This window comes from Salmo salar, chromosome ssa23 (genome assembly GCF_905237065.1).
Source record: "Salmo salar chromosome ssa23, Ssal_v3.1, whole genome shotgun sequence".
Classification (NCBI taxonomy): Eukaryota; Metazoa; Chordata; class Actinopteri; order Salmoniformes; family Salmonidae; genus Salmo; species Salmo salar.
The window spans coordinates 47827397-47882400 of record NC_059464.1 but is presented as its reverse complement, the minus strand read 5'-3'; the positions used below and the strand labels follow the sequence as shown (position 1 = coordinate 47882400).

Below are 55004 nucleotides of genomic sequence, written 5' to 3'. Positions count from 1 at the left end.
GAGAAACCACATGCTTGCTCCGTAAATGCACGTGAGATCTATGCACATTTCTCCCAAATAATATGAGAGAAATGGGGCTCTTGCTCTTACATATCAGGACTGTTTTCTTGGTACGTAACCATGTCTCTGGACTTTACACATCTCCTGAAATATGTGGCGTTAAAGACTCTGGTGACTATGGATTGTCCTTCAAGTGCTGTCTGTAAATCCACATGTTGTAACCCCCGATCTAGACTGGGCATTATCTTGCTGCTTCTACTGTCTGCAATCTGACCCAGGTGCTGACGTTCTTCCCCCTGCCCAATTCAGTAGGCAGAGCGGCCTGAAGTTTCTGCATATGAATGTAAGAAGTCTTCTGCCGAAGCTTGATTTTGTGGATATATGGATAAAAACTGCAGACCCTGATGTATTTATGCTTTCTGAAACCTGGCTCAAAAAATCTATTACAGACAAAAATATTGGCATAAGTGGTTAGAATGTTTTTATTGCAGATGGTAAATCTAAGGGTGGTGGTGCTGCTGTATACGTAAAACACAAATTCTCAGCGGTTGTTCTGACATCTACTAAACCTCAGCAATTTGAATATCTGTGTTTGAACCTAAACCTTGGCTCCTGTTTAAATAGTGTTGTATCTTGTTGTTATAGACCATCTGCTACTGTTGGCTCTCTGGATTGTATTTTCAGATTGTTATCACAGCATGTCAACTCTGAGTTTGTCCTAATGGGTGATCTGAATCAGGACTGGTTAACATCTAGCTCTGATCATCTCAAAATTCGATGCAATATTTATAATCTCTCTCAGATTGTCAACAGTGTAATGGGGTTGAATATAAAGGATCCTCTGAAATCCTCTTTGATTGATTTTATCTTAACCAATGCTCCTCATCATTTTAATGCTTCTGGTATTTTTGCAAATGACACAAGTGATCACTGTGCTATTGCCTGTGTGAGAGATGGTTAAATTCCTAAGCATTCTCCACGTGTCATTACGAAAAGAAACCGGAAGCTGTTTGATATTCCAGGTTTTTTACATGATGTATCTAGCATTGAATGGAATAGAATGGAATGAATCCCTGATGTTGAATTAGCCTTTTCTTACTTCCACAATGCATTCCAGGATGTACGCAATAGGCCCCTTTAAATAAATTCAGGATTAAGGGCAGAGAGAACCCTTGGTTTACTGAGGAACGTACTAAAATCATAAGGGAACTAAATGCTATGTGGGCTAAAGCAAGAGGGTTCTGGTTTGGCAGATGATTGGATGGCTTTTAAACGTCTTCGAAATATGGGTGTGGCTATGATCCGAAAAGTGAAAGCAGACCACTACCTGAAATCTACTTCAGATCATTTAAAAAATCCTTCCACATTCTGACAAGTAGTGAAAGGTTTGGAGTGAAAAGAAGATTCACAGCTTCCCAAACTATTGTTGGTCGACACACAGGTAGTAATTGAGAGAACCTCCATTCTGAAAGCCTTGAATCAGAATTTTAGACGCAGGCAGTTTATGTGAAAAGGTCAAAAGGTCTAAATGAGCCCCCTATGAATTTACCTGACACCCCTGTGCACTCCTTCACCAGGTTCTCCTTCTCATCCCTGACACCCCTGTATACTCCTTCACCAGGTTCTCCTTCTCATCCCTGACACCCCTGTGTACTCCTTCACCAGGTTCTCCTTCTCATCCCTGACACCCCTGTGCACTCCTTCACCAGGTTCTCCTTCTCATCCCTGACACCCCTGTGTACCTCTTCGCCAGGTTCTCCTTCTCATCCCTGACACCCCTGTGCACCTCTTCACCAGGTTCTCCTTCTCATCCCTGACACCCCTGTGCACTCCTTCACCAGGTTCTCCTTCTCATCCCTGACACCCCTGTGTACTCCTTCACCAGGTTCTCCTTCTCATCCCTGACACCCCTGTGCACTCCTTCACCAGGTTCTCCTTCTCATCCCTGACACCCCTGTGCACCTCTTCACCAGGTTCTCCTTCTCATCCTTCTCTGTTTCAGAAGTGAGTAAAGCCCTGAAAGAAATTGATAGAAAAAAATCCCCTGGCCCTGATGAACTAGACCCCCGCTTCCTACACCTAGCTGCTGACATCATTGCTCCCCCCCTATATTTGTAACCTCACGCTTGTCGTTAAGGAAATCCCCAAGTTAAAACCTGTTTGGGTTTGGCGTTCCGCTAGAAGCACACCTGGCCAACATCCGGTGAAATTGCAGAGCGCCAAATTCAAAAACAGAAATACTCATAATAAAAATTCATAAAACATACAAGTGTTATACAGTGAGCAAAAAAAGTATTTGATCCCCTGCTGATTTTGTACGTTTGCCCACTGACAAAGAAATGATCAATCTATAATTTTAATGGTAGGTTTATTTGAACAGTGAGAGACAGAATAACCAGAAAAAAATCCAGAAAAACGCATGTCAAAAATGTTATAAATTGATTTGCATTTTAATGAGCGAAAAAAGTATTGGACCCCCTATTTAATCAGAAAGATTTCTGGCTCCCAGGTGTCTTTTATACAGGTAACGAGATGAGATTAGGAGCACACTCTTAAAGGGAGTGCTCCTAATCTCAATTTGTTACCTGTAAAAAAGACACCTGTCCACAGAAGCAATCAATCAATCAGATTCCAAACTCTCCACCATGGCCAAGATCAAAGAGCTCTCCAAGGATGTCAGGGACAAGATTGTAGACCTACACAAGGCTGGAATGGGCTACAAGACCATCGCCAAGCAGCTTGGTGAGAAGGTGACAACAGTTGTTGAGATTACTCGCAAATGGAAGAAACACAAAAGAACTGTCAATCTCCCTCGGCCTGGGGCTCCATGCAAGATCTCACCTCGTGGAGTTGCAATGATCATGAGAACGGTGAGGAATCAGCCCAGAACTACACAGGAGGATCTTGTCAATGATCTCAAGGCAGCTGGGACCATAGTCACCAAGAAAACAATTGGTAACACACTACGCCGTGAAGGACTGAAATCCTGCAGTGCCCGCAAGGTCCCCCTGCTCAAGAAAGCACATATACATGCCCGTCTGAAGTTTGCCAATGAACATCTGAATGATTCAGAGCACAACTGGGTGAAAGTGTTGTGGTCAGATGAGACCAAAATGGAGTTATTTGGTATCAACTCAACTCGCCCTGTTTGGAGGAGGAGGAATGCTGCCTATGACCCCAAGAACACCATCCCCACCGTCAAACATGGAGGTGGAAACATTATGCTTTGGGGGTGTTTTTCTGCTAAGGGGACAGGACAACTTCATTGCACCAAAGGGACGATGCATGCCATGTACCGTCAAATATTGGGTGAGAACCTCCTTCCCTCAGCCAGGGCATTGAAAATGGGTCGTGGATGGGTATTCCAGCATGACAATGACCCAAAACACACGGCCAAGGCAACAAAGGAGTGGCTCAAGAAGAAGCACATTAACTTATTTCATGTAGGGGGCAGTATTTTCCCTTCCGTATGAAATACGTGCCCATATTAAACTGCCTCCTACTCAACCCTAGAAGCTAGGATATGCATATTATTAGTAGGTTTGGATAGAAAACACTCTGAAGTTTCTAAAACTGTTTGAATGATGTCTGTGAGTATAACAGAACTCATATGGCAGGCACAAACCTGAGAAAAATCCAACCAGCCAGTGGAAATCTGATGCGTGGAATCTTTCCAAGTCATTGCCTATCTAACACACAGTGACTTAGGTTTCATTTAGCACTTCCTAAGGCTTCCACTAGATGTCAACAGTCTTTAGAACCTTGTTTCAGGCTTTTGCAGGGAACAGAGAGCGAACAAGAAGGTGGGGAAGTTGGTGACCCAGAAAATGACATGAGTTCATTGGCGCGCATTCACATGAGGAGGTAGCTGTGTTCCAAAATGTTTTTCAAAAAAGTTGTACGTTAAAAAGGCCCTAAAGATTGATGCTTTACAACGTTTGACATGTTTGAACGAACGTAAATAAAACTTTTTTTAACTTTTTTCGTGAAATTTTCCACGTGCTTCCCACATTTGGAGTAGCTTACTGAACGCGCAAACAACAAGGGGAGGTATTTGGACATAAATGATGGACTTTATCGAACAAAAAACATTTATTGTGGACCTGGGATTCCTGGAAGTGCCTTCTGATGAATATCATCAAAGGTAAGTGAATATTTCTAATGCTATTTATGATTTTAGATGACTCCAAAATGGCAGGTAACTGTATTGCCTAGTGTATTTTTCTGAGCGCCGTACTCAGATTATTGCAAAGTGTGCTTTCCCCGTGAAGCTTTATTGAAATCTGTCACAGCGGTTGCATAAAGGAGATGTTCATCTATAATTCTTTGAATAACAGTTTAATATTTTATCAACGTTTATGATGAGTATTTTTGTAAATTGTTGTGCTGGTTCACCAACAGTATTGGAGGGAAAATATTATCTGAACATCATGCGCCTATGTAAAAGGCTGTTTTTGGATATAAATATCAACTTGATCGAACAAAAAATGCATGTATTGTGTAACATGATGTCCTAGGAGTGTCATCTGATGAAGATCGTCAAAGGTTAGTGCATAGTTTTAGCAAGTTTTCTGTTTTTTGTGACACATCTCCTTGCTTGGAAAATGGCTGTGGTTATTTTTGTATATGTACTGTCCTAACATAGTCTAATGTTTTGCTTTCGCTGTAAAGCCTTTTTTTAAAATCAAGGCTGTAAAGCCTTGATTTTTTACTGGCTATTGTCAAAGTCAATCCGTCGTAAGAAGTTTTTAAGGTCCTGGAGTGGCCTAGCCAGTCTCCAGACCTTAATCCCATAGAGAATCTGTGGAGGGAGCTGAAGGTTCGAGTTGCCAAATGTCAGCCTCGAAACCTTAACCTCTCTAGGGTAGAGGGCAGTATTTTCACGGCCGGATAAAAAACGTACCCGATTTAAACTGGTTACTACTCTTTTCCAGAAACGAGAATATGCATTTGATAGAAAACAATCTAAAGTTTATAAAACTGTTTGAATGGTGTCTGTGAGTATAACAGAACTCATATGGCAGGCCAAAACCTGAGAAGATTCCATACAGGAAGTGCCCTCTCTGAACATTTCTTGTGCTTCTGTGGCATCTCTGTCGAAAATACAGGATCTCTGCTGTAACGTGACAATTTCTAAGGCTCCCATGGGCTCTCTGAAGGCGACAGAAAGTGGAATGAGATCTCTGCTGTTTCTGGGCTAGGTACAGGAGCGCTGTTTGTGAGTGGTCAGGCTGGTGGCTCAGAGACAGGAGATGCGCGGCCCCGAGAAGTGGCCATGTTTCTCTTTCAGCCTTTGAACGAAAACAACGTTGCCCGATTGGAATATTATCGCTATTTTACGAGAAAAATAGCATAAAAATTGATTTTAAACAGCGTTTGACATGCTTCTAAGTACGGTAATGGAATATTTTGAATTTTTTTGTCACGACATGTGTCCGCGCATCACCCTTCGGATAGGTACCTGAACGCACGAACAAAACGGAGGATATTTGAACATAACTTTGGATTATTTTGAACCAAAACAACATTTGTGGTTGAAGTAGAAGTCCTGGGAGTGCATTCTGATGACGAACAGCAAAGGCAATCCAATTTTTCTACTAGTAATTCTGAGTTTACTGAGTCTCGATGTTGGCGAGTGTCTGTTTAGCTAGCCTTGATGGCCGAGCTATCTACTCAGAATATTGCAAAATGTGCTTTTGCCGAAAAGCTATTTTAAAATCTGACACACGATTGCATAAAGGAGATCTATGTCTATAATTCTTTAAATAATTGTTGTGTATTTTGTAAACGATTATCAAGAGTTTTCGGTGTGTTTGCTAGTTCTGAACGTCACATGCTAATGTAAAAAGCTGTTTTTTGATATAAATATGAACTTGATTGAACAAAACATGCATGTATTGTATAACATAATGTCCTAGGAGTGTCATCTGATGAAGATCATCAAAGGTTAGTGCTGCATTTAGCTGTGGTTTTGGTTTTTGTGACATATATTTTAGCTTGAAAAATGACTGTGTGATTATTTCTGGCTGGGTACTCTCCTGACATAATCTAATGTTTTGCTTTCGCTGTAAAGCCTTTTTGAAATCGGACAATGTGGTTAGATTGACGAGAGTCTTGTCTTTAAAATGGTGTAAAATAGTCATATGTTTGAGAAATTGAAGTTATAGCATTTTTAAGGTTTTTGTATTTCGCGCCACTCGATTCCACTGGCTGTTGACTAGGTGGGACAATCCCACATACCCGAGAGAGGTTAATGACTTGGAGAAGATCTGCATAGAGGAGTGGGACAAATCCCTCCTGAGATGTGTGCAAACCTGGTGGCCAACTACAAGAAATGTCTGACCTCTGTGATTGCCAACAAGGGTTTTGCCACCAAGGATTAAGTCATGTTTTGCAGAGGGGTCAAATACTTATTTCCCTCATTAAAATGCAAATCAATTCATAAGATTTTTGACATGCGTTTTTCAGGATTTTTTTGTTGTTATTCTGTCTCTCACTGTTCAAATAAACCTACCATTAAAATTATAGACTGATAAATTCTTTGTCAGTGGGCAAACGTACAAAATCAGCAGGTGATCAAATACTTTTTTCCCTCAATGTATTGTATCTATGTATGTATTCTATGTATTTTAGAAGTTTAAAATTATGATGTGCCAAATGTTCATAATATCTGAAAGTTATAGAATGAGTTGTTTTCAATCTTTCAGGTATAAGCCACAGATGTGGAGGGATCAATTCCCCTGAGGGGTGGCAGGTAGCCTAGTGGTTAGAGTGTAGATGTGGCAGGTAGCCTAGTGGTTAGAGTGTAGATGTGGCAGGTAGCCTAGTGGTTAGAGCCTTGGGTCAGTAACCTAAAAGGTTGCTCGATCGAATCCCCGAGCTGACAAGATGAAAATCTGTCGTTCTGCTCCTGAACAAGACAGTTAACCCACTGTTCCTAGACTGTCGTTGTAAATAAGAATTTGTTCTTAACTGACTTGCCTAGTTGAATAAAATAAATGAATGTCTGTACTCTGCTCAGGAAGATAATCGACTTAGAACAGCTATAGTCTAGTTCCTCCTGGACAGATGTTTATTTTAGTCAGATGTGACCTGATCGAGTAAGTTCGGTTTGTCACTGGGGTTGACTCTTGGTCTTCTTGAACCAAGAGGGTGGCCTGCAAGTAAACAAGACACCACTGAATCCGCTGGTCTTCCAGAACCTAGTGGGTGTCCTGCAGGTAAACAAGACACCACTGAATCCTTCGGTCCTGCAGAACCAAGTGGGTGTCCTGCAGGTAAACAATTCAATTTGTTTTTGAGACCTGCAGTCATCTTGATTTCAGACCACTTTGGAGATATTAACTTACCAAATGACCTGTGATGAAATCTATTGTAGAATAAATGGAACCTGGATCCATTTCATTCTATAACATGGTTGATATGTGTTATAGCAGTAATGGGGTTAAACTGATATTAAAATGACAACTCCATAGGTGGTACCAGGTCAGGGGAGTTCATCTCTGCACCCAGCATCCCTGGGACAGTACTGATCAACGTAGCTGACCTGATGCAGAGGTGGACCAGTGATGTTTTCCTCTCAGTGGTGAGACTTGCCCTTCCATTTGAAACACCTTTACCTGAGATGGTACAAGACTTTACAGGCTTATTGCATGTGGAAACAGACCTGCGTTCAATTACTATTTAAAATAATTTGGAATACTTAATAAGCAGTAGTTGATTGAGATTGTTGAAATGGAATCAATAGAAAAGTCCTAAAAGTACAAACATCAAAATAATTTCTTGCTCAGTTAGTACCTCCCTGTTTCAGTTGATTTTCTTCAGTTTGGTGCCTAGTGAATATGACTCAGGTCTCTGTGGAAACATCAATGTAAATTCACCTTTGATTTTTACTCCTCACTTTCCCTTTCAGGTCCATAGGGTTTTACTGCCCCCTGCTGGAGACTGGAGCACACTGCAGTCCCTGGCTTTCTTTGTGCAGATGGACGTTGAGGCCCTCATCACCTGTTGTGATGGGTCCAACAAATATCCCCAGGTGAAGGCAGGGTCCTATCTCATCCAACACGTCAATGACTTTTATAGGAGTGAGGGAGATTTACTTTAATACAATAATAATTCCTTGAATGTAACTATCATCTCTCCACGGGGGAGTACAACCATTACCTCTCTCCTCTTTCACATCCCTCTATCATCTCTCCATTGGAGAGTACAACCATTACCTCTCTCCTCTTTCACATCCCTCTATCATCTATCCATGGGGGAGTACAACTATTACCTCTCTGCTCTTTCACATCCCTCTATCATCTCTCCATGGGAGAGTACAACAATTACCTCTCTCCTCTTTCACATCCCTCTATCATCTCTCCGTGGGGGCGTCCCAATAATCTCTCCTTCCTCCTGAAGTGTAGCTTTCCTTCTCTTCTCCTCACAAATGTAAAAGCATTGGATTGGTGTTGACATGGGGTAGAGGGAGTTTACATATACCACTCATTTCCTTTAAATACATGAAGGGAAATGGACAAGTTCACACTTAGAGAGAAAGGAGATAATTGTTACACACCCCATGTGTTCTGATAACTACAGGAATTAAACTATATTGAGGTTGTCTGACAGACAGACAGAGGTTGTCTGACAGACAGACAGACAGACAGACACACAGACAGACAGACAGACAGACACACAGACACACAGACAGACAGACAGAGAACATCAGGTAAAGTTGTGGAGATGAGGGAATATGTGATCAGAACCCCTCCAGTCTGGTTAACCACAGTTAGGTCCAGTATGGACTATCAATACAAGTCACCATTTAGAATGTGACCCAGTTCAATGGGTCTGAACAGAACTGGGGGATGTCAGACATGAAGATGCCTAAACACAACTGGAATATTCACCCACACCACTAGCTCACCTCCACACAATCCATGTACAAGTTAAAGACACACCTTGGAATAAATAACAAAGGAAAACTATTACTAGATGAAGTTTAGTGTTGTATTTTTTATTTCCCATCACCATAAATCATATTTAATCACTGAACAGTAGCAGACATAACTTCATCTGTTCCTGACTCTGGATAGTGGATTAAAAAGACCATCAATCTCCAATGATATTAAAGTACTATTCTGAACATTACTGATATACTGAGTGGCAAGTCAAGATATCTGCTGGTTTTATTGTTTGGTCAATACACCACCTGCTGGACAGGTTTAATGTTGCTGGACTGAGCAGTATGGGAGGATGAAAGATGTCACATTTAGGGCTGGTTTCCTGGACATCTACATTGAACATTGTTTTTTCACACTTAATCTGTTCCATGTCCAGGAAACCAGTCCATATAGTTTAGTTACTATCTGTTCCATGTCCAGGAAACCAGTCCATATAGTTTAGTTACTATCTGTTCCATGTCCAGGAAACCAGTCCATATAGTTTAGTTACTATCTGTTCAACGCCACTATGGAAAACTTGACCAATTGAGAAAACATATCAATGGTTCTGAATGACAACCAATATACATCAACACCATACATCATGATTCATGGAAATGTACAAGATTAAAACATTGTAGATAAAACAGAGCAGAATGAATCATCACATCTGGGGACCATCACCACCAGCATGACTAGTATCTATGTGGACCCTACTACAGTTTAACCAGCTCAGCTATAGACTACACCAGCATGACTAGTATCTATGTGGACCCTACTACAGTTTAACCAGCTCAGCTATAGGCTACACCAGCATGACTAGTATCTATGTGGACCCTACTACAGTTTAACCAGCTCAGCTATAGACTACACCAGCAAAACTAGTATCTATGTGGACACTACTACAGTTTAACCAGCTCAGCAATACCATAGATATTAAACCCAGGATAGAGGGGCTGAGTGAATGTGGTCTGGACTCTGTGGAGGAGGGTCATTGGGTCAGAGACACTGTAGTAGGACAGAGTACCTGCCTTGTGATCCAGGTACACTCCTACTCTGGAGGACTGAGGGTCTGATACTTTAGTCACAATATTATTGTGACTGAACCAAAAATCACCACTATTATAGCACTGTAAACTCCAGGACTTGTTATTGTCTCCAAATCCACCATCTGACCGTGTTCTGCTGATGTCTTTATATGAGACTGCTGTATAAACACCACCACTCCACTCCACCTCCCAGTAACAGCGTCCAGACAGACCCTCTCTACACAGAACCTGACACCAGTTGGTGAATCTGTCTGGATGGTCAGGATATGGTTGGACTTGGCATTTATTGGTCACCTTTCTGTTCCCTTCAGACAGAGAGAGGCGTGTGTGTGCTGTGTTTGGGTCCAGTGTGAGCTGACAGGAATCTGGGAGAAGAGCAGAGCAGAGACCAATGAGGGGAGTCAGAACAATAAGTTAAGTCAGATACTGTATCTACCCTGTCTTTGATTAGAGCACAGCAGAGATCAAATATGAGAAATATGAGGAGTCAGATAGATACCCAGTCTTTGATTAGATCTACTATTGCTATATATTTCTAGAGGGATTGTTAGGAGTGTCAGTAAAAATAGACTGTTAGTTACTTCACAATAAAGAGACTCACATTGTAACAACCGTTCTCTGGTCTTGCGCTCTGGAGGCAGTACAACATCCACTATATTCACTACAGACACACAAACACATTGACAGAGAGAGGGAATGTTATCATCATACCATATTCCACATGTATATGACTAGTAGGGAACTTTCAATGGTCTAAAGTTGATGTTCCTATTGTTTTCAACACACCTGTAGTGGAGATCTTGGTCCATTCTCCTTTAAGGAAGTCTTCTAGTTTGTCTCTCAGTTCACACACAGTCTTTCTCACATCTCCAAAGTACTGAAGAGGACAGACAACGATGCTGGGTAAGTCTGAAGATACACTGATACTGGAGAGAGACTGATATCTCTGGAGAGAGAAAGAGAGAGAGAGAGAGAGACAGAGAGAGCGAGGGAGAGAGGGTCAGAGAGAGCGAAACAGAGAGGAGAGAGAGAGAGAGAGAGAGAGAGAGAGAGAGAGAGAGAGAGAGAGAGAGAGAGAGAGAGAGAGAGAGAGAGAGAGAGAGAGAGAGAGAGAGAGAGAGACACAGAGAGAGACAGAGAGAGAGAGAGACACAGAGAGAGACAGAGAGAGAGAGAGAGACACAGAGAGAGAGAGGGACGGACAGAGAGAGAGTGGGACGGACAGAGAGAGAGAGGGACGGACAGAGAGAGAGACAGACAGGACAACATAATGATTGAGATGAATAGTTTCACATTAAGTTCATTTCATATCACATGTAACAAGACAGTTTAGTTACCTGGAGGAAATGGATGTGATCCTCTGTGTGTGAGAGCTGCTCCAGCTCAGTGCTTCTCTTCCTCAGCTCAGCTATCTCCAACTTCAGTTGCTCCAGGAGTCCTTCAGCTTGGCTCACTTGAGCCTTCTCTTGGGCTCTGATCAGCTCCTTCACCTCAGAGCTCCTTCTCTCAATGGAGCGGATCAGCTCAGTAAAGATCTGATCACTGTCCTCCACTGCTGCTTGTGCAGAGCGCTGTTAAGAGAGAGAGACAGACAGACAGACAGACAGACAGACAGACACACAGACAGACAGACAGACACACGACAGACAGACAGACAGACAGACAGACAGACAGACAGACAGAGAGAGAATCTCATTGAGTCAGAACGCTGCCACCCTGCTCTTCAGGTCCACCAGGCCTTGTCCCCCCCTCCTGGACAGGCAGGTACAGAACACCGCTTGGCCCTGCTCTACTCTCCTCCCTCCTGGTCCCCCCTCCAGTAGCCTGCCCCGTAGCAGAGCTAGACCCAGCCTCTGTCCCCTGAGTCCTAGTAGGCTGGACAATAGAACGAGTCAAAACGGCCAAAGAACGTTGTCTGAGCTGGAACACTAGCGAGGCCATAGCAAATGAATTGAAACGAACCTTCACAGAGCCTCTTCTGACTGGAATGATCCTTAGATTCCATTTCCCCTAAATGGCACCAAAAAATGTCTACCTTTTTATTTGACCACTAAAACCTGTTCTTAGGACCAAACTGAAAAATAACAACTGGTGTAGAAAGTAAACATCCGCACCTCGATTGTGCCAAGTGTGTCTATGTCTGCGTTACCAGGAAGTAGGAAAAAACGGGCAACTTCTGACTATTTCTGGTCTAGTGATCGATGACAGCAGAGGACGCTGCCCAACCTTATGTCATTAGAAAGAGGAGATTCTCCTGATTAAAATGGTGTCTGACATGAAAACATCTAAATTTACACATTGTGAGATATTTAGTGAAATAAACAGACATACCATAACTAAGCTGCTCAAACTTACATCATTACAAATAATAGGTTATCCTGATTAAAATGGTGTAGAACTTCAAACCATTAAAATAAATACATCTATTACAGATAATTGGAGAAATAGACATGTCCCTATTTCCCCAAAACAATGGCAGTCTGAAAGTTATAACAGCAGTCTTATTTAACCAGCTTACCATTTATCTACTACCATTTGACTTTGTGTTTAACATTTAGTGGTTTGTAATCTAGTGGTTAAGAACGTTGGGCAGTAACTGAAAGGTGGCTGGTTCGAATCCCCAAGCAGACTAGGTGAAAAATCTGTAAATCGCTTTTTTAGGCAGATTTAGTCACTTAACCCTAGTGGCTCTGGATAAGAGTGTCTGCTAAATGACTCACATGTAAACGTAAACTAGTCCTCTGTGAAAGGGCAGCAGGTAGCCTAGTGGTTAGAGCGTTTGGCTGGGCAGCAGGCAGTCTAGTGGTTGGAGTGTTGGGCCAGAAACTGAAAGGTTGCTGGATCGAATCCCCGAGCTGACAAGGTAAAAATCTGTCGTTCTGCCCGTGAACAAGGCAGGTAACCTACTGTTCCCTGGTAGGCCATCATTGAAAATAAGAATTTGTTCTTAGCTGACTTGCCTAGTTAAATAAAGGTTACTTTTAAAATATAAAAATAAAAAGCGTGGCAGTAACTTATTAACTTTGCATTATTCACAGACAGACTCCTCTGAAGGCAGGCAGGCAGCACACTCCTGAAAACTGCTCAGCAAAGCAAAGGCTCTTTTGAGAGCTACCAGATTTATATTAAAAAGCTCATTTTCAGTGTCTGTGTCCAGTGTCTGTGTTTATATGTTAAGGGGGTTTTACTTTGGCAGATAATGTCACCCATTTAAATATATACATTTTTATATAATTAACTAAATGTATGATGTTTTTGGTTTATGTCAGTTTCATTATGCTATAGATGGATATTTTATGGTTGTTAGTGATAAAATGAACTATAACACTTAATATTTTGTAATTCTGAGTAATTCCTACTTTAGTAAGGATATCCACTGTATTCAGTACTGCTGCGGTTGCTAAATCATTCCAATAGATGGCAGCAAAAGACAGTTCAGAATAGTTTAGGTCAAGTACAAGTATCCAACTCAACAAGCCCCTCCAAAAGCTTGTTCCGTCTGCGAGCAGCGAGCACTCTGCCTTCTCCCACAAGAGAGGGGCATGTTGAGGTACATTTACTAACCGTGAGGGCTGCATGATGTCATTTATTGTCGGGCTGGAAGATGCATCGTCTTTTCTATTCCGAGGCTGTTTCCTCCCAATATGACATATTAACATGACGTTATAATGCATGTTTACTAGGGTTGCAGCACATCTGACTAGTGGTTATTTGACCAGGGTTCAATACCTGCTATAGTTAATATTGTTTTGATCACCCAAAAGCAACACAGGACTAACAAGAGATATATAGCTAACTGTAAAGTAATGAGTGACCATTTCAGAAAATCATGGGACATATAGTCTTTGGTTGCATGCTATTTTATGTCAATCTTATTGCTGCTTGTAGCCTATAACTGATGCTTCGTGGTCTTATGCTGCCATCTATTGGAAATATTTACCAATTAAAAGTTATTAATTCACGTAAAGACATTGGTGAGGCAGCTGAGAAATAAAGTGTATTTAATTCCAGAGATCAGTCTCAAACCTGCCCCACCTGTCCCACGCCAATTGCTGGACTTTCACATAGAGGTTACTATGTCACCCAGTTCAAACCACATTTAACATATAAAACAAATGAGTCTTGTTTATCAAGTGTTCTGCCTTGCAATAATAAATATAATAAAATAACTAATAAAAAGCAAATGCTTACATAGGTTTTATTAAAAAATATCACGTGTTATTAATTACTAAAATGGTATTTACTAACATAATATTATTACTAAAATAGTTGTAGGCTACCCTACCCTAGAATTAGGGTTCAGGCTAAAATAGGTTATACGTAGGGTTAGAGTTTCTGTACAGCACTTTGTGACATCTGCTGATGTAAAAAGGGCTTCATAAATACATTTGATTGATTGTTAGGTTCAGGGTATTTAAAGAGAAAAACTGTATAGGTTTATATCTCTCTTGCTCCTCCCTGTGGTCTTCTGTGGATACTACATAACTCATTCACCACACTTGATAGGCTCATAATCTGAGGTAGCAACTGTGTCAGAGCTACAAATCAATGAGCTCCACCTATCCATTTGGTTTACAACTCAGTGAACCTGCGCAGCATTCTCTCTATTTGATGTCTACGAACCAACAGATTTCAACGATTATCATATTACCCAGCAGCCATTTAGAAAGAAATTGTCAAAAAGGTTATTTCTTAATACAAAAAATAATTTCTGGCTGTTTAAATAGGCCACATCTTAAAAAAGAGGACAGGGACATACGTTTTGGTCTCATTGATAACAATAGTGAAGCTGACATTGTGACACAGAACAATGGACTGGGAATAGAACTTTCAGAAGGTGAGTTGGTGCCACAGTGTTCAATACAACTAATAGGAGCTGGCAGGGTGAAACATTACCTAAAATAAGACCTGTTTTTACAATACAACTAATAGGAGCTGGCAGGGTGAAACATGACCTAAAATAAGACCTGTTTTTACAATACAACTAATAGGAGCTGGCAGGGTGAAACATGACCTAAAATAAGCCCCGCTTTTTCGCGTTAACTCCAAAACTACGGCAAACAGCTGGGACATATGGTAATATTATATAACTGGGCTCTTTGGCAGATGCAATGAACTAGTTTTATCAGTAAATGTGGTTAAAAATGTAGTGTCCAGACTAGTCCTAGTCCCCGCTGCCGGCTGGTCGCGCTTGTCTGCCCTAAACAAACCCTGTGTACCACCCCTCCCCTGTTTAACCTTGAATTTAGTTAAGAAACAAACACTTGTCTACGAAAAGAGACACCCAGCCGAGAGCCACAACCCTCCAACCCCGTCCAACCTCAATGACCCTACACTTCAATCTTTCCCTCTCTTCAACATCCTTACAACAATATAACAACACATGCTCCACCGTTTCATTGACAATACCCTCCAGACACAAACCATTCACATGCTGCCAACCAGATGTAAGGACCAGTTCAATGTACAATGTCCTAAGAACAATTGAGTAAACACCACCTCTTCCTTCCTAATCTGACCTTTGAACCTTGGTCCATCGACCTTTAGAGGACATATAAATGCCGTCCCTTGTGCTCAGAGTCCCATCTCTTCTGCCACACATCTATCAAAATGTCTCTGATCTTACATTTGTCCTCACCTCTACCCAGTGGAACATTAATATATATATTATATCTTATTTTAAAGCTCTTTTAGCTAACTGGTCTACAATTTCATTCCCTTACACACCTGAATATGCTGGGACCCAGCAGAATCTCACTACTACACCCATTCTCTCATTTCTCCATAATAACATTGATACCTACAACTGTCCAACCAAAACCACTGCCTTGTCTACTAGTATATTCCCAACAGTCATCTAGAACAGTAGCAGTGGGATGCTCAACCTCACAGCCTTGCAACCCAATAAGATAATGACAATTTATTACGCCGTATACCCAAAGGCATCTCACCTGCCTCCACTAGTAAGACACATACAGATGTTGATTTAAATGCACCAATACATATCCTTAAAGCTATATACTGGATTCTGTCCAGCTTAAGTCTTTGCTGCTGTTCCATGAACTATACACCCCTAATCAATTGTCGTCCTGATCAGAGCTCTATAAATATCCCTCAACGATTGTCTGTCAGCACCCCATTAATAACCAGAGACCCACACAACCAACTACTGTGAAAGTGATGGAATGAGAGAGAGACATCGTTACAACACTGTAAATAGACAAAATATAACGTTTCTTCTTCTTTGGAGTTTATCGGCGGTTTTCATCCAATATGTTGTATTATCGCCCCCAACTGGAGAATAATATAAATCTATTTTACTTTGTGATACAAAATGGGAAAAGGAACATTTCGTATTTTTTCAAATAAATCAACACCCTTCCAACTAACCCTACACTCATTAAAAACCCACTACCCCATTCCACTACTTTGACCCTATCTGCTCCTGCACCATGCCAACTAACCCTACACTCATTAAAAACCCACTACCCCATTCCACTACTTTGACACTATCTGCTCCTGCACCATGCCAACTAACCCTACACTCATTAAAAACCCACTACCCCATTCCACTACTTTGACCCTATCTGCTCCTGTACCATGCCAACTAACCCTACACTCATTAAAAACCCACACCCATTCCACTACTTTGACCCTATCTGCTCCTGCACCATGCCAACTAACCCTACACTCATTAAAAACCCACTACCCCATTCCACTACTTTGACCCTATCTGCTCCTGCACCATGCCAACGACCTGGGAGGACGGGACACCACCACTCAACACATCCTGGAACTCTTCAGAAGTCAAATCTCATATGACCAAATACTTCTCTGGTTCTGAGCTCTTCTCCACACCTTCTACCTCACTTAACTCTCCCTCATTCATTTCCATTTCACCTCCAGAACTCAGTCTGGCGCACGGTTCTCTCTGTTTGCACTTGAATTATAACATTTGAAATGTCTCTGTTCTTTTGAAAATAGATGTTGTGTAATTATTATCTACTTCACTTGCTTTGGCATAGTAAAGATATGTTTCCCATGTCAATAAAGATCTTTGAATTGAATTGAGAGAGAGAGCTCCATGTTAATGTATAGGGGACATGAGTCAGTCATGGTTACTCATGGTTATGTGATGAGGTTAACCTCTCTAGGGTAGGGGCCGGATAAAAAACGTACTCGATTTAATCTGGTTATTACTACTGCCCAGAAACTAGAATATGCATATAATTGTTTGATTTGGATAGAAAACACCCTAAAGTTTCTAAAACTGTTTGAATGGTGTCTGTGAGACTGGGGCACGCGTGCACAAGAAGAGTCCATTTTAGATTTTTAGTCTTTGAATGAAAACAGGGTTTCCCGGTCGGAATATTGTCGCTTTTTTACAAGAAAAATCGCATAAATATTGATTTTAAACAGCGGTTGGCATGCTTCGAAGTACGGTAATGGAATATTTAGATATTTTTTGTCACAAAATGCGTCGGGCGCGTCACCCTTCGTCACCCTTCGGATAGTGTCTTGAATGCACGAACAAAACAGAGGATATTTGAACATAACTATGGATTATTTTGAACCAAACCAACATTTGTTATTGAAGTAGAAGTCCTGGGATTGCATTCTAACGAAGAACAGCAAAGGTAATCCAATTTTTCTTATAGTAAATCTGAGGTTGGTGAGGGCCAAACTTGGTGGGTGTCAAAATAGCTAGCCCGTGATGGCGAGCTATCTACTCAGAATATTGCAAAATGTGCTTTTGCCGAAAAGCTATTTTAAATTCGGACATAGCGATTGCATAAAGGAGTTCTGTATCTATAATTCTTAAAATAATTGTTATGTTTTTTGTGAACGTTTATCGTGAGTAATTTAGTAAATTCACCGGAAGTTTGCGGTGGGTATGCTAGTTCTGAACGTCACATGCTAATGTAAAAAGCTGGTTTTTGATATAAATATGAACTTGATTGAACAAAACATGCATGTATTGTATAACATAATGTCCTAGGAGTGTCATCTGATGAAGATCATCAAAGGTTAGTGCTGCATTTAGCTGTGGTTTGGGTTTATGTGACATTATATGCTAGCTTGAAAAATGGGTGTCTGATTATTTCTGGCTGGGTACTCTGCTGACATAATCTAATGTTTTGCTTTCGTTGTAAAGCCTTTTTGAAATCGGACAGTGTGGTTAGATTAACGAGAGTCTTGTCTTTAAAATGGTGTAAAATAGTCATATGTTTGAGAAATTGAAGTAATAGCATTTCTAAGGTATTTGAATATCGCGCCACGGGATTCCAGTGGCTGTTGAGTAGGTGGGACGATTTCGTCCCACATACCCAAGAGAGGTTAACACGCCTGCGACTTCTAAATCAGTGTCGGCCCAATAGGGAATGTCCTCTTGATGTAATGGTCAAGATGTTCGTTTATCCCACGGCAGACCTGGGTTCATATCCCGTCGGTTACATTAACATGTTATGGATAGGGGGCAGTATTTTCACGGCTGGATAAAAAACGTACCCGATTTAATATGATTATTACTCCTGCCCAGAAACTAGAATATGCATATAATTATTAGCTTGGATAGAAAACACTCCAAAGTTTCTAAAACTGTTTGAATGGTGTCTGTGAGTATAACAGAACTCATTTGGCAGGCCAAAACCTGAGAAGATTCTGTACAGGAAGTACCCTGTCTGACCATTTCTTGGCCTTCTTTGTCATCTCTATCCATTACAAAGGATCTCTGCTGTTACGTGACACTTCCAACGGCTCCAATGGGCTCTCAGAGCCCGGGAAAAAGCTGAATGACGTAATTCAAAGCCCTGGCTGAAACACACGAGCCCTTTTGCTAAGTGGTCTATCAGAGGACAAAGGGCTTAGGCGCGTGCCCGAGTCGACCCAGTGATTTATTTTCTTTCGTCTGTTTAACTAATTGCAGATTCCCGGTTGGAATATTATCGCTTTTTCACGAGAAAAATGGCATAAAAATTGATTTTAAACAGCGGTTGACATGCTTCGAAGTACGGTAATGAAATATTTAGAAATCTTTTGTCACGAAATGCGCCATGCGCAAGACCCTTATTTACCATTCGGATAGTGTCTAGAACGCACGAACAAAACGCGCTGTTGGATATAACTATGGATTATTTTGGATTAAACCAACATTTGTTATTGAAGTAGAAGTCCTGGGAGTGCATTCTGACGAAGAACAGCAAAGGTAATCAAACTTTTCTAATAGTAAATCTGATTTTGGTGAGTGCTAAACATGGTGGGTGTCTAAATAGCTAGCCCTGTGATGCCGGGCTATGTACTGAGAATATTGTAAAATGTGCTTTCACCGAAAAGCTATTTTAAAATCGGACATATCGAGTGCATAGAGGAGTTCTGTATCTATAATTCTTAAAATAATTGTTATGTTTTTAGTGAACGTTTATCGTGAGTAATTTAGTAAATTCACCGGAGGTTTGCGGGGGGTATGCTAGTTCTGAACGTCACTTGCTAATGTAAAAAAGCTGGTTTTTGATATAAATATGAACTTGATTGAACAACACATGCATGTATTGTATAACATAATGTCCTAGGGTTGTCATCTGATGAAGATCATCAAAGGTTAGTGCTGCATTTAGCTGTGGTTTAGTTTTTTGTGACATTATATGCTAGCTTGAAAAATGGGTGTCTGATTATTTCTGGCTGGGTACTCTGCTGACATAATCTAATGTTTTGCTTTCGCTGTAAAGCCTTTTTGAAATCGGACAGTGTGGTTAGATTAACGAGAGTCTTGTCTTTAAAATGCTGTAAAATAGTCATATGTTTGAAAAATGGAAGTTTTCGGATTTTAGAGGAATTTGTATTTCGCGCCACGCCCATCATTGGATATTGGAGCAGGTGTTCCGCTAGCGAAACATCTAGATGTAAGAGGTTAAGCAGTCAATTCTCTGAAAGGGGTCAAGACAGCCTGTTCCCAAAAGTGGGGTCAGTGGTATTGGATAGGGGCCCCTCTATCTCTCTCTATCTCTGACTGGAGGAGAGAAGTGAATTGGTATCTCCTCTGGTCAACAATACTCACCTTGAAAGACTTCACAGCTTTTTGGAGATTCTTCAGCTCCTTCTCTCTCTCCTGGAATCTCTGCTGGACCTTCTGCTGACTCATCCCCAGCTGCCTCTGTGGAGAATCACTCTTCAATGAGCTATCAAGCTTGATTTGTCCAGTAGATCAATGGTATAGTAATGTGACATAGGACCCATAGAGAGGAAGGTCTACAATCCTGAGGAAGTCCCTTTACAATATTATATTATGTTGCTATGTGAATGATTATAGTTTTACGGTAGGCCTACATGTATCAAGGGGTTGAGACTGAACTTTGGACTCATAAAAGGCCATTCAGAATGATAACAGTGTTTGACTTTAGAAAATGGTGATACATTTGGAGAATCTGGGTTAACATATCTATATACTGAAGGTTTGTGTTCATATTTGTTCTGCTGAGGATCCATTTCATTTGAATGATCTCATATTCAAACAGCCTTAGTTCCTACTGTATCTTTAATTCTTTGTTTATCAGACAGTCACCAACAAGTTGTTCTAGTCTTACCTGTTTCTCAGTCCTCTCTGCTGCAGCTGACACTGTATCATGGCCTTTATGTTCATCCATGTTCATCCATCACACACTGATAACAGATACACTGCTGATCGGTACATTCATAGTGAGGTTGGAGATGAGTCTCACAGTAAGAGGCCAGACATGCCAGACAGGACATGAGGGCTTTCTGCTTTCTGGTCCCAGGGCAGACATCACACACCACATCTCCAGGTCCAGCATAGCACAGAGCAGGAGGGGGAGCAGCCTGGAGTCCTGTCTTCTTCAGTTTCTCCACCATCTCAGCCAACATGTTATTTTTCCTCAGAGTAGGCCTTGGAGTGAAGGTCTCTCTGCACTGAGGACAGCTATAGACCCCTTTCAGAACATCCTGATCCCAGCAGTCCTCAATACAGCTCCTACAGTAACTGTGTCCACAGTGTATGGTGACCGGCTCTTTCAGTAGATACTGACAGACAGAACAACAGAACTGGTCCTGGTCCAGTAGAACTCCCTGCTGAGCCATTGTGACGGTTGTTCACTCTCACACAGACAGACGAGACAGAGACTCAGATCAGTTTCGTTTCCACAGAAGAGAGTTTGTGAAGGGGAGGGACTTCCTGGTTCTGCCAGAGGGCTGGGGTTAGAGGGAGGGAAGGAGGGAGTGAACAGCATACAATGTCTATAGGGAGACAAATATTTTAGTTCCTTGTTTAAATCTAACTAATGTGAGTTGTTAGAATATATAAAGAGTAACAGTTTCTATGAAGTACATATTATAATTATTTGTATGACCTTTATTATACCTTATAATACACTTATGTGTTCTAACATTACAGTGTGGTTATTACTGTTAGGTCTAGGATCAGGGTTAGAGGTACTACATTCAGCAGTAATCCTAGACATATCTAGGACTAAAAAGAGAAGATGTTTTACAATCAGAGTTCTTTGTATCTCTTCTTAGTCATACAGATCCTCCCCACATCTTATAGGTGGACGGGGTTATGAACATATCCTATACATTATTTCTGAAACCAGATGAAATGAAACTGTTTTTCAGCAGGAAAAGCTTCTCTAATAATCCTAACCATGGCTGGGTGTCTTCAGAGACTGAGAGGTATAGAGACACCCTGTCAAGGTGACAGGTATCCTAGTGGTTTAGAGACTGAGAGGTATAGAGACACACTGTCAAAGTGACAGGTATCCTAGTGGTTTAGAGACTGAGAGGTATAGAGACACCCTGTCAAGTCAAAACATCTGGCTGTGATTTCATGTCAACACCCTTATTCTATTCTAGTCATTATATTATATTGTATTAAATTATAATATATTATATCCATAGTCTCCACTCAGTATAGTGTTAATGATGACTGTTTGTTGTGAACATTGATTGAATGGTTAGGACTATCTCTCTGTATTCACAGTTTAAATCCCAAGAGACCAGGAGACCTAAAGGAAGTCTTCAATACTGCATCCCTTCATCCAGTCATAGTAAACAACCTGTCTGTCTGTCTGGTTGTTGTTGCTATCAGTATTAAAAAGCCTTACAACTCTATGCACAAGGACTACTTTGAACAATCTTTGTTTTTTTTACATTTACTTGAGGAACAGTGCAGATGCAAAGTTTAAGACTCCACTGAATCCTCTGGTCTTCTAGAACCAAGAGGGTGTCCTGCAGGTAAACAAGACACCACTGAATCCTCTGGTCTTCTAGAACAAAGAGGGTGGCTTAACAAGACACCACTGAATCCTCTGGTCTTCTAGAACCAAGAGGGTGACCTGCAGGTAAACAAGACACCACTGAATCCTCTGGTCTTCTAGAACCAAGAGGGTGTCCTGCAGGTAAACAAGACACCACTGAATCCTCTACAGCTTCTATCAGGGGACATGAGTTTTCCTGGCTAAGTCTCCTGGCAGGAAAAACTTTATCTCTAGTTATATTATTATTTTACTAGGCAAGTCAGTCAAGAACAAATTCTTATTTTCAATAACGGCCTAAGAACAGTGGGTTAACAGCCTTGTTCAGGGGTAGAACGACAGGTTTTTACCTTGTCAGCTCAGGGATTCAAACTTGCAACCTTCCGGTTACTAGTCCAATGCTCAAACCACTAGATTACCTGCTGTCCACAAAGTGAGTCCATGTAACTTATGTTACTTGTTCATCACATCTCTGCAGATCCTCTCAAGCTCTGACATGCACTGTCAACTGTGGGACCTTATATAGACAGGTGTGTTCCTTTCCAAATCATGTCCAATCAATTGAATTTACCAAAGGTGGACTCGATTCAAGTTGTAGAAACATCTCAAGGATGATCAATGGAAACAAGATGCATCTAAGCTCAATTTCGAGTCTCATAGCAAAGGGTCTGAATACTTATATACTGCTCAAAAACATAAAGGGAACACTTAAACAACACATCCTAGATCTGAATGAAAGAAATAATCTTATTAAATACTTTTTTCTTTACATAGTTGAATGTGCTGACAACAGAATCACACAAAAATAATCAATGGAAATCCAATTTATCAACCCATGGAGGTCTGGATTTGGAGTCACACTCAAAATTAAAGTGGAAAACCACACTACAGGCTGATCCAACTTTGATGTAATGTCCTTAAAACAAGTCAAAATGAGGCTCAGTAGTGTGTGTGGCCTCCACGTGCCTGTATGACCTCCCTACAACGCCTGGGCATGCTCCTGATGAGGTGGCGGATGGTCTCCTGAGGGATCTCCTCCCAGACCTGGACTAAAGCATCCATCAACTCCTGGACAGTCTGTGGTGCAACGTGGCGTTGGTGGATGGAGCGAGACATGATGTCCCAGATGTGCTCAATTGGATTCAGGTCTGGGGAACGGGCGGGCCAGTCCATAGCATCAATGCCTTCCTCTTGCAGGAACTGCTGACACACTCCAGCCACATGAGGTCTAGCATTGTCTTGCATTAGGAGGAACCCAGGGCCAACCGCACTAGCATATGGTCTCACAAGGGGTCTGAGGATCTCATCTCGGTACCTAATGGCAGTCAGGCTACCTCTGGCGAGCACATGGAGGGCTGTGCGGCCCCCCAAAGAAATGCTACCCTACACCATGACTGACCCACCGCCAAACCGGTCATGCTGGAGGATGTTGCAGGCAGCAGAACGTTCTCCACGGCGTCTCCAGACTCTGTCACGTCTGTCACGTGCTCAGTGTGAACCTGCTTTCATCTGTGAAGAGCACAGGGCGCCAGTGGCGAATTTGCCAATCTTGGTGTTCTCTGGCAAATGCCAAACGTCCTGCACGGTGTTGGGCTGTAAGCACAAGCCCCACCTGTGGACGTCGGGCCCTCATACCACCCTCATGGAGTCTGTTTCTGATCGTTTGAGCAGACACATGCACATTTGTGCCTGCTGGAGGTCATTTTGCAGGGCTCTGGCTGTGCTTCTCCTGCTCCTCCTTGCACAAAGGCGGAGGTAGCGGTCCTGCTGCTGGGTTGTTGCCCTCCTACCGCCTCCTCCACGTCTCCTGATGTACTGGCCTGTCTCCTGGTAGCGCCTCCATGCTCTGGACACTACGCTGACAGACACAGCAAATCTTCTTGCCACAGCTCGCATTGATGTGCCATCCTGGATGAGCTGCACTACCTGAGCCACTTGTGTGGGTTGTAGACTCCGTCTCATGCTACCACTAGAGTGAAAGCACCGCCAGCATTCAAAAGTGACCAAAACATCAGCCAGGAAGCATAGGAACTGAGAAGTGGTCTGTGGTTACCACCTGCAGAACCACTCCTTTATTGGGGGTGTCTTGCTAATTGCCTATAATTTCCACCTGTTTTCTATTCCATTTGCACAACAGCATGTGAAATGTATTGTCAATCAGTGTTGCTTCCTAATTGGACAGTTTGATTTCACAGAAGTGTGATTGACTTGGAGTTACATTGTGTTGTTTAAGTGTTCCCTTTATTTTTTTGAGCAGTGTATATACAAGATTTTTTGAATATTTTGCAAATGTATGAAAAAAATGTAATATATATATATATATATATAATTTTTTTCATACATTTGCAAAATATTCTAAAAATCTGTTTTTGCTTTGGCATTATGGGGTAGTGTGACGTCATTATGAGGTAGTGTGACGTCATTATGGGGTATTGTGTGTAGATTGATGATGAAAATGTATTATTTAATCCATTTTAGAATAAGGCTGTAACGTAACAAAATGTGGAAAAAGGGAAGGGGTCTGAATACTTTCTGAATGCACTGTAGTGTATGTTAATGGAATTTGTTCACCCCAATAGTAAAGTTTGTCCAACTAGTTTTTCTCCATACCTCTAAATACCATCTTATTAGATTGAGACATTTCCCCCCATTAGTTTGGGATTGAGACCTGCAGTCATCTTGATTTCAGACCACTTTGGAGACGTATACATACAGGAGTGAAACCTTACTCCTGCTCTGACTGTGGAAAGAGTTTCTCTCTACTGGAAAACTTAAAAAGACATGAACATATACATACAGGAGAGAAGCCTTACTCCTGCTCTGACTGTGGAAAGAGTTTCTCTCGACTGTCCCAGTTAAAAAGACACCAAGGTAATCACAAGGGAGAGAAGCCTTATCACTGATCTGACTGTAGATTTAGTTTTTTATCAACAGCTGAGCTAAAAGGGTCATCAGAAAACACACAGAAGAGAGAAGCCTTACTTCTTCTCTTAATGTGGCAAGAGTTTCTCCCAATTGGGCAATGTAAAAACACACCAACGGATACACACTTGAGAGAAGCCTCATCACTGCACTGACTGTGAGAAGAGATTCTACAGATTGGTGTCTTTTTAAATGGCCCAATGTATACATAAAGCAGAGAAGTCTCATCAGTTTTCTCAGACCAGCTAAGATTAGTCACTCCACTTAATTCTCATCCCATAAAATAATTGGCAACTTTGAAATGGATCAGATGAAGAAAGCGTAGAACACTCTTGTAATCCTGTTGTTTTCACTGTGAGAACCGTGCAGAAAAAAGGGAGCATTCTAGAATGTTAGTCTCTCTTCTCTTTACTGATCAGCACCTTGTTGATATTGACATCTTGGATTTGCAATGATGGTTGAATATCCTCTGTGAGGCGTCTCACAATGGAGTCTGATGGTTGACTGGGTGGTACTGCTTCCCTCTGCAGTTTTCTGTGGGAATGAGCTTGTAGACACAACATATACTGAGTGTACAAACCATTAAGGACACCTGCTCTTTCCATAACATAGACTGTTTCTGTACAGCACTTTGTGACATCGGCTGATGTAAAACGGGCTTTATAAATACATTTGTTGATGATGATTGATGATATTAACAAACTTACCAAGTGACCTGTGATTAAATCTATTGTAGAATAAATGGAACCTGGATCCATTTCATTCTATTAACATGGTTGATGTGTGTTATAGCAGTAATGGGGTTAAACTGATATTAAAATGACAACTCCATAGGTGGTACCAGGTCAGGGGAGTTCATCTCTGCTCCCAGCATCCCTGGGACAGTACTGATCAACATAGCTGACCTGATGCAGAGGTGGACCAGTGATGTTTTCCTCTCAGTGGTGAGACTTGCCCTTCCATTTGAAACACCTTTACCTGAGATCGTACAAGACGTTACAGGCTTATTGCATGTGGAAACATACCTGCGTTCAAATACTATTTAAAATAATGTTGAATACTTAATGAGCAGTGGTTGATTGAGTTTGTTGTAATGGAACCAATAGAAAAGTCCTAAAAGTACAAACAAACCCCACCCACCTGGAAGACTAAAGGAAATGCTCAAAGTATTCAAGTCCAACTTAATAAATAATTCCTAATGAGAAATAATCAGTAGAATAAATAAGTCCAGTCCAACCATTACCTCTCTCCTCTTTCACATCCCTCTATCATCTCTCCATGGGGGAGTACAACCATTACCTCTCTCCTCTTTCACATCCCTCTATCATCTCTCCATGGGGGAGTACAACCATTACCTCTCTCCTCTTTCACATCCCTCTATCATCTCTCCATGGGGGAGTACAACCATTACCTCTCTCCTCTTTCACATCCCTCTATCATCTCTCCATGGGGGCGTCCCAATAATCTCTCCTATCTCCTGAAGTGTAGCTTTCCTTCTCTACTCCTCACAAATGTAAAAGCATTGGATTGGTGTTGACATGGAGTAGAGGGAGTTTACATATACCAGTCATTTCCTTTAAATCCATGAAGGGAAGTGGACAAGTTCACACTTAGAGAAGGAGATAATTGGGGCACACCCCATGTGTTCTGATTACTACAGGAATTAAACCATATTGAGGTTGTCTGCTTTGTGTGTATATATATATTAGAGAGAGAGAGAGAGAGAGAGAGAGAGAGAGAGAGAGAGAGAGAGAGAGGAGAGAAAAGAGAGAGGTAAGTAAAGTTGTGGAGATGAGGGAATATGTGATCAGAACCCCTCCAGTCTGGTTAACCACAGTTAGGTCCAGTATGGACTATCAATACAAGTCACCATTTAGAATGTGACCCAGTTCAATGGGTCTGAACAGAACTGGGGGATGTCAGACATGAAGATGCCTAAACACAACTGGAATATTCACCCACACCACTAGCTCACCTCCACACAATCCATTTACAAGTTAAAGACACACCTTGGAATAAATAACAAAGGAAAACTATTACTAGATGAAGTTTAGTGTTGTATTTTTTATTTCCCATCACCATAAATCATATTTAATCACTGAACAGTAGCAGACCTAACTTCATCTGTTCCTGACTCTGGATAGTGGATTAAAAAGACCATCAATCTCCAATGATATTAAAGTACTATTCTGAACATTACTGATATACTGAGTGGCAAGTCAAGATATCTGCTGGTTTTATTGTTTGGTCAATAGCACCACCTGCTGGACAGGTTTAATGTTGCTGGACTGAGCAGTATTGGAGGATGAAAGATGACACATTTAGGGCTGGTTTCATAGACATCTACATTGAACATACTTTTTTCACACTTAATCTGTTCCATGTCCAGGAAACCAGTCCATATAGTTTAGTTACTATCTGATCCATGTCCAGGAAACCAGTCCATATAGTTTAGTTACTATCTGTTCCATGTCCAGGAAACCAGTCCATATAGTTTAGTTACTATCTGTTCCATGTCCAGGAAACCAGTCCATATAGTTTAGTTACTATCTGTTCCATGTCCAGGAAACCAGTCCATATAGTTTAGTTACTATCTGTTCCATGTCCAGGAAACCAGTCCATATAGTTTAGTTACTATCTGTTCAACGCCACTACGGAAAACTTGACCAATTGAGAAAACATATCAATGGTTCTGAATGACAACCAATATACATCAACACCATACAGCATGATTCATGGAAATGTACAAGATTAAAACATTGCAAATACAAAAATATGAATACATTGAATGTTTATTTTAATTCAGAACATCTGAAGATCAAATCAGTTAAATCATTGTAGATAAAACAGAGTAGAATGAATCATCACATCTGGGGACCATCACCACCAGCATGACTAGTATCTATGTGGACCCTACTACAGTTTAACCAGCTCAGCTATAGACTACACCAGCATGACTAGTATCTATGTGGACCCTACTACAGTTTAACCAGCTCAGCTATAGACTACACCAGCATGACTAGTATCTATGTGGACCCTACTACAGTTTAACCAGCTCAGCTATAGACTACACCAGCATGACTAGTATCTATGTGGACCCTACTACAGTTTAACCAGCTCAGCTATAGACTACACCAGCATGACTAGTATCTATGTGGACCCTACTACAGTTTAACCAGCTCAGCTATAGACTACACCAGCATGACTAGTATCTATGTGGACCCTACTACAGTTTAACCAGCTCAGCTATAGACTACACCAGCATGACTAGTATCTATGTGGACCCTACTACAGTTTAACCAGCTCAGCTATAGACTACACCAGCATGACTAGTATCTATGTGGACCCTACTACAGTTTAACCAGCTCAGCTATAGACTACACCAGCATGACTAGTATCTATGTGGACCCTACTACAGTTTAACCAGCTCAGCTATAGACTACACCAGCATGACTAGTATCTATGTGGACCCTACTACAGTTTAACCAGCTCAGCTATAGACTACACCAGCATGACTAGTATCTATGTGGACCCTACTACAGTTTAACCAGCTCAGCAGTACTATAACAGAGATAAAACCCAGGATAGAGGGGCTGAGTGAATGTGGTCTGGACTCTGTGGAGGAGGGTCATTGTGTCAGAGACACTGTAGAAGGACAGAGTACCTGCCTTGTGATCCAGGTACACTCCTACTCTGGAGGACTGAGGGCCTGATACTTTAGTCTTAACATTATTGTGTATGAAACAATAACCACCTCTATAGCACTGTAAACTCCAGGACTTGTTATTGTTTCCAAATCCACCATCTGACCCTGTTCTGCTGATGTCTTTATATGAGACTGCTGTTTCAACCCTGTCCCTAGTCCACTCCACCTCCCAGTAACAGCATCCAGACAGACCCTCTCTACACAGAACCTGACAGTAGTTGATGAATCTGTCTGGATGGTCAGGATACGGTTGGACTTGGCCTGTATGGGTCACCTTTCTGTTCCCTTCAGACAGAGAGAGGTGTGTGTATGCTGTGTTTGGGTCCAGTGTGAGTTGACAGGAATCTGGGAGAAGAGCAGAGCAGAGACCAATGAGGGGAGTCAGAACAATAAGTTAAGTCAGATACTGTATCTACCCTGTCTTTGATTAGAGCATATCAGAGATCAAATCAGAGAAATATGAGGAGTCAGATAGATACCCAGTCTTTGATTAGATCTACTATTGCTATATATTTCTAGAGGGATTGTTAGGAGTGTCAGTAAAAAGTGACTGTTAGTTACTTCACAATAAAGAGACTCACATTGTAACAACTGTTCTCTGGTCTTGGGCTCTGGAGGCAGTAAAACATCCACTATATTCACTACAGACACACAAACACATTGACAGAGAGAGGGAATGTTATCATCATACCATATTCCACATGTATATGACTAGTAGGGAACTTTCAATGGTCGAAAGTTGATGTTCTTATTGTTTTCAACACACCTGTAGTGGAGATCTTGGTCCATTCTCCTTTAAGGAAGTCTTCTAGTTTCTCTCTCAGTTCAGACACAGTCTTACTCACATCTCCAAAGTACTGAAGTGGACGGACAACGATGCTGGGTAAGTCTGAAGATACACTGATACTGGAGAGAGACTGATAACTCTGGAGAGAGAGAGACAGAGAGAGAGACAGAGAGAGACAGAGAGAGAGAGGGACGGACAGAGAGAGAGAGAGCAAGAGAGAGAGAGAGAGAGAGGGACCGAGGCAGAGAGAGGGACAGAGACAGAGACAGAGAAGGACAGACAGAGAGAGAGAGAGAGAGAGAGCGAGAGAGAGAGAGAGAGAGGGACCGAGGGAGAGAGAGAGGGACAGAGACAGAGACAGAGAAGGACGGACAGAGAGAGAGAGAGAGGGAGATTTAATTCACACACACACACACACACACACACACACACACACACGGTTGCAGATTGCATTGTACTTATTTTTCATGCAATCTTATTCATTTGTTTACAACTATTCTTAATTTTATTGACACCGGTATTATAGTAATGTATGTATGTATGTATGTATGTATGTATGTATGTATGTACACTGCTCAAAAAAATAAAGGGAACACTTAAACAACACAATGTAACTCCAAGTCAATCACACTTCTGTGAAATCAAACTGTCCACTTAGGAAGCAACACTGATTGACAATAAATTTCACATGCTGTTGTGCAAATGGAATAGACAACAGGTGGAAATAATAGGCAATTAGCAGGACACCCCCAATAAAGGAGTGGTTCTGCAGGTGGGGACCACAGACCACTTCTCACTTCCTATGCTTCCTGGCTGATGTTTTGGTCACTTTTGAATGCTGGCGGTGCTTTCACTCTAGTGGTAGCATGAGACGGAGTCTACAACCCACACAAGTGTCTCAGGTAGTGCAGCTCATCCAGGATGGCACATCAATGCGAGCTGTGGATAGAAGGTTTGCTGTGTCTGTCAGCGTAGTGTCCAGAGCATGGAGGCGCTACCAAGAGACAGGCCAGTACATCAGGAGACGTGGAGGAGGCCGTAGGAGGGCAACAACCCAGCAGCAGGACCGCTACCTCCGCCTTTGTGCAAGGAGGAGCAGGAGAAGCACTGCCAGAGCCCTGCAAAATGACCTCCAGCAGGCCACAAATGTGCATGTGTCTGCTCAAACGGTCAGAAACAGACTCCATGAGGGTGGTATGAGGGCCCGACGTCCACAGGTGGGGGTTGTGCTTACAGCCCAACACCGTGCAGGACGTTTGGCATTTGCCAGAGAACACCAACATTGGCAAATTCGCCACTGGCGCCCTGTGCTCTTCACAGATGAAAGCAGGTTCACACTGAGCACGTGACAGACGTGACAGAGTCTGGAGACGCTGTGGAGAACGTTCTGCTGCCTGCAACATCCTCCAGCATGACCGGTTTGGCAGATGGATCAGTCATGGTGTGGGGTGGCATTTCTTTGGGGTGCCGCACAGCCCTTCATGTGCTCGCCAGAGGTAGCCTGACTGCCATTAGGTACCGAGATGAGATCCTCAGACCCCTTGTGAGACCATATGCTGGTGCGGTTGGCCCTGGGTTCCTCCTAATGCAAGACAATGCTAGACCTCATGTGGCTGGAGTGTGTCAGCAGTTCCTGCAAGAGGAAGGCATTGATGCTATGGACTGGCCCGCCCGTTCCCCAGACCTGAATCCAATTGAGCACATCTGGGACATCATGTCTTGCTCCATCCACCAACGCCACGTTGCACCACAGACTGTCCAGGAGTTGATGGATGCTTTAGTCCAGGTCTGGGAGGAGATCCCTCAGGAGACCATCCGCCACCTCATCAGGAGCATGCCCAGGCGTTGTAGGGAGGTCATACAGGCACGTGGAGGCCACACACACTACTGAGCCTCATTTTGACTTGTTTTAAGGACATTACATCAAAGTTGGATCAGCCTGTAGTGTGGTTTTCCACTTTAATTTTGAGTGTGACTCCAAATCCAGACCTCCATGGGTTGATAAATTGGATTTCCATTGATTATTTTTGTGTGATTTTGTTGTCAGCACATTCAACTATGTAAAGAAAAAAGTATTTAATAAGATTATTTCTTTCATTCAGATCTAGGTGTCACGTCCTGACCAGTAGAGGGTGTAGTTGGGTCAGGACGTGGCAGAAGGGAGTGTGTGTTTTTTATTGTTTCATTGATTTTGGCGTGTGACTTCCAATCAAGCACAGCTGTAGAGGGTTGTGGTTGATTGGGAGTCACACATAAGTTGCCTAGGTTTCCTTTGTGTTTCGTGGGTAATTGTTTCTTGTTTAGTGTGTTTGCACCTGACAGGACTGTTGGCTGTCAGTTTCCTTGTTTTGTTTGTTATAGTGTTTTTTCTAATTAAATTGAAAGATGAATACTAACTCCGCTGCATTTTGGTCCATTCCTGAAGACAGCCCTTACAGAATTACCCACCAAACCCGGACCAAGAGGCGGAAGAGGAAGGAGCAGCAGGAGTATAGCGTTATGGACCAATGGACTTGGGAACAGATCCTGGACGGAGAGGGACCATGGACTCAGGCTGGGGAATATCGCCTCCCGCAGTGGGAGATTGAAGCGGCGAGAGCGGAGAGGCGCTATTACGAGGAGAGAGAGCGCAACGAGCGCGAGAGGCAGCCCCAAGGATTTTTTTTGGGGGGGGCACACGGGACAGTCGGTGGAGCTGAGGTCGGAACCAGAGCCAGTCGGGATGACATTGGAGGTGAGCGAGGGATATGAGACAGAGACTGTGACGGGATTAATGGGGAAATTAGGAGAGAGAGAGATGAGAGAGCTGCTAGTATGGTGCATTAAGTACGGCATTCGCCCTAATGAGCGTGTCGTGGGAATGATGTCACCTGAGGCAGCTCTCCATACTCGTCCTGAGGTGCGTGCTGGTTGTCTGGTAAAGACTGTGCCTGCGCCCAGAAACAGGCCTCCTGTATGTCTTCCCAACCCTGCACGTCCTGTGCCTACGCCCAGAACCAAGCCTCCTGCATGTCTTCCTATCCTGGTCAAGCCCGTGTCTCCTCCACGGACCAGTACTCCAATGGGTCTCCCTATCCTGGTCAAGCCTGTGTCTCCTCCACAGACCAGTCCTCCAGTGGGTCTCCCTATCTTGGTCAAGCCCGTGCCTCCTCCACGGACCAGTCCTCCAGTTGGTCTCCCTATCCTGGTCAAGCCCGTGTCTCCTCCGCAGACCAGTCCTCCAGTGGGTCTCTCCACCCTGGTCTCTCCTGTGCCACCTCCTCAAACCAGGCCTCCAGCGGGTCTTCCCAGACTGGTGAGTCCAGGGCCTGCGCCCAGAGCCAGGGCTCCGTTATGTCTCCCCAGCCTGGTGAATCCTGAGCCGGAACTGCCAGAGTGGCCAGACTGCCCGGAACTGCCACAGTCACCAGAGCTGCCCGCCAGTCAACTGTCACCAGAGCTGCCCGCCAGTCAACAGTCACCAGAGCTGCCCGCCAGTCAACAGTCACCAGAGCTGCCCGCCAGTCAACAGTCGTCAGAGCTGCCCGCCAGTCAACAGTCGTCAGAGCTGCCCGCCAGTCAACAGTCGTCAGAGCTGCCCGCCAGTCAACAGTCGTCAGAGCTGCCCGCCAGTCAACAGTCGTCAGAGCTGCCCGCCATTCAACAGTCGTCAGAGCTGCCCGCCATTCAACAGTCGTCAGAGCTGCCCGCCATTCAACAGTCGTCAGAGCTGCCCGCCAGTCAACAGTCGTCAGACTGCCCTGAACTGCCGGAGTGGCCAGACTGCCCTGAACTGCCGGAGTGGCCAGACTGCCCTGAACTGCCGGAGTGGCCAGACTGCCCTGAACTGCCGGAGTGGCCAGACTGCCCTGAACTGCCGGAGTGGCCAGACTGCCCTGAACTACCCGAGTGGCCAGACTGCCCTGAACTGCCCGAGTGGCCAGACTGCCCTGAACTGCCCGAGTGGCCAGACTGCCCTGAACTGCCCGAGTGGCCAGACTGCCCTGAACTGCCCGAGTGGCCAGACTGCCCTGAACTGCCCGAGTGGCCAGACTGCCCTGAGCTGCCGGAGTGGCCAGACTGCCCGGAGCTGCCGGAGTGGCCAGACTGCCCGGAGCTGCCAGAGGTGCCCGCCTGCCAGGATCTGCCAGGGTGCCCTGCCTGTCCTCCGGCCCAGCCCGAGTGGCCCTCCTGCCCTCCGGCCCAGCCCGAGTGGCCCTCCTGCCCTCCGGCCCAGCCCGAGTGGCCCTCCTGCCCTCCGGCCCAGCCCGAGGGGCCCTCCTGCCCTCCGGCCCAGCCCGAGTGGCCCTCCTGCCCTCCGGCCCAGCCCGAGGGGCCCTCCTGCCCTCCGGCCCAGCCCGAGGGGCCCTCCTGCTCTCCGGCCCAGCCCGAGGGGCCCTCCTGCTCTCCGGCCCAGCCCGAGGGGCCCTCCTGCTCTCCGGCCCAGCCCGAGGGGCCCTCCTGCCCTCCGGCCCATCCCGAGGGGCCCTCCTGCCCTCCGGCCCAGCCCGAGGGGCCCTCCTGTCCTCCGGCCCAGCCCGAGTGGCCCTCCAGTCCTCCGGCCCAGCCCGAGTGGTCTGTCTGCCAGGGTCAGCCCGAGTGGCCCGTTCTGCCCGGCGCAGCTATCGGCGCCACCAAAGTGGGCGACGCCGAAGGTGGAGCGAGGTCCACGTCCTGCACCTGAGCCACCTCCAGGATAGGTGGGTTGGGGAGGGAGGGTGTAGCACAGTGCCGTCGGTGACGGCAGCCACCCTCCCTTCCCTCCCTTACTGTTTAGGTGTTCCTTTTTGTTGGGGATTTTCTTGTGTGTTCTTTTTTTAGGTGCATCCCGGGGTCTGCACCTTGAGGGGGGGGTACTGTCACGTCCTGACCAGTAGAGGGTGTAGTTGGGTCAGGACGTGGCAGAAGGGAGTGTGTGTTTTTTATTGTTTCATTGATTTTGGCCGTGTGACTTCCAATCAAGCACAGCTGTAGAGGGTTGTGGTTGATTGGGAGTCACACATAAGTTGCCTAGGTTTCCTTTGTGTTTCGTGGGTAATTGTTTCTTGTTTAGTGTGTTTGCACCTGACAGGACTGTTGGCTGTCAGTTTCCTTGTTTTGTTTGTTATAGTGTTCTTTCTAATTAAATTGAAAGATGAATACTAACTCCGCTGCATTTTGGTCCATTCCTGAAGACAGCCCTTACACTAGGATGTGTTGTTTAAGTGTTCCCTTTATTTTTTGAGCAGTATATGTATATTATTAGTATTTAGTTTTTTTTCAATGTACTTTACTCAAACCAGTGAATATCACTTATTATAAATGAGATCATTAACTATCAGCTCTTGGAATTTCCAGGGCCTAAACTCTTCACATTTTGGTTATAAAACAACAAATCCAGAATTGATTAAAAACATCAAGGGACAGGACATCATAATCCTACTGGAAACATGGTGTCGTGGAGACATAGATACTCAGTGTCCCTCAGGCTATAGAGAAAGTTTACTACCATCAATCAAACATAAAAATGTTAAACGGGGCCGAGACTCAGGTGGAATCATAATTTGGCATAAGCAGGACTTAGCACTGAATGAAATGAAAAAAGGTACCAGTCACATTTGGCTAAAACTTAACAAAGGTACAATCTACTGTGACAATGATGTATACATATGTGCAGCTTATGCTCCTCCTTCAGATTCACCATATTATGATGATCAGTTTTTCGACAATCTCCACACAGAAATCATTTGTAACGGCTGTCTTCTGAAATGAACCAAGGCGCAGCAGGTATGTGAATACTAATTTTTTAATTAACCAACAAAAGGAGTAAAGCATCCACAGGAAACAATAAACATGACAGCAGCAACAGTTTGCAGGCTAAAAAACGCAGTGCAAAACAACCACCCACAACCCCAAAGATAAACACACACACCTATATAGGACTTCCAATCAAAGGCAACTCAACACACCTGCCTTCAATTGGAAGTCCCAATCAACAATACAAACATACCCAACACAAACATGCCACGTCCTGACCAAAACTAAAACACTAGCTCCATCTGCTGGTCAGGACGTGACAGTACCCCCCCTCAAGGTGCAGACCCCGGAATGCACCTACCAACAGAAAAACACCAACAAAAAACCCATAAACAATAACCCTTAAACAATAAGGGAGGGAAGGGAGGGTGGCTGCCGTCACCGACGGCACTGTGCTACACCCTCCCTCCCCAACCCACCTATCCTGGAGGTGGCTCAGGTGCAGGCCGTGGACCTCGCTCCACCTTCGGCGTCGCCCACTTTGATGGCGCCGATAGCTGCGCCGGGCAGACGGGCCACTCGGGCTGACCCTGGCAGACGGACCACTCGGGCTGGACCGGGGGACAGGAGGGCCCCTCGGGCTGGGCCGGGGGACAGGAGGGCCCCTCGGGCTGGGCCGGGGGACAGGAGGGCCCCTCGGGCTGGGCCGGGGACAGGAGGGCCCCTCGGGCTGGGCCGGGAGACAGGAGGGCCCCTCGGGCTGGGCCGAGGGCAGGAGGGCCCCTCGGGCTGGGCCGGAGGGCAGTCTGGCCACTCGGGCAGTTCAGGGCAGTCTGAACACTCGGGCAGTTCAGGTCAGTCTGGCCACTCGGGCAGTTCAGGGCAGTCTGGCCACTCGGGCAGTTCTGACGACTGTTGACTGGCGGGCAGCTCTGACGACTGTTGACTGGCGGGCAGCTCTGACGACTGTTGACTGGCGAGGCTGGGTTGACACACTAGACTCCTGATGCGTGGGGCTGGTATAGGACGTGCCAGCCTGGAGACACGCACCTCCATGCTAGTGCGTCTGGCGGGAAACACCGGACCGAAAGGGCGCGCTGGCGGTCTTGATTGTAGGGTTGGCATCCCCCCTTCCGGTTCGATGCTCACCTTGCCCTGGCACCTGCGGGGCGCTGGTACTGGGCGAACTGGGCTGTGCGTCCGTATCGGCGAGATGGTGCGTACCACAGCGTAACATGGCGCCCTCCACCTCATATGCACCTCCCTGTAGTCACGGGTAGCTGGCTTACGGCTCTTCCCTGGCCTGGCCAAGCTACCTGTGTGCCCCCCCCAAAAAATCTTGGGGCTGCCTCTCGGGTTTCCTAGCCAACCGTGTTCCAGCGTAACGTTCCCGATGGTTCCTCTGTCCAGCTGCCTCCACTCTCCTGAGTGCCTCCACCTGTTCCCATGGGAGGCGATCCCTTCCGGCCAGGATCTCTTCCCAGGTGTAGGCTCCCTTGCCGTCCAGGACGTCCTCCCATGTCCATTCCTCCCTTTTTCTCTCCTGTCGCTACTCCTTCCTCTTCCGCTGCTTGGTCCTTGTTTGGTGGGTGGTTCTGTAACGGCTGTCTTCTGAAATGAACCAAGGCGCAGCAGGTATGTGAATACTCATTTTTTAATTAACCAACAAAAGGAGTAAAGCATCCACAGGAAACAATAAACATGACAGCAGCAACAGTTTGCAGGCTAAAAAACGCAGTGCAAAACAACCACCCACAACCCCAAAGATAAACACACACACCTATATAGGACTTCCAATCAACGGCAACTCAACACACCTGCCTTCAATTGGAAGTCCCAATCAACAATACAAACATACCCAACACAAACATGCCACGTCCTGACCAAAACTAAAACACTAGCTCCATCTGCTGGTCAGGACGTGACATCATTACATTTCAGGCAGAGGGTAAAGTGCTTCTTTGTGGAGATTTCAATGCAAGAACAGGTTCTGAGCCTGACTACACTGATGAGGGAGGTAACTACCACATATTTGGACACCCCTCCTTGTACAGTAGCCCTATTATAAATAATAGAAACAGTCCTGACCAAATACTGAACAAAAATGAGAAGGAGTTAGTGAATCTCTGTCGAGCCTTAGGCCTGTACATGCTTAATGGTAGAGTCAGAAGGGACTCTTTAGGTCGGTTTACTTACTGCTCAGCTCTTGGGACAAGTGTAGTCGATTATGCCATCACTGACATCGACCCCTCCTCCATTCGCCTGTTGGGACTAGGGGGCAGTATTTGCACGGCCAGATAAAAAACGAACCTGATTTAAACTGGTTACTACTCCTGCCCAGAAACGAGAATATGCATATAATTAGTGGATTTGGATAGAAAACACAGGCCAAAACCTGAGAAGATTCCATACAGGAAGTGCCCTGTCTGACAATTTGTTGTCCTTCAGTTGCATCTCTATAAAAAATACAGCATCTCTGCTGTAACGTGACATTTTCTAAGGCTTCCATTGGCTCTCAGAAGGTGCCAGAAAGTGTAATGGGGTGTCTGCTGTCTCTGGGCGAAGAACAGAAGGAGAATTTGTGAGTGGTCAGCCTGGGAACAGTGACACTGGAGATGCGCGTTCATGAGAATTCTAAAAAAAATTCTCTCAGCCTTTGAATGAATACAACGTCGCCCGGTTGGAATATTAAAAATATTTTACGAGAAAAATAGCATAAAAATTGATTTTAAACAGCATTTGACATGCTTCGAAGTACGGTAATGGAACATTTTGAAATGTTTTGTCACGAAATGCGCTCGCGCGTCACCCTTCGGATAGTGACCTAAACGCATGAACAAAACGGAGGTATTTGGATATAACTATGGATTATTTGGAACCAAAACAACATTTGTTGTTGAAGTAGAAGTCCTGGGAGTGCATTCTGACAAAGAACAGCAAAGGTAATCCAATTTTTCTAATAGTAATTCTGAGTTTGGTGAGGGCCAAACTTGGTGGGTGTCAAAATAGCTAGCCGTGATGGCCGGACTATGTGCTCAGAATATTGCAAAATGTGCTTTCGCCGAAAAGTAATTTTAAAATCTGACACTGCGATTGCATAAAGGAGTTCTGTATCTATAATTCTTAAAATAATTGTTATGTATTTTGTGAACGTTAATCATGAGTAATTTAGTAAATTCACCGGAAGTTTGCGGTGGGTATGCTAGTTCTGAACGTCACATGCTAATGTAAAAAGCTGGTTTTGGATATAAATATGAACTTTATTGAACAAAACATGCATGTATTGTATAACATAATGTCCTAGGAGTGTCATCTGATGAAGATCATCAAAGGTTAGTGCTGCATTTAGCTGTGGTTTTGGTTTTTGTGATATAAATGCTTGCTTTGAAAATGGCTGTGTGATTATTTTTGGCAGGGTACTCTCCTGACATAATATAATGTTTTGCTTTCGCTGTAAAGCCTTTTTGAAATCGGACAGTGTGGTTAGATTAACGAGAGTCTTGTCTTTAAAATGGTGTAAAATAGTCATATGTTTGAGAAATTGAAGTTGTAGCATTTTTGAGGTATTTGTATTTCGCACCACACGATTCCACTGGCTGTTGACTAGGGTGGGACGCAAGTGTCCCACCTAGCCCAGGGAAGTTAGTGCATTCACTGTCAGACCACAGACACCATTGTCAGATCACAGTCAGATCAACGTGTTTCTGAACAAATTAATCGGCAATACTCATTCAAAAAAACAGCCCAATAAACTCTACAACATAAACCAATCCTACGGATGGGCTCCAAACAGTGCACAGAGATTCATTGAAACGTTGAAATCAAATGAAATGATGAACTCTATACAGTTTTTCAATATCTCACAATACCAAAACAATAAAGATGATGTCAATTCGGCTACTCAAAACATCAACTGCATATTCCAAAAAGCAGCATCGAAAGCAAATTTGAGAAAACCAAAGAAATGCAATATCAGAAACAAAAAACAAAATGTTTCTGATAAATGGTTTGATAATGAATGTAAAACAATTAGAAAACACCTAAGACAGATGTCAAACGAAAAACATAAGCAGCAAAAAAAACCCAGAGCTACGATATGAATACTTTGAAACTCTGCAACAGTATAAACAAACACTGAAACACAAGAAATTGAATTATACCAACAAGACACTTGATGAAATTGAAAACGCAATTGACCAAATCAGTTCTGGGACATGTGGAACAATTTAAGCACATCAAAGCCACAAGAATTAGCCATACAAGATGTAGGAATTTGGAAAACATATTTTGATAATCTATACAAAAACATCCCACAAAAAGACTTACAACAGAACCAATTAGAAATTAAAGAAAATTGAACATCCTTGAATCAGTCATTAAAAACAACCAAAATCCATTAGATTACCCAACAACCCAACAAGAACTAAATGAAAAGCTCAAATCTATTAAATCAAAGAAGGCTTGTGGTCTAGACAACATCAGAAATGAAATGCTGAAAAACAGCACACCTGAGTTGCAAAATGCTGTGCTTAAATTGTTCAACATGGTTTTAACTTCTGGCTGCTTCCCTGATGTCTGGAACCAGGGGCTCATCTCCCCTACTCACAAAAGTGGAGACAAATCAGACCCCAATAATTACAGGGGAATTTGCGTAAACAGTAACTTGGGAAAGGTTTTCAATAGCATTTTGAATTCAAGAATTCAAACCTTTCTTCAAGAAAAAAATGTAATAAGTAAATGTCAAATTGGCTTTCTCCCTAACCATCACACTACTGACCATATATACACCTTACACACACTAATTAATAAACACGACCACCAAAAAACAGAGGGCAAAATCTTTGCTTGCTTTATTGACTTTAAAAAAGCATTTGATTCTATTTAGCATGAAGGGCTATTCTACAAAATTCTCCAAGGTGGGCTTGGTGGTAAGGTGTATGACTTAATAAAATGTATGTACACATAAAATAAATGTGCAATAAAAATCAAAAACCAAAGAACATAATTATTTTCACAATGTCGAGGTGTGAGACAAGGCTGCAGTTTGAGTCCAAACCTTTTCAACATTTATATCAATGAATTAGCAGACATGTTGGACCATTCTCCAGCCTCAGGACTCACACTATTTGACACAGAGGTGAAATACCTGCTATATGCTGATGACTTGGTACTTCTATCACCAACCAAAGAAGGTCTTCAACAGAACATTAATATTCTAGAGCAATATTGCCACAATTGTGCCCTGGCAGTAAATTTCCAAAAAACGAAAATCATGATTTTCCAAAAGAAAACCAGATGTCAGAAACACAAATATAAATTCACCCTGAACAACACCATCATTGAACACACTAACAATTACACCTACCTTGGTCTGACCATATCTGCATTGGGAAACTTTAACCTCTATGGGGCAGGCGGGACGAATTCGTCCCACCTACGTAACAGCCAGTTGAATCCTGTGGCGCGATTTTCAAATACCTTAAAAATCCTATTACTTCAATTTCTCAAACATATGACTATTTTACAGCTATTTAAAGACAAGACTCTCGTTAATCTAACCACACTGTCCGATTTCAAAAAGGCTTTACAACGAAGGTTGTAACTATGGTCCAAAATAATCCATAGTTATGTTCCAACAGCGACGTTTTGTTCGTGCGGCGCATTTCGTGACAAAAGATTTGTAAATATTTCATTACCGTACTTCGAAGCATGTCAACCTCTGTTTAAAATCAATTTTTATGCCATTTTTCTCGTAAAAAAGCAATAATATTCCGACCGGGAATCTGCAATTAGATAAACAGCCGAAGGAAAATATATCACTGGGTCGAATCGGGCACGCGCCTAATTCCATTGTCCTCTGATGGGCCACTTGGCAAAGGCGATTATGTGTTTCAGCCTGAGGTTGTCTCGTCATCGTTCAGGTTTTTCCCGGGCTCTGAGAGCCTATTGGAGCCGTAGGAAATGTCACATTACAGCTAAGATCCTGACTCTTCAATAAACAGAAGCAAGAACAACAACACCTTGTCAGACAGGCCACTTCCTGCATGAAACCTTCTCAGGTTTTTGCCTGCCAAATGAGTTCTGTTATACTCACAGACACCATTCAAACAGTTTTAGAAACTTTAGGGTGGTTACTATCTATATGTAATAAGTATATGCATATTCTAGTTTTTGATGTTGAGGAAATCGTTTCCCTCCAATAACCGGCAGTCAAGTCAGCGTCACAAATTAAATAATTAAAATTAGAAAACATTGGTAAAATATTATATTGTCATTTAAAGAATTATAGATTTACATCTCTTGAACGCAATCAACTTGCCAGATTTAAAAATAACCTTACTGGGAAATCACACTTTGCAATAATCTGAGCACTGCGCCCAGAAAAATACGCGTTGCGATACAGACTAGACGTCATGTTGGGGAGATCTAAAATCGAAAATACTATGTAAATAATCCATTACCTTTGATTCTCTTCATCAGATGTCACTTCCAGGTATCACAGGTCCATAACGAATGTAGTTTTGTTCAAAAAAGCTCATCATTTATGTCCAAAAATCTCCGTCTTGTTAGCACATGATCTAAGCCAGCCGGACTTCTCGTCATGAACGAGGGGAAAAAATATATTTACGTTCGTTCAAACATGTCAAACGTTGTATAGCATAAATCATTAGGGGCTTTTTTAACCAGAACATGAATAATATTCAAGGTGGACGAATGCATACTCTTTTATAACGTATTGGAACGAGGGTACCCAACATGAACTCGCGCGCCAGGTGTCTAATGGGACATCATCGTTCCATGGCTCTTGTTCGGTTAGATCTCCCTCCAGAAGACTCAAAACACTTTGTAAAGGCTGGTGACATCTAGTGGAAGCAATAGGAAGTGCCAAAATATTCCTCAGCCCCTGTGTTTTTCAATGGGATAGGTTTAAAGGTAATACAACACATCAGGTATCCACTTCCTGTCAGAAAATGTCTCAGGGTTTTGCCTGCCAAATGAGTTCTGTTATACTCACAGACACCATTCAAACAGTTTTAGAAACTTTAGAGTGTTTTCTATCCATATATAATAAGTATATGCATATTCTAGTTACTGGGTAGGATTAGTAACCAGATTAAATCGGGTAGATTTTTTTTTATCCAGACGTGCAAATGCTGCCCCCTAGCCCTAACAGGTTAAAGCACTCCAAACCCAAGAGCTGAGCCCAGAAATGAGCCCTCTCAGTCAGCTGGTGTTGGACCTCACCAACCAAGCTGACACCAGCACTGCTTCAAAAGAAAGAATTCAAATAAACAAAATCATGAACCAATCAAAGGACTCATATTTACAACATTGGAAAAAAGAAACAAAATCCCAAAGCCGACTAAATTGCTGTCTGACCCTAAACAGAGAATATGAATTGGCTGATTATCTCTACTCTGTCAGAGATACGAAGCAGAGACAGATCCTTACCAAGTACCGGCTGAGTGACCAACTGGCTGATTATCTCTACTCTGTCAGAGATACGAAGCAGAGACAGATCCTTACCAAGTACAGGCTGAGTGACCACCGATTGGCAATCGAAACTGGCAGACATTAAAAGACATGGCTACCCAAAGAGGAGCGTGTATGTGGTCACTGCACGACAGGGGAGGTAGAAAAAAAGATGCACTTTCTCCTTTACTGTGATAAATATTCCTCACAAAGAGATTCCTTATTCACAGAAATGACAACATTTATTCCAAATTTGAACTTATTAAACCCAGAGGAAAAACTAAAATTACTCATGGGCGAAGGAGCAATAGCTCCTCTTGCAGCCAAATATGTATTTGCCTATGTCACGTCCTGACCAGTTTAAAGGTTATTTGTTATTGTAGTTTGGTCAGGACGTGGCAGAGGCTATTTGTTTTATGTGGTTCGGGGTGGTGTTTTTGTAGAAGGGTATTTGATTTATGTATTCCGGGGTTTTTGGGCACTGTTCTGTGTTTATGTATTTCTATGTTTAGTCTAGTTAGTTGTATTTCTATGTTTAGGTTAATGGGGGGTTGGACTCTCAATTGGAGGCAGGTGCCTTCTCGTTGCCTGTGATTGAGAGTCCTATATATGGGTATGTGTTTGGTTTAGTGTTTGTGGGAGATTGTTTCTTGTTTTGCGTGTGTGAGCCTTACAAGACTGTTTAGTTCTTCGTTCTTCTTTTGTTATTTTTGGTGTTTTCTTGGTGCAAATAAATATCAAGATGAGAATCCACATTCCTGCTGCATTTTGGTCCTCCATTCCCGACGACAACCGTGACAGAATCTCCCACCACAAATGGACCAAGCAGCAGAGTAAGGAGCAAGGGGAATTCAATATGGACTGGCGGGAGAAATGGACGTGGGAGCAGATTCTGGCCGGAGAGGGCCCATGGAGGAAGTCTAGTGAGGACCGGGGACGCTACCGGGGAACACGACTGGTGAGGAAACCGGAGAGGCAGCCCCGATAATTTTTTTTGGGGGGGGCACACGGACAGATCGGCTGAGCCGAGGATGGAACCAGAGCTAGTCGGGTAAAATTGGAGGTGAGAGAAACAGAGACTATAAAGGAGTTGATGGGAAAATTGGAGGAGAAAAGGATGAGAGAGCTAATGTGTTGGTGTATTAGGCACGACATTCGCCCTACAGAGCGTGTCCTAAAGATATCACCTGAGTCAGCGTTTATTACTAGTCCTGAGGTGCATGCTAGCTGTCTGGTGAAGATGGTACCAGCACCACGCACCAGGCCTCCAGTTTGTCAGCCCAGTCCCACTCGTCCTGTTCCCGTTCCCCGCACTATCCCTGAAGTGCGAACCCCTAGTCTGGCACGTCCAGTACCAGCACCACGCACCTGGTTTCCAGCGCGTCAGCCCAGTCCGACTCGTCCTGTTCCCGCTCTCCGCACTAGCCCTGAGGTACGTGTTCCCAGGCTGATACCTCCAGTACCAGCACCACGCACCAGGCTTCCAGTGCGTCAGCCCAGTCCGACTTGTCCTGTTCCCGCTTCCCGCACTAGCCCTGAGGTGCGTGTTCCCAGGCTGATACCTACTGTACCAGCACCACGCATCAGGCATCTAGTGCGTCAGCCGCTTGCCAGTCAGGAGTCGCCAGAGCCGCCCGCCAGTCAGGAGTCACCAGAGCCGCCCGCCCGTCAGGAGTCGCCGGAGCCGCCCGCCAGTCAGGAGTCGCCGGAGCCGCCCGCCAGTCAGGAGTCGCCGGAGCCGCCCGCCCGTCAGGAGTCGCCGGAGCCGCCCGCCAGTCAGGAGTCGCCAGAGCGGCCCGTCTGCCAGGATCAGCCAGAGCGGCCCGTCTGCCCGGATCAGCCAGAGCGGCCCGTCTGCCCGGATCAGCCAGAGCGGCCCGCCTCGCCGGATCTGCCAGAGCGGCCCGCCTCGCCGGATCTGCCAGAGCGGCCCGCCACGCCGGATCTGCCAGAGTGGCCCGCCGCGCCAGATCTGCCAGAGTGGCCCGTCTGCCCAGATCTGCCAGAGTGGCCCGTCTGCCCAGAGCTGCCAGAGTGGCCCGTCTACCCGGGACCGAAGGAATCTACCTGTGACCCGGAACCGAAGGGGTCTGCCTGTGACCCGGAACCGAGGGGGTCTGCCTGTTACCCGGAACCGAGGGGGTCTGCCTGTGATCCGGAACCGAGGGGGTCTGCCTGTGACCCGGAACCGAAGGGGTCTGCCTGTGACCCGGAACCGAAGGAGTCTGCCTGTGACCCGGAACCAAAGTAGTCTATCAGCGACCCGAAACTAAGTAAGTCAGTTGACGATCAGGAACTAAAAATTATTAACTATGTATTTAATGAGTCTGCCTACAGTGTGGAAAGGAAGAGGTCTGCCTACGAGCCGGAACAAGGGGAGTCTGCCTACGGCCCGAAACTAATCAAGTCTGTCTGCATTCTGGAGGACAGTAGGCCGGAGCCTGAACCACCACCTGTATAGGTGGGCTGGGGAGGGGGGGTGTAGCACAAGTGCTGTCGGTGACGGCAGCCACCCTCCCTTCCCTCCCTTTAGTTTAGGGGGATTTTGTGTTGTTGTTTTATTTTTTTTATTTTTTTATGAGGTGCATCCGGGGTCTGCACCTTTAGGGGGGGTACTGTCACGTCCTGACCAGTATAAAGGTTATTTGTTATTGTAGTTTGGTCAGGACGTGGCAGAGGGTATTTGTTTTATGTGGTTCGGGGTGGTGTTTTTGTAGAAGGGTATTTGATTTATGTATTCCGGGGTTTTTGGGCACTGTTCTGTGTTTATGTATTTCTACGTTTAGTCTAATTAGTTGTATTTCTATGTTTAGGTTAATGGGGGGTGGACTCTCAATTGGAGGCAGGTGCCTTCTCGTTGCCTCTGATTGAGAGTCCTATATATGGGTATGTGTTTGGTTTAGTGTTTGTGGGAGATTGTTTCTTGTTTTGCGTGTGTGAGCCTTACAAGACTGTTTAGTTGTTTGTTCGTTCTTCTTTTGTTATTTTTGGTGTTTTCTTGGTGCAAATAAATATCAAGATGAGCATCCACATTCCTGCTGCATTTTGGTCCTCCATTCCCGACGACAACCGTGACAGCCTGCCATAGCCTGAGGGACACTGAATAATAACATCTGCATAGTAAGCAGTAACTTACTTATTATTACTATTATTGTTATTACTATTATTATTGTTGTTTATCATTCCAAATAGTAGTAGTATGGGTGGTAATGGTAATGATAGCAGTTTAGTGATGGTGGTGGTAGTAGTAGTGGTAATGATGATAGTAGTTGTAGTACTGATGTAATCGTGAAGATGACCGTTAATTTAGTTATAAGTTAGTTATAGATTCAATTTCCATATTTATATTTTTATATTTATTACATTCTACTATTTTACTATTATTTTACTACTTTTATTGTTATTATTTTTATATTTAATATTGTATTATTATTTACTGCCATTTCAAATTATTATTTGTTATTGTTTATTATTGTATTACAATGCATATTGTATACATTGTTGCTTGGCAATATTGACACAATGTTTTTTTGAATTTGAATTTGAGAGAGAGGGACAGCGAGAGAGAGAGAGAGAGAGAGAGGGACAGCGAGAGAGAGAGAGAGAGGGACAGCGAGAGAGAGAGAGAGGGACAGCAAGAGAGAGAGAGGGACAGCGAGAGAGAAACAGCAAGAGAGAGAGAGACAGTGAGAGAGAGAGAGACAGCGAGAGAGAGAGAGAGAGACAGACAGCGAGAGAGAGAGAGAGAGAGAGGGACAGCGAGAGAGAGAGACGGACAGCGAGAGCGAGAGAGGGACAGCGAGAGAGAGAGAGAGAGAGAGAGAGAGAGAGAGAGAGAGAGAGAGAGAGAGAGATGGACAGCAGGAGAGAGAGAGAGAGGGAGGGACAGAGAGAGCGAGAGGGACAGAGAGAGAGAGGGACAGAGAGTGAGAGGGACAGAGAGAGAGAGGGACAGAGAGAGAGAGAGAGAGAGAGAGAGGGACAGCAAGAGTGAGAGCAAGAGCGAGAGACAGACAGACAGACAGACAGACAGACAGACAGACAGACAGACAGACAGACAGACAGACAGACAGACAGACAGACAGACAGACAGACAGACAGACAGACAGACAGACAAACAGACAGACAGACAGAGAGGGACAGAGGACAGAGGGACAGAAAGATAGAGACGGACAGAGAGAGGGACAGACAGACAGAGAGAGTGGGAGAGACAGGGACAGAGAGAGAGGGAGAGACAGGGACAGAGAGAGAGGGAGAGACAGGACAGAGAGAGAGGGAGAGACAGGGACTGAGAGAGAGGGAGAGAGGGACAGAGAGAGAGTGAGAGACAGGGACAGAGAGAAAGGGAGACACAGGGACAGAGAAAGAGGGAGAGAGGGACGGACAGAGAGGGAGAGAGGAAGAGAGGGACGGACGGAGATGGAGAGAGAGAGGGACGGACAGAGAGAGAGAGAGGGACGGACAGAAAGTGAGAGGGACAGACAGAGACAGAGAGGGACGGACAGAGAGTGAGAGGGACGGACAGAGAGAGAGAGAGGGACGGACAGAGAGAGAGGGACGGACAGACAGAAAGGGACGGACAGAGACAGAAAGGGACAGACAGAGAGTGAGAGAGGGACGGACAGAGAGTGAGAGAGGGACAGAGAGAGAGAGAGAGAGGGATGGACAGAGAGAGAGAAAGAGAGAGAAAGGGACAGACAGAGAGAGAGAGAGACGGACAGAGAGAGAGAGAGGGACAGACAGAGAGAGAGAGAGGGACGGACAGAGAGAGAGAGACAGGGGCAGACAGAGAGGGAGAGACAGGGACAGAGAGAGAGGGAGAGACAGGGACAGAGAGATAGGGAGAGACGGGGACAGAGAGAGAGAGAGAGAGAGAGAGTGACGGACAGAGAGAAAGAGTGACGGACACAGAGAGGGACGGACAGAAAGAGAGGGACGGACAGAGAGAGAGGGACGGACAGAGAGAGGGACAGACAGAGAGAGAGGGACGGACAGAGAGAGGGACGGACGGATGGACAGAGAGAGGGACGGACAGAGAGAGGGACGGACAGATTGAGAGAGGGACGGATGGACAGAGAGAGAGAGGGACGGACAGAGAGAGAGAGACAGACAGACAGAGAGAGAGACAGGGACAGAGAGAGAGGGAGAGACAGGGAGAGAGAGAGAGGGAGAGACAGGGACAGAGAGAGAGGGAGAGACAGGGATGGACAGAGAGAGAGAGAGAGAGAGAGAGAGAGAGAGAGACGGACGGATGGAAAGAGAGAGAGAGAGAGACGGACGGATGGACAGAGAGAGTGGGACGGATGGACAGAGAGAGAGAGGGGGACGGACAGAGAGAGAGAGAGGGACGGATGACAGAGAGAGAGAGGGGGACGGACAGAGAGAGAGAGAGAGGGACAGACAGAGAGAGAGAGAGGGACAGACAGAGAGAGAGAGAGAGAGAGGGACAGACAGAGAGAGAGAGAGAGGGACAGACAGAGAGAGAGAGGGACAGGGATGGACAGAGAGAGAGAGAGAGAGAGAGAGAGAGAGAGAGAGAGAGAGAGAGAGAGAGAGAGAGAGAGAGAGAGAAAGAGTGATGGACAGAGAGAAAGAGGGACGGACAGAGAGAGAGGGAGAGACAGGGACAGAGAGAGAGAGAGAGAGAGAGGCGGACAGAGAGAGGGAGAGACAGGGACAGAGAGACAGACAGGACAACATAATAATTGAGATGAATAATTTCACATGAAGTTAATTTCATATCACATGTAACAAGGCAGTTTAGTTACCTGGAGGAAATGGATGTGATCCTCTGTGTGTGAGAGCTGCTCCAGCTCAGTGCTTCTCTTCCTCAGCTCAGCTATCTCCTGCTTCAGTTGCTCCAGGAGTCCTTCAGCTTGACTCACTTGAGCCTTCTCTTGGGCTCTGATCAGCTCCTTCACCTCAGAGCTCCTTCTCTCAATGGAGCGGATCAGCTCAGTAAAGATCTGATCACTGTCCTCCACTGCTGCCTGTGCAGAGCGCTGTTAAGAGAGGGAGACAGAGAGAGAGACAGAGAGAGAGACAGAGAGGGAGACAGAGAGGGAGACAGAGAGAGAGAGAGAGACAGAGAGAGAGACAGTAGGTAGTGACCATTTTAGAAAATCATGGGACATATAGTCTTTGGTTGCATGCTATTTTATGTCAATCATATTGCTGCTTGTAGCCTATTGTAAGGCGTGGGTGTATGTAGATGAGGATTCAAATGCAGGAAACCAGCGATTCGGTGTATGGGCTTTCACCTGTCTGGGCTAGGGGGCAGTATTTTCACGGCCGGATAAAAAACGTACCCGATTTAAACTGGTTACTACTCTTGCCCAGAAATGAGAATATGCATATTAGTAGTAGATTTGGATAGAAAACACTCTGAAGTTTCTAAAACTGTTTGAATGTTGTCTGTGAGTATAACAGAACTCATATGGCAGGCCAAAACCTGAGAAGATTCCATACAGGAAGTGCCCTGTCTGACAATTTGTTGTCCTTCTGTTGCATCTCTATCGAAAATACAGCATCTGTGCTGTAACGTGACACTTTCTAAGGGAATGTCCTCTTGGTGTAATGGTCATGATGTTGGTTTATCCCACAGTAAATCAAATCAAATCAAATCAAATGTATTTATATAGCCCTTCTTACATCAGCTGATATCTCAAAGTGCTGTACAGAAACCCAGCCTAAAACCCCAAACAGCAAGCAATGCAGGTGTAGAAGCACGGTGGCTAGGAAAAACTCCCTAGAAAGGCCAAAACCTAGGAAGAAACCTAGAGAGGAACCAGGCTATGAGGGGTGGCCAGTCCTCTTCTGGCTGTGCCGGGTGGAGATTATAACAGCACATGGCCTAGATGTTCAAATGTTCATAAATGACCAGCATGGTCAAATAATAATAAGCATAGTAGTTGTCGAGGGTGCAACAAGTCAGTAACACAAGAGTAAGTGTCAGTTGGCTTTTTCATAGCCGATCTTTGACAGTATCGCTACCGCTCCTGCTGTCTCTAGAGAGTTGAAAACAGCAGGTCTGGGACAGGTAGCATGTCCGGTGAACAGGTCAGGGTTCCATAGCTGCGGGCAGAACAGTTGGAACTGGAGCAGCAGCACGGCCAGGTGAACTGGGGACAGCAAGGAGTCATCAAGACAGGTAGTCCTGAGGCATGGTCCAAGGGCTCAGGTCCTCCGAGAGAGAGAGAGAGAAAGAAAGAAAGAAAGAAAGAAAGAAAGAATATTTAAATTCACACAGGACACCGGAAAAGACAAGAGAAATACTCCAGATGTAACAGACTGACCCTAGCCCCCCGACACATAATCTACTGCAGCATAAATACTGGAGGCTGAGACAGGAGGGGTCAGGAGACACTGTGGCCCCATCCGATGAAACCCCCGGACAGGGCCAAACAGGTAGGATATAACCCCACCCACTTTGCCAAAGCACAGCCTCCACACCACTAGAGGGATATCTCCAACCACCAACATACCATCCCGGGACAAGGCCGAGCATAGCCCACAAAGATCTCCACCACGGCACAGCCCAAGGGGGGGTGCCAACCCAGACAGGAAGACAACGTCAGTTACTCAACGCACTCAAGTGACGCACCCCTCCCAGGGACGGCATGGAAGAACACCAGCAAGCCAGTGACTCAGACCTGGGTTCATATCCTGTTGGTTACATTAAGCAGTCTATTCTCTGAAAGGGGTCCAGACAGCCTGTTCCCAACAGTGGAGGTCGTGGGATTGGATAGGAGCCTGTCTCTCCCTCTCTCTGACTGGAGGAGAGAAGTGAAATGGTGTCTCCTCTGGTCAACAATACTGACCTTGAAAGACTCCACAGCCTGTTGGAGCTCCTTCAGCTCCTTCTCTCTCTCCTGGAATCTCTGCTGGACCTTCTGCTGACTCATCCCCAGCTGCCTCTGTGGAGAATCACTCTTCAATGAGCTATCAAGCTTTATTTGTCCAGTAGATCAATAGTATAGTAATGTGACATAGGGCCCATAGAATAAAAGGATACAAATATTGAGGAAGTGTCTTCGTGAAAATATATCATTATTTTGACATGTGAATGATTATAGTTTTAACAGAACACAAATCAGGGCATTGATTGGGTGTTTGATAATGAATGATAATGGTGTTTGATAACAAATGATAAAGAAGTTTGATAACAAATGATAATGATGTTTGATAACTAATGATGTTTGACTTGTTGATTTCTAGCTTGAAATAGACTTATTCATGTTACCATACTATAACATATTGATGACTTTACATGTATAAGGAATGTATATGTTGGGGTCAATGAAGGGTGGATAGGAACTTGGTGTATGGAAAGTTACTGAGTGAGACAAGGGGAAGTGCTGAAATATTCTGTTCAAATATGTTATTGTTGAATATCAATGTTCCTAAAGAGGGAGACAAAGGGCAACTAGTTTCAGTTTCTGATAAGGCAGGCCAGCTGCAGAACTAGAGAGGAGCCAGGAATTCAACAGTCTAGTTAGTCTCTGATAAGGCAGGCCAGCTGCAGAACTAGGGAGGAGCCAGGAATTCAACAGTCTAGTTAGTCTCTGATAAGGCAGGCCAGCTGCAGAACTAGGGAGGAGACAGGAATTCAACAGTCTAGTTTCAGTCTCTGATAAGGCAGGCCAGCTGCAAAACTAGGGAGGAGACAGGAATTCGTCTCAAGTTCAAGTCAACAGATGAAGTGAGAAGACACCTCTGGGAGGGGGGCCAGAGGGGTCCACCCCAACGACCCTCCTACTACAGTCTTATCTCACACACATACACTTCCACACCCACCAAGGTTCTAGCATCAGGCAGGACCATGACTACACCAGTGACAGGAACCAATTAAGTTCCTGTCTAGCAACAGAGATGTATTGGCCGTCTAGATGTGTAAGTAGTTGATCTCGCCTAGTATGAGGTTATAAATATATGTTCTTGTGTCTTTGTCTTTGCAGCTGTATGACCCAGTGTGTGAATAAACTTGGTTTGAGTCTTTAAAAAAATTATGATAAATCTTTTTTTACTTTACCTTTATTTAACTAGGCAAGTCAGTTACTAACACATTCTTATTTTCTTTTTTATCCCCTTTTTCTTACCAATTTCATAGTATCCAATTAGTAGTAGTTACAGTCTTGTTGCTGCAACTCCCGTACGGACTCAGGAGAGGCGAAGGTCAAGAGCCATGCGTCCTCCGAAACACAACCAAGCCACACTGCTTCTTGACACAACGCACATCCAACCCGGAAGCCAGCCGCACCAATGTGGAAGCCAGGAATCACCGTGCAACCTGGTCAGCATGTACCCAGCCCGCCACAGGAGTCACTAGTGCACAATGAGACAAGGACATCCCTGCCGGCCTAACCTTCCCTAACCCGAACAACGCTCGGCAAATTGTGCGCCGCCCCACGCTCCTCCCAGTCGCAACCTGGTCAGCATGTACTGCATGAGACAAGGACATCCCTGCCGGCCTAACCTTCCCTAATCCGAACAACGCTCGGCAAATTGTGGGATTAGCTAATTTAGCCAGCTAAACTAAAGACCCTCAAGCTAACAACAGGCACCTTTGTTCATGTCATGGGATCGTTGGAAAGCTCTCTATCAACCAAATATGTGGATAAACGTTGGTCATTTGATTCGATGTAATGTTTATATGGCTAACGTTATATAGTTGCCGTTGGCTGAATATCAACGACATTTAATTTCACCTGTAAGGTAAACTAACAGTCAACTAGGGGTCTGTTCCTCAAAATATCACAGGAGTCGGAGGTTCAAGACTTTTATGGGGGGGGGCGATGACATGGTTAACTTGGCTATCTGAAGAAAAAAAAAACAGTATGGCGATGAACTAGCTTCACAGCTGCAACAGAGCCTGGGTTCAAACCCAGAGTCTCTGGTGGCACAGCTAGCACTGCCTTAGACCCCCTGTGCCACCAGGGAAGCAAGTCAGTTAAGAACAAATTCTTATTTTCAATGACATTCTTGGTTTAGGGGCAGAACGACAGATTTGTACCTTGTCAGATCTTGCAAGCTTTCGGTTACTAGTCCAACGCTGCCGCCCTGGAGTTTGTGATCATATTTGTTCTGCCCTGGATCGATTTCACTTGAATGATCTCATATTCAAACAGCCTTAGTTCCTACTGTATCTTTAATTATTTGTCTATCAGACAGTCGCCAACAAGTTGTTCTGGTCTTACCTGTTTCTCATTCCTCTCTGCTGCAGCTGACACTGTATCATGGCCTTTATGCTCATCCATTGTACACAGCATACAGATACACTGCTGATCGGTACGACAATAAACCTCCAGCAGTTTGTCATGATGAGAGCAGATCTTCTCTTGTAGTTGTGCGGTGGCTTTGACCAGCTTGTGCTTCTTTAATGCAGGAAATTCATAGTGAGGTTGGAGGTGAGTCTCACAGTAAGAGGCCAGACACACCAAACAGGACATGAGGGCTTTCTGCTTTCTGGTCCCAGTGCAGAAATCACATGCCACATCTCCAGGTCCAGCATAGCACAGAGCAGGAGGGGGAGCAGCCTGGAGTCTTGTCTTCTTCAGTTCCTCCACCATATCAGCCAACATGTTATTTTTCCTCAGATTAGGCCTTGGAATGAAGGTCTCTCTGCACTGAGGACAGCTATAGACCCCTTTCAGAGCATCCTGATCCCAGCAGCCCTCAATACAGATTCTACAGTAATTGTGTCCACAGGCAGTAGTGACTGGCTCTTTCAGTAGATCCAGACAGACAGAACAACAGAACTGGCCCTGGTCCAGCAGAACTCCATTCTGAGCCATTTTGATGGTTGTTCACTCTCACAAAGACAGACGACACAGAGACTCAGATATGTTTTGTTTCCACAGAAGTTAGTTTTTGGGAGGTATGGACTTTCTGGTTCTGCCAGATAGGTGAGTTTAGAGGGTTCGAAGGAGGGAGGGGTTAGAGGAAGGGAGAGAGAGAACTGCATGCAACGTTGAGAAGCAGACAAATATTTTAGTTCCTAGGTTAGGACCTTTAATATTAAATGGAGTGGTTAGAATATATAAAGGGTAACAGTTTCTATGAAGTACATATTGTAATTATTTTAATGACCTTTAAAATGCCTTATAATACACTTATGTGTTATAACACTGATTTTAAGTGTCTATAATAATTCTTAAGTGGTTGTAATAAGGAGGGGACTTGATATTGATCCAATGTTCTGTAGTTGAAATGAATACTGTATGTATTGACTGATCATTGAGAATGGGGTAATACTTTACATTACAGTGTGGTTATTACTGTTAGGTCTAGGGTCAGGGTTAGAGGTACTACATTCAGCAGTAACCCTAGACATATCTAGGACTAAAAAGAGAAGACGTTTTACAATCAGAGTTCTTTGTATCTCTTCTTAGTCATACAGATCCCCCCCCACATCTTATAGGTGGACGGGGTTATGAACATATCCAATACATTATTTCTGAAACCAGAAGAAATGAAACTGTCTTTCAGCAGGAAAAGCTTCTCTAATAATCCTAACCATGGCTGGGTGTCTTCAGAGGCTGAGGTATAGAGACACACTTTCAAGGTGGGAGGTATCCTTGTGGTTTAGAGACTGAGAGGTATAGAGACACACTGTCAAGGTGGCAGGTATCCTTGTGGTTTAGAGACTGAGAGGTATAGAGACACACTGTCAAGGTGGCAGGTAGCCAAGTGGTTTATAGCGTAGGGACAGTAACTGAAAGGTCGCTGGTTTGAATCTCTGAGCTGACTCGGTGAAACCTCTGTCTATGTACCCTTGAGCAAGGCACTTAACCATAATGCTCCACTAAGTTGCTCTGGATAAGAGCTTCTGCTAAAGGACTAAAACATCTGGCTGTGCTTTCATGTCAAAACTGTTATTCTATTCTAGTCATGGTAAAACCCAGATGCAGACAACGTCGAATTAACAATGTTTTAATAATCCAACAGGGGCAATAGACAGGTCAAGGCAGGCAGGGGTCAGTAAACCAGAGGTGGGGCAATGGTACCGGACGGCAGGCAGGCTCAGAGTCAGGGTAGGCAGAGGTCAATAATCCAGAGGTGGGGCAAAGGTACTGGACGGCAGGCAGGCTCAGGGTCAGGGGCAGGCAGAGTGGTCAGGCAGGCAGGCTCAGAGTCAGGACAGGCAAGGGTCAAAACCTGGAG

The 55004-nt window shown here is 44.4% G+C and overlaps 2 protein-coding genes across 2 annotated transcripts; both read right to left on the bottom strand.

The window, feature by feature from the left end:
* Positions 1-9307: 9307 nt before the first annotated feature.
* On the bottom strand, positions 9308-21148 carry LOC106574348 (stonustoxin subunit beta). Its single transcript, XM_045706326.1, has 5 exons — positions 20557-21148; positions 20031-20126; positions 10763-10922; positions 10578-10637; positions 9308-10341 (listed from the first exon to the last, which is right to left on the bottom strand). Exons 1-5 carry the CDS (start codon positions 20620-20622, stop codon positions 9830-9832), a joined length of 894 nt encoding a protein of 297 aa, XP_045562282.1. The 5' UTR covers positions 20623-21148; the 3' UTR covers positions 9308-9829.
* Positions 21149-28614: 7466 nt separating this feature from the next.
* Positions 28615-53702, bottom strand: LOC106604343 (tripartite motif-containing protein 16). Its single transcript, XM_014198879.2, has 6 exons — positions 53039-53702; positions 50663-50758; positions 48611-48844; positions 29634-29793; positions 29449-29508; positions 28615-29212 (listed from the first exon to the last, which is right to left on the bottom strand). Exons 1-6 carry the CDS (start codon positions 53633-53635, stop codon positions 28698-28700), a joined length of 1662 nt encoding a protein of 553 aa, XP_014054354.2. The 5' UTR covers positions 53636-53702; the 3' UTR covers positions 28615-28697.
* Between the last annotated feature and the right edge of the window lie 1302 nt (positions 53703-55004).

Bases quoted from the DNA above. Each gene is read 5' to 3' on its own strand.
- LOC106574348 (XM_045706326.1), bottom strand. From the start codon at position 20,622: ATGAACATGGATGAACATAAAGGCCATGATACAGTGTCAGCTGCAGCA. The intron at 10,638-10,762 runs GTGTGTTGAAAA...GTGTGTCTGTAG, and splicing joins GACCAAGATCTCCACTACAG to TGAATATAGTGGATGTTGTA. The intron at 10,342-10,577 runs GTGAGTCTCTTT...CTCTTCTCCCAG, and splicing joins CAGAGAACGGTTGTTACAAT to ATTCCTGTCAGCTCACACTG.
- LOC106604343 (XM_014198879.2), bottom strand. From the start codon at position 53,635: ATGGCTCAGAATGGAGTTCTGCTGGACCAGGGCCAGTTCTGTTGTTCT. The intron at 48,845-50,662 runs GTCAGTATTGTT...CTCTCTTAACAG, and splicing joins AGGCTGTGGAGTCTTTCAAG to CGCTCTGCACAGGCAGCAGT. The intron at 29,509-29,633 runs GTGTGTTGAAAA...GTGTGTCTGTAG, and splicing joins GACCAAGATCTCCACTACAG to TGAATATAGTGGATGTTTTA.